At 36.8% G+C, this 60,948-nt stretch overlaps 2 protein-coding genes across 2 annotated transcripts in view; one reads left to right on the forward strand and one right to left on the reverse strand.

Annotated features, from left to right (window-relative positions):
- The window catches only part of LOC119796537 (interferon-induced protein 44-like), a 9,964-nt gene extending 5,424 nt beyond the window's left edge, over positions 1-4,540 (forward strand). The window contains exons 3-10 of the mRNA XM_038305135.1: positions 428-457; positions 830-850; positions 924-957; positions 1,552-1,753; positions 2,530-2,688; positions 2,820-2,988; positions 3,443-3,543; positions 3,625-4,540. Coding sequence (XP_038161063.1) covers positions 428-457; positions 830-850; positions 924-957; positions 1,552-1,753; positions 2,530-2,688; positions 2,820-2,988; positions 3,443-3,543; positions 3,625-3,786 — 878 coding nt within the window. The 3' untranslated portion in view covers positions 3,787-4,540. The remainder of the gene's footprint in view (positions 1-427; positions 458-829; positions 851-923; positions 958-1,551; positions 1,754-2,529; positions 2,689-2,819; positions 2,989-3,442; positions 3,544-3,624) is intronic.
- Positions 4,541-20,001: 15,461 nt separating this feature from the next.
- On the reverse strand, positions 20,002-53,735 carry LOC119796538 (short transient receptor potential channel 7-like). Its single transcript, XM_038305136.1, has 5 exons — positions 53,713-53,735; positions 52,578-53,070; positions 46,160-46,922; positions 27,655-27,837; positions 20,002-20,265 (listed from the first exon to the last, which is right to left on the reverse strand). Exons 2-5 carry the CDS (start codon positions 53,060-53,062, stop codon positions 20,002-20,004), a joined length of 1,695 nt encoding a protein of 564 aa, XP_038161064.1. The 5' UTR covers positions 53,063-53,070; positions 53,713-53,735.
- Between the last annotated feature and the right edge of the window lie 7,213 nt (positions 53,736-60,948).

Raw genomic sequence — 60,948 nt, forward strand, 5'->3', positions numbered from 1 at the left:
GGTCAGAGCATAAACATGAAAGGAGAAAACAGAAAGCACAGAAAGTGAAAGTTAAATGAAGAGATTTATCTGAAGTCACGTGATTTAGCTGAGCAGGGGATGTTACTTAACAGAGGAGACAATTGCTGCTCACTCATTTTGCAGCAGAGCAGCAACACCAGAATGGAGAATCAGAAATCGCTTTTCCATGCATTGTTCTACGGTGAGTGCATTTTATTTAAAATGAGGCTTTTAGATATTTACTGCAATTGATTCACAAAAGCAATTAAAATATTTAATAAGTATCTTATTTTATTCATATTTTATTGAAATGTCTCTGTTTCAGTCTCAAGTTTTTAAACCAGTAAATTCTGTTAAAAATATTTATCTATATTTATTAACAGCTTATTTAATCCACAATTACCGTCTTTGTCTTTTTCTGCTTAAGGTCTACCTATCAGAGACCCAGAAGATTCTGGTAAGATGGTGACTATAGATGTGTTATTAGCAGACATGTGAACCTCATTTAACCCTAATATTGTTGCATGATCAGCTGTCTGTTCTGGGTCAGTCTCAAATGGTGTAAGCTGGAGCAGTACAAGATAGTCTCTTGTGTGTTTGTGAATGCACAAATGCCATGAGAGTTCAGCTTGCAGACAAGGTTAGAAACTGATGTTAAGGCAAAGTAAAATTCAGAAACACTGAGTCAGTTTAGAGAAAATAGAAATCCTAAACTAAATTTATCATGGTATACCTTTACAATTATAGTTTTTAAACTCATGACTAACTTGAGTAAGGAAATCTTCAGGTACTAGTTCACTTACCATTCTCTGTTTTTCCTTTAATAAAGCTCAGGTGAAAGAGTCACCACGTAAGTGATTACATTTTGTTTCTGAAAATATTTTATTCATCTTTGGAAAATAGTAGTTTATGTTTCTGTTCAGTTCTAGATAAACCATGGAGGGAACTACATTGGAGGTGAGTTAACAGTAACACTATTAGGCTCATCATTAACTGCCAGTTCATTGCTGACAGTTTGTTTACAACCCTAGTGAAATGTAGAATTTGTGTGTCACAGCTTACTGGAGGAGAAAAACATAGAAAAAAGAAAAAACTCAAAGTAATTGAGGTTTTGTTGGGTTTAGTATGGGTACCTGGAAATTTGGTCCTAAAGGAATTTTGACACAACAGGAAATTAAGTACAGAAGCAGAGAGAGAAGGAAAAAATAGGGGCGAAATCATAAAATTGAATTAAATTAAAACGATTTTTTAAAACTCCAAATGCCTGATTAGTTTTTAACATAATCATAGTGGATCCTCATTAAGTGCAAAGAAATCGCAAAAAAAAAAAAAAATATTAAAAGGGGATTTAAACAATTTGCATATTTTTGTAATTTCTTAGACACTTTAAACTTTTTTTTGTGAAAGTATAGGAAAAAATTTTTTTATCTAACTTAGATTATGTTAGTTTTACTGATGGTCTTTGGCTCCAACATGGTTGGCTAGAATGCGTTTTCTTGTCTCTTTTGGGTTTTGACAGAACTAACAAATGAATGTGCTTGATGTTCTCAGTGAAAAACACCAGGATCTTCAATATATTCAAGAATACAAACCTGAAAAAGATGACATCAGGTACCTTCGAGTGCTTCTTTATGGACCCGTTGGCGCTGGGAAGTCCAGTTTCATCAACTCTGTCAGTAACGTCATTCGAGGTCGAATGACAATTCCTGCTTTGGCCAGTGCAACCACATCTGACAAAAGTTTCACCAAAAGGGTAAACAAAAAGCTAATAAATATGAATAAAAAGTTTGAGAAGTGTATGAAAGAACCAGAAATATACAGACGGGATCCTTTCAATAGTCTTTTGCCCACTGTTGTGCATTATCTTGGCGCTGATGACTGGCTTGATTGTTCATTCCACTCACCTGCCCAGTCGACCAGTTGGAATTTACCTCATCCTCTGGGCATGCACTGAACTTTAAGATTAGGTTAGTGACTCACATGTTCATGATCTTCCTATGCCAGATTGACAGGGTTACTAACCTGTGTTTACCTTTTTACAAAGGTTCCTGCCCTAGCTGCTCACTACAGATATGTTTTTTTTTTTTTATCAAAGTTTTTTAAAATAAAAGTTTTCTAAATATCATACTGTCTGTCCATCTGAATACTAATACTAGGTTCCCTGTTCTGAGCCTTGACAAAATAGTCTGACAGACAGTGGTGTTCAGACATAGAACAGTGTATAACTCACCTCGAATGAGGCATGCAGGAAATCCTGACACATTTGCGTAATCAGGCTACCCCTGCTCCCTGCTTCCGCCTACGACAGCTTATGCTTCTACGTGACCTGCTTTCAGATACGTCAGAGGTAGTCTATACTGTCTTGCTTCTAGCCAGCAAAACAAAGCTGTGGGGAACTTCTGAATGGCAGAACAACCCTTGCCTTTTCGCAAGAACTAATCTGAGTTTTCTGGCCTTTTCTTTTAATTAATTAGAGAAATGACTGTATCAGCAAAATGCATTTTCTCTTAACTTTTTCTCCTTTTTTAGTATGAAACTCATAAATTCAATAGAGGACGAGGAAGCTCGAAGACATTTTACCCTTTGGTCTTCAGCGACATCATGGGTCTGGAAGAAGGGGAAATACAAGGAGTTCATGCAAGTGACATTAAGCTGGCTTTGGAAGGACATGTAAAGGAAGGCCACAAGGTGCAGCAAATGCAACCACCAGTTCTGAAAAATATTCTGAAATTAATGAAAGAATGAAAGTAACCCACAATTTAAAGATAAGGATTGTATTTCTTTGAACTAATTCATGTTAAAGATGATGTCTTTTCTAGTTCAACCCAGTAGGTCCTCTATCTGAAGATGACCCAGGCTACAACCCGACACCCTCTGCTGATGACAGAGTTCATGTCTTGGTCTGCGTGATGTCTGCCAACGCTGCACAGATTAAAAAGTCAGTTCTAGAAAAAATGAAGAGTGTCAGAGAAACAGCCAGTGATCTGGGTGAGTTTAAGGATTTTTATTAACATGGCATACTAACAGAAGAAATCCAAATAAGTTGAACTGTCAGTGTCCATCCATATTTTCCGATTATTCCTTCAGGGTCACTGTGGGGCCGGTGCCTATTTCTGGCAATTTATGGGCGAAAGGCGGGGTACACCTGGACAGGTCACTAGTCCATCGCAGGCCAACACAGACAAAGACATATAACCATGCACACACATACACCTAAGGCCAATATGGAGAAGCCAATTAACCCAACAGTCATGTTTCTAGACTCCGGGAGTAAGCTGGAGTACCCAGAGAGAACCAACACAAGAACAGAGAGAACATGCTAACTAACTGTCAGTGTCTCTGGCACAAATCTATATCTGTATTTACTCTCACTCACTTTAACTTTTTCAAATGATAAAACCACAAGTGTTTGGCTAACAATTGTTTACTTTTTTACCTGCAGGAAATCCTCAAATGGCCATAATGACACGCATTGATGAAGCCTGCGAAGAAACTGAAAAAAACTTGAGAAATGTGTACAAAAGCAAGCACCTAAAGAAAAAGGTGAGATTCAGTCAATTTGTCCAGAGACATCATACCTATTCCAGATTGTAACTGTGACTTTTTATTTTTTTTATTTTTAAGATGAAAGATTTCAGTGCAGCAGTGGGAATCCCAATGAACTGTATCTTTCCTGTGAAGAACTACAGTGCCGAAATCAACATGAACGATGATATTGATACTTTGATTCTGAGTGCCCTGAGGAAAATGATCGACTTTGGAGATGACTTCATTGAAAAGAATTAAAATGGGCTTCAGAAGACACATTGTGTCTGCTTTACTCTTGCTACTATTTTTCAGAAGAAGCTGCAGCTAGCTAGCTTCCTTATGTTTCTGAGTACCGGTAGTCGTCATATTCTGCACTTCCAGTTAGCTGGGTGCCTATGTACAGAAAAATTTACTCCATTTTTATTCCATTTTATTTATTTATTTGGAGAGAAATTGCTGTTTCATAAAGTTTTCTTTCTGCTTAGCCAGGTAGCAGCAGGTATGGTTGGAGGTGCAGCAGCCAGAACACGACAAGAGGCTACTGTATATATATTATATACAGTAGCCTCTCTATTATATACAGTTAATTATATGTATAATTCTCTTCTTGTTAATATTAGCTAATCTTGCGAAATTCTGTGTTTTATTGAGGATTGCATTCTCTTTATTAACCTCTGTATATCCACATTTTAATGCATCATCATTCCCTTCCTCAAGTCATCCCATTGGAAATGGAAGATTACATACGGGCAGTGGAAATGCTCCACCTGTCCGATCACCTAGATCGAGAATAGAAGGAAGAGCTGAGGGAACCATTGTTGTTCCTTTTTACCTTAGATAAGGATTATGAGGGATTTTGCCAAGAAATTATGGATGTTAAGCAAATACAGATCTATTCTGTCTTTGAACTTGAACCCCTACAAATATTCTGTCATGGTCTGTCTTTTGTTCCCTCTGTGTATGGGAGAATTATCCTGCCATAATGCAAGAGCACATAATTTTAATTTGAAAAAAAGAATTTCATCTTCTTGCACTCAAAGCTTATAATGCTCACACTCAAAAGATGCGCTCTCTCTCAAATACTTTCTCTCCTCTTTCAAATTTAATGTTTCTTGCACAGATATTTTCTCCTCTCACTTGCCTCCTTCTCTTCGCGCACAAACCGCGCTCTGCTTGAGTCTCAGATACGCTTGCAAACCCGTAGGCTCTGCTTGTGGATTTTTTTTGCTCTCTCAGATTGGAGTTGGATCGTCGCCTAGCAACCTTTCCAGCCAATAGAACGACAGCCTCAGAAAGGGTGCGCTTGTCTAACTCTACTGAGTGTGCCTGTGATAAACCTTACCGACAATAAAATGGCTTTTTTGTTTATATATATATATATATATATATATATATATATATATTTATTGTGATGTCATCATTTAAGAACATGTATTAAAATGTATTCTTTATGTTTTTTTGGATTGTGATGTTATTGCTTAATAAACTGCATTAAAACTTTTATGTCACATTTAGTTGATGGAACGGAGTTGTTTATCTGCCAATAAGTGGCCTCGGCCGGCAGCGGGCACCAACGGCCACTCCGATGGCAGGCTCTGCCGGCAGCAGCGTTTGTGCGCGAAGAGGAGGAGGCAAGTGGGAGGAGAAAATATCTGTGCAAGAAGCATTAAATCTGAGATAAGTTTTGAGTGCAAGAAGATTAAATTCTTTTCTCAAATTGAAATTATGTGCTCTTGCATTATGGCAGGATAATTCTCCCATATCTGTGCTCCAGTTTTATTTTGTAGTCCAGTGTCTTGTATTTGTGTGTCGCATGTCTTTATTGTAGCCTTGTCTCTGTGGCTGGTGTTCCCGTGTTATGCCTGATATCTCTGGATTTAGTTTGCCAGTAAAAATAAAAACTATTGTTTAGTGTTTGCATTTGGGTACTTTTCTCTTCAATTCCTGACATATACATGGTTCATAAGATATACAAAATTTCTCTGGTACAACAACATACAGTATGTTTATACAGATAAATGTATGTAGGTGCGTAAGCATGTCACTAAATCACCTCCCTACATCATTTGCCGCAAATATCTTTTTAAAGACGTTTGCAAGCAAGGGCGTAGGTTTGATTTGAACTTTGGTAGGGACACTATTGGTCTGGTGTCATTGGTGCTATGCAATATGCATGCCCTTTTTTATGCTCGATGTGAGCATCCGTACTGATAAGAGGAATTCATTGTTAAAAGAGAAAAGCAACATTTTGCTCCATTAATAAAAATGTTATAAGGTCTACACTCATTAGATGCTGTTTATCAGTGTTTGAAGTATCACCGGCTCTGATCAATGTGGAATTAGGACTGTTTTCCACTTTGAAAACGGTTTCATTTGAACGACTAAGAGAGAAGGTAAATACAGTATTTTCTTTTGAAGATATAGAATTGTGCAGAGTTAAACCCCACTCTAATATTTGTACCTACTATTCTCTCTCTGTATCAAGCAAAATAATACATTCATTAAAATATTAACTTCACTATAAAAGTTGAACATCTGGGCTGTACTGTAGTTACTCTGTGTAGCCAATTTCATGTATTTCATCTGGGGCTGAAAAAATGAATCATATTGATTATTTCAATAATCGTCAACTAATTTAGTAAGTGATTTATCATTAACTGGAGAATAGAGACTTTAAAACATACAGTAATATAAATGTAAAATGCGCCTTTGCCCACAGAGCAACCCACTTAGATCAGTTATTATATCAAAATGGTAAAAATAAAAACAAAAAAATGAAAACAGTAATATCAACTAAATATCAGTAAAAAGGAAACCCTCACATTTTCTTTTTTAGTTGGCTGTGGCTAAGAATCAGAAATGTTGATGGCTTACAGCCTTTATTTGCCCATTTTTCCAGCAGTCTTCAGAACTCCTGGCTGACTCAGAATATTTTGTTTTATAAAAGAAAAAAAAAAGGTTTTTGTTTTTTAGTGTACATGATATTCATTTTTTTTTATTGGGACTAGTTTTGTAGCCTAATATCAATTGTAGTAACCGCGGCATTCTAGTGTGAATAAATTTTCAATTTTGTGCTCCAAGCACACACGGACTAGAAAACAGCCAATCAGAGAGAGAGAAGGCGGAACTTAAGGCATAACAACCAATGAGAGTTGAGTTAAACAGCGCAGCACAGTTCCATGCGCTGCTACATGAAAGGGACAGGAGAGACCAAGCAGAGGAGAGGAAAAGAAGCCACTGCTGCAACAACTACTGCTGTAAATTATAAACATGTTGCTCACATCCAATTATTGATCGGGACAATTAGGTCGGTTCAAAATTTTGGTAGGGACATGTCCCTATAGTCCCTATAAAAACCTACGCCCATGTTTGCAAGGATATTGGAGCTTTATTCTTAAGTTTCTTTTTTGTTTATTTTATAATCCCATTTTATATAACATTCAGCAGTCTAATGGCAGTGGGGTAGAAACTGTTCTGGAGTCTGCTGGAACTGCATCGGATGTTTCGAAGTCTCTTTCCAGAAGGCAGCAGGTAGAACAGTCCATGTTGGGGTGTGAGGGGTCATTTATAATGTTAAGGGCTGGGGGCAGGCAGCACTGGGATGAAATGTCTTTAATGGAGGGAAGCGGCCCGATGATCCTCTCTGCTGCTCTTGCCACTCTTCTCACCTTTTCCCAGCCTCACACTGGAAGAAGTTTTCATGTCTTAACCGAGGTCATTGGGCGAGTGTGGCAGTGCCCTAGTGCCCTCTTTTGGCCAGTTGCCACTACTTTTAGCCTAAAAGATTTTTACATAAAAGATGTAATCATACTCAAAGCAGTAACATGCAAGTCCTAACTTTTTTTTTTCTCCAGCTTTTATTGTCATTACGCTGTCATAAGCACAGGGCAACAAAATGAGCTCTCTGTATTTAACCCATCCCCCTTGGGGAGCAGTGTGCTGCCATTGTCCAGTGCCTGAGTGTCTTTTACTCAGGGTCCCTGAGTGGCAGTCACAACCACTTGTCCACCACTTCCTCAGGTAACCTAAGTATTAGCTTAATTTGAGATACTTAAATTAAGTTTTAGGCTGATATATACTACCAGGTGCACTGCATGAAAAGTGAGATTTTCGTCCCCGTAAACCCCCGTAAACTCCCGCAGATCTGCCTGATTTTCGTCAGTTTCCGACAATTTGCAACCCGTGCTTGTCCGCGTTTGTCGTGCCACAAATTGTCGAAAACGTACCGTGACGTATGTGGAGAGCGATCAGCTGTACTAATGGCCCTAATTAGCATATGAATGCAGCAAACCCGCGCGGCTGGCCAGGTCTGGCTTGAATAACCTTCTCAGTATTGGCTGAAACCACTATTCTCAAACAAATGAAATCGCTCGTGATTGGCAGCAAAACCACACGTGGCCACGCCAGGCTTTAATTTTCTTACTGAGTATTGGACGAAACCACTTCTTTTTAAACAAGTAAAGTCGCTCGTGATTGGTTGGCAAATATATATATATTCATATATTTATTCATTCATATATTTATTCATTCATATTTTTTATTCATTCATATATTTATTCATTCATATTTTTATTCATTCATATATTTATTCATTCATATGGTGTGTATTTATGTTATCCTACACTACTACACAATTATTAGGCTACCATCAAGGACATGAATGAATTTATACAGGAAATGAAGATTTGCCAGGAAGCTGTTTATGCAAAGAAAGAGCTTTATTAAAACACACACAACTATATACAACGCGTATCCAAACACATGCGTATCTAAAAATTACAACTCCATGAACGGTCCGTTTGCTTCCTCGGGGTTGGAGGTAACTGGCAGCATTCCCTCCGAGGCAGGTCCGATGTGCAGACGCCTACTGTGCGTGGCCCTGTACTTCGGCATCGCTTCTAACCGGGACTGCAGCTTAACACAGAGTTCAGTGAGATCCGGCCTACGAAATGGCGGCGACCGTACAATCCATCCAGAGACACCGCCGACGACGCCATCTTCTTCGTCGGACATGAGGTCGACGGTGGCGGACTTACAGAGTTCCACTTCCTCATCTGCTAGCACACTCTGCCTCGCCTTCAGCAGCTGAAAAAAAAAACAATGAATCAGCGCACTGCATATGGACACAACACATCTATCAATGCACCTGAAAAATAGTCACCAAATAAAGTCTTACCCTCTTTCTGCTGGCCCGACTCCGAGCAGATAGCCTGGCAGCCTCCGCAGGCAGCGTGCTGGCTAGCAGCGTGTATCTGAAGCTCCTGCATACCGTCTCATAATACCTCTTACAGGCAGCTGGAAAACAATTAAATGAGAGTGGTATGAATAAAAAAAAAATCAAACGCAAGTCACAGTAACAAGGAAGGAGAAAACATTAAAACAAGTCACTTACACACAATGTCGTCTTTATCAACATCGTGCAAATCCGAGCAAATAGGAGGTCACCGCCTCATTGTGAGGCGACTGTAGTCTGTGAAAAAAAAAAGTACAGCTATGGTCGGTATTTATCCGTATCCATGTCCTTTTACCGCAGAATGAAAGCATATTCTTTAAACCATACCCCTGCTCCGGTTCATAGCGCCTGCAATTAGTCTCTGAGTTGTAAAGACGGCATATTGCTTCCTGTGAATCACAAAAAATACACTTTAATAAAGCTTTAGGCTAGGCTGCTTTTAGCTTACCTAGCTAGGCTAGGTTGTATTTAGCTTGCCTAGCTAAGCTAGGCTGCTTTTAGCATAGCTACCAGTAATCGAACATATATTTACCGCTAGCGTGGCATTGTGCACCCGTCTTCTCTTCCTCGAGTTCGTATATCCCGCAAAGTTGCTCGACTGGGTGGCCAGATGTCCGGCTTTAGGGCGGACAGTCCGGATTTTCATTGCACTGTCCGGCGTCCGGCGCTGCACCCAGCCGGACGTGTATTTGTCCTCCTTTACCCCCAGATTCCACATACTCCGTCAGCGCTCCGCCCCGCTCGCGTACGGAGTACTTGGCTCTGTTCGAAAACCTAGGACGGGTCCTCCAAGGACGCGGTCTACCTAGACTTGCAATTGTTTGTCTCCATAAGATTGAATTTGAGCAGGTGGACATTAGAGATAATAAATGCAACAACAAGTTTTTGAATCAATATTCTATAAATAATATGTACCCAGGAAGAACAAAAAGCACAGCTCTCTTACAAAATTTTAAGAAATCTATGATAGTCAAAATTAGGACAAATTATTTGAAATTCCCAATTCCTCCTAAATATAAAGAATTACAATTTAAAATAATAAATAACATATATCCTTCAAATGAGTTTTTAAGAGAGAGATTTAAGTTTAATGTTGAGAATTGTGGCTTTTGTACAACTCAATTGGAAACAACTAAACATCTTTTTTATGAATGTAAAGAAGTATTAAACTTATGGGATCAACTTCGAACCTTTCTGTCTTCTAAAACAATAAATTTAGATTTTATTTCCTGGCAAAACATTCAATTCGGTTTATCCATTAAAGAAAAAAAAAATTGAATTTTTAATCAATATTCTAATAATTGTAACAAAGTATTATATCCATAAATGTCGCTATGCAAAATGCTCCCTCTCAATCTCTGCTCTCAAAAATGAACTTTCCCTTTTCAAAAGATGTCCGAGAAAGATGCAGAATTTAAATGCTACTAGAAAAAGCTGTTTCGCAGAAACAGCAAAGTGGGAATGCTTTTTTTGCTGAATGAAATAATAAAAATTAGCGAAAGAAATTGTGAGAAGGAAAAGAAGCACAAATTAGCTGAGGAACATATGAAAATGTAAAAGGAAGTAATCAGAAACTTCAAACTGCAGAAAACAATTGAAAAAAGCTTCACAGCCAAACCATACATGATATCAAAAAATCTCTAGAAGGGTCTAAATGTAATGTCTCCCAAATTTCTAGAAAAAGTTCTAAAGAAATTTTGAAGGTGGGGCCACCTACTTTCCAGAAACATGTCAGGCATGTTATGACTTAGCAGCAAACAGAAAGCTTAATTCCTGTCCAGAAACAGAGCAGAATGAAGCCAAAGTTCACAACATAGGCTGAAAAGTATTAAATTAGCTGAATTAGAAAAGAAATTAAAATAGAAAAACTTGAATCTTATCTGGTTGAAGAAAAAAGTAGTAGCTTAAGGATGGGAAGTAAAATGTTGAGGAAGATGGTATTGAAAAAGTATCAAAATTTTGAAATCATATGTGGAAATGTCAAGACTTGGCAAAAAAATTTGAAATTATTTAAAATGTGTTGGTTGATCAGCATAAAGAAAACAGTGTCATCATTTGAGGATTGAAAATCTACAAACTTATGTGCAAGACTGACCATGACAAGCAGAGGAAGGACAGAGAGAGAAGCTTATAGAAAGAGAGCTAATATTACTTAATGAGTTGAATTTATCAAAAAAACTAACCTGCATGTTACGAGCCGCTGTGTTGATGACAGCACCGTTGGCAGGTTTAGGCTGCATGTTACGAGGTTAGCAGATGCTTTATTACAGTGTAAATCTTAGAGCCTTATTAAGAAATATGCACTGAGGTGTGTGGTCAACAGGCCTTGGTAGTGTAATTTGAAGAAATTGGTTGGCTTTGGGTCATAGCTATGAGCCATACGGCACAATGAATGAGTGTGCGTAAGTAAGAGGCTTTTATTTTGTAGGGTCCCTTTAGTCTTATTTCAAAAGTCTATCATGAATGTGTGTCAAGGGAGGGGTCATGCCCAGCAGTGATATGAAATCCATTTCTAAATATGAAATCACTAGTTTTCCATGTTATTGGGTGAATAGATGCTGTATTAGAGCATAAATGGGAGACTTTTAATGTGAAATTTGCTCTGGGGTATGTTTTGAAAAGGTCCCTAGAGTCTAATTGAAACAAGCTGGTAGAGTTTGGGTCATAATGCTGAGCCATTTGCATCAATTAATACACAAGTATAATATAGAGGCTTTTATTTTGTAGGGTCACTGGAGTCTTATTTTGAAAGTCTAGCATGGTTGTGTGTTGAGGAAAAGGGTCAGACCCAGCAGTGATACTTGATGACTTTCCAATCATTAAATCACTCTTTCCCCTGTTATTAGGACAGTAGATGAAGTGGCAATGGGAGGCTTTTATTTTGAAATTTGCTGTGGGGTGTGTTTTGAAAAACCCCTAGAGTCTCATTTTTAAAAAAGTGGTTGAGTTTGGGTCATAATGTTGAGCCATATGCTGGGAAAAAAATATGAGTTTAATGTAGGAGCTTTTATTTTGAAGGGTCCCCGAAGTCTTATTTTGAAAGTCTATCAGGGTTGCGTGTGAAGGGAAGGGTCATGGCCAGTAGTCATATTGTATCCACTTCCTAATGTTAAATCAGTGTTGTCTCCCTCCATTAGATTAAAATGTGCTGTTTAAAGTGGTGGAGGTAAAATCCTTTGAAGCACGGTTACCTTGACGGCGTTAACGAGCCTGTCAGTGACAGAGAGACATGCGCTTCACTTTCGTCCCTTTCCTCTCAGGCTTTTTTGAATGGGAATATCAGCTCCGAACAAACAAGTGCTGAAGACAAACCGTAAATGGTATCTAAAAAATTCTTTCAGTATAAGCGAGAGCTATCCTTTGTTTCCAATTGGGGTAACTTTCATAGATGTAGCTCATTCACAACCTTAATGTAAAGGAGGAATAAAAAGGTTTGAGAAATCCTGCTGGTCTCATTGAATAACATGGAGTTCCATGGTAGAGCAGAACTCTCAAAAGCAAAACTTTCCCTCCGAACAAACGAGCGGTGAGCCAAAACCATATTAGGTATTCAAAAAAATCTTTCACCGTGAGCGTCAGCCATCTTTGGACTACAACTGGTGTAACTTTCATATTTCTACAATATTTGGTCTAGGTGTGGTGACGATGTAAAAAAGTGTATAATTGTCAAAATCTTGAATTTGGGGTTCGGACAGATTTGTTACCCCCGAACAAACCTTGTTCCTAGCTAAACGATAAAAGATATCGACCCACTTCCTTCAATGTGAGTGCTAGGAAGGTCTGAGGAACAACTTCACCAAGGCTCATGTTGCTACGTCGAACGGTTCCCGAATGGGAGCGATACGAAAAACTCTGTTTTTTTTTTATTTTCACTTCGGATTTTCAGAGAGCTCTCATTGACTTTCTATGGGGGAAGTGTGGACTTCTTCGTGGTCTGGGCCAAACTGTCGGAAAACCGTAAATGCCACACAAATGAGGGTTACATTTCCTGAATCCTGACAAAAATGCCCACGTTTTGATGTAAAATTCATTTCAATTGAGTGAAAAATGTGGGAGTGAGACGAATTTGTTCGGAAAAACCAGAACAGCTCAAAAGCTAGAGCACGCACTCTAGCAGTTGAAGAATTCCGTCCATAGACTTCCATTATAAATCTGAAAATCTTTAAATTTTCTTTAAAAGTTTGAAGCTTCACTGAAGCAAAACTGTAAAAGTTAGCAAAAAGCTGAGTTAAACAGTAATAGCAGAAAGATACGGAAACATTTTAAATGTTGAATGGTGTTTCTAGCTGAAAGTATGCTGAAGTAGTTAAAGGTCGAAGATGATAAAGTTTTAGCTGAATTTAGCTGAAATCTAAGAATTCTACATGCATTTCAATGGGACAAAAAAAAACGCAGAAAAAGCAGAATATTGCGAAAACTACAAAAAATATCTTTACCAAAAGACATAGCACAATTCTCCTGAACAAGCTGAACGTTTTGATACCAAAATTGTTTAAATCGGTTGAAAACTGCCGGACTAGTTAGAGTCAGAAAAATTTGAAGTGAACAACAATAAGTGGGAATGCATAAGCATTCCCACTTGATAATAATAATAACTAGAAAAAGCTGTTTCGGAGAAACATCAAAGTGGGAATGCTTTTGCTGAATGAAAAAAGTTGAAATTAACTGCAGAACATAAGAAAATGTGATAGGAAGTCATCAGAAAGTTCAAACTGCAGAAAACAATTGAATCATCTGAAGATTTTGTAGGGTAGAATCATTTGGCAGTAAAACGGCAGAAACAAACTCATCTTAAAAGCTGCACAGCCAAACCATACATGATATCAAAAAATGTCTTGAATGTGGGCACTAGAAGGGTCTTAATATAATGTCTCCCAAGTTTCTAGAAAAATGTATAAAGACATTTTGAAGGGGGGTTTACCTACTTTCCAGAAACATGTCAGGCTTGTTATGAATTAGCAGCAAACAGAAAAGCTTAATTCCTGTCCAGAAACAGAGCAGAATGAAGCCAAAGTTCTCAGCATAGGCTGAAAAATACTAAATTAGCTAAATCAGAAAAGAAATTACAAAGAAAAACTTGAATCTTATCTGGTTGAAGAAAAAAGTAGTAGCTTAAGGATGGGAAGTAAAATGTTGAGGAAGATGCTATTGAATAAGTATCAAAATTTTGAAATCATATGTGGAAATGTCAAGACTTGGCAAAAAAATTTGAAATGATTTAAAATGTGTTGGTTGATCAGCATAGAGAAAACAGTGTCATCCTTAGAGGATTGAAAATCTAAAAACCTATGTGCAAGACTGACCATGAGAAGCAGAGTGAGGATAGAGAGAGAAGCTTATAGAAAGAGAGCCAATACCACTTAAGGAGCTGAATTTATCAAAAAAAACTTAGGCTGCATGTAACGAGGTTAGCAGATGCTTTATTACAGTGTAAATCTTAGAACCTGATTAAGAAATATGCAGTGAGGTGTGTGGTCAACAGGCCTTGGTAGTGTATTTTGAAGAAATTGGTTGAGTTTGGGTCATAGCTACAAGCCATACGGTACAATGAATGAGTGTGTGTAAGGAAGAGGCTTTTATTTTTTAGAGTTCCTTTAGTCTTATTTCAAAAGTCCATCATGTATGTGTGTCAAGGGAAGGGTCATGCCTAGCAGTGATATAGCATCCATTTCTAAATATGAAATCACTGGTTTTCCATGTTATTGGGTGAATAGATGCTGTATTAGAGCGTAAATGGGAGACTTTTATTGTGAAATTTGCTCTGGGGTATGTTTTGAAAAGGTTCCTAGAGTCTAATAGAAACAAGCTGGTCGAGTTTGGGTCATAATGCTGAGCCATTTGCATCAATTAATACACGAGTACAATATGGAGGCTTTTATTTTGAAGAGTCACTGGACTCTTATTTTGAAAGTCTAGCAGGGTTGTGTGTTGAGAAAAGGGTCAGACCCAGCAGTGATACTTGATGACTTTCCAATCGTTAAATCACTCTTTTCCCTTGTTATTAGGGCAGTAGATAAAGTGGCAATGCGAGGCTTTTATTTTGAAATTTTCTGTGGGGTGTGTTTTGAAAACCCCCTAGAGTCTCATTTTTAAAAAAAGTGGTTGAGTTTGGGTCATAATGTTTAGCCATATGCTGGGAAAAAATATGAGTTTAATGTAGGAGCTTTTATTTTGAAGGGTCCCCGGAGTCTTATTTTGAAAGTCTATCAGGGTTGGGTGTGAAGGGAAGGGTCATGGCCAGTAGTCATATTGTATCCACTTCCTAATGTTAAATCAGTGTTGTCTCCCTCCATTAGATTAAAATGTTCTGTTTAAAGTGGTGGAGGTAAAATCCTTTGAAGCACGGTTACCTTGGCGACGTTAACTAGCCTGTCAGTGACAGAGAGACATGCGCTTCACTTTCGTTCCTTAGTTCTCAGGCTTTTTTGAATGGGATTATCAGCTCCGAACAAACAAGTGCTGAAGACAAACCGTAAATGGTATCTAAAAAATTCTTTCAGTCTAAGCGAGAGCTATCCTTTGTCTCCAATTGGGGTAACTTTCAAGGATGTAGCTCATTCACAACCTTAATGGGAAGGAGGAATAAAAAGGTTTGAGAAATCCTGCTGGTCTCATTGAATAACATGCAGCACAATGGTAGAGCAGAACTCTCAAAAGCAAAACTTTCCCTCCGAACAAACGAGCGGTGAGCCAAAACCGTATTAGGTATTCAAAAAATTCTTTCACCATGAGCGTCAACCATCTTTGGACTACAACTGGTGTAGCTTTCATATTTCTACAATATTTCGTCTAGGCGTGGTGACGATGTAAAAAAGTGTATAATTGTCAAAATCTTGATTTTGGGGTTCGGACAGATTTGTTACCCCCGAACAAACCTTTTTCCTAGCTAAACGATAAAAGATATCGACACACTTCCTTCAATGTGAGTGCTAGGAAGGTCTGAGGAACAACTTCCACAAGGCTCGTGTTGCTACGTCAAATGGTTCCCGAATGGGAGTGATACGAAAAAGTCTGTTTTTTTAATTTTCAGTTCGGATTTTCAGAGAGCTCTCATTGGATTTCTATTGGGGAAGTGTGGACTTCTTCGTGGTCTGGGCAAAACTGTCGGAAAACCGTAAATGCCACACAAATGAGGGTTACATTTCCTGAATCCTGACAAAAATGCCTACGTTTTGATGTAAAATTTATTTCATTTGAGTGAAAAATGTGGGAGTGAGAAGAATTTGTTCGGAAAAACCAGAACAGCTCAAAAGCTAGAGCACGCACTCTGACAGTTGAAGAATTCCGTCCATAGACTTCCATTATAAATCTGAAAATCGTTAAAATTTCTTTTAAAGTTTGAAGCTTCACTGAAGCAAAACTATAAAAGTTAGCAAAAAGCTGAGTTAAACAGTTATAGCAGAAAGATACAGAAACATTTTAAAAGTTGAATGGTGTTTCTAGCTGAAAGTATGCTGAAGTAGTTCAAGCTCAAAGTAGTTGAAGTTTTAGCTGAATTTTGCTGAAATCTGAGAATTCTACATGCATTTCAGTGGGGCCAAAAATCGCACAAAAAGCTGAATATCGCGAAAACTACAAGAAATATCTTTACCAAAAGATATAGCACCCCTCTCCTGAACAAGCTGAACGTTTTGATACCAAATTTGTTGAAATCGGCTGAAAACTGTTGAAGTAGTTTAACGACCAAAAACATACGGAAAAATAATAATAAATAAAAACAGAAAAACAATAAGTGGGAATGCTTAAGCATTCCCACTTGATTATTTGGTCATGCTAATTATGAAAAACCTTTGATGCAAAATGACATGTGTCAAAGCTTTGGCTTTAAAAAAAAAACAATATAAATATTGCTGCATCTTAGTACCTACAGTAATTCTGGTTGGCTGTTGATCACTTTAAAATCACATGCGATGTCACAGTATTTCTGTAGTTGAACTGCCTTGTTTTGAGAAACAGTTTCATTTATGTTATTTTGTTTTAAAAGGAAGTTTGATGGGATTTTTTTATGGCTTTTTTTCCCCAATTTTTTTTCTCTCGTTTAGTGGCCAAGGAGCTTAAAAGTGCTACTTCTGTTTTGTGAGATAAGAATTTTTTTTTATATTTTATAGTGAAAATGGGTTGTTTTGTGTTTTTTTCGCTTTGGCATTGGAGACCCTGAAAATTTAATTCTTCCCTTCAGTTTGTTTAGTCATGTGTGAAACACAAAAGTTGTAAAAACTAAATCATCTTTATGCCAAGTTGTTTAGTAGTTTTGAGTTGTTGGCTTTGCCTTCCAGACTTTCATTTTAACAGCTACAGTACAACAATATTTTGATGTTTGACAAAATTATAAAACACATATGTTTGATGAACTATACACCTATGTAGAGACCATTAAAAAAACCTTTAAAATCAGATAAGAAACAAATAATATTTTTACTAATAAGAAGGAAAAAACTAAAACTAGCCAAAAATTATGCCCCTATGCAAAGGATGACTCCCTTTTTTGTTAAATGACAAATGGAAAGTGATTTACCATAATTTTAATGCTAAGTTCCGGTTCAGTAGTGGCAGGCCTGATTCATTTCAGTTAAGTTACTCAGATAGAGCCTGTCTGGTACATGAAGAAATTTAAAACCATAATACATCATACCTCTACTTAAAGAAATTTAATAACAGAAGAAACAAATGAGCTGATCTTTAGAAGGTTTGAACGTCCTTAAACAAGTGCAATCATGCTGGTATTTGCAGACCAGATCTTTACAAAGTGGTTTGCAATTCAACTGTGTGTGCAAACATATTTTTGTGTGTGCTTTCATCAATACCATTATCATATTCTAATGACCAAACTGCCCAAATATTTGGCTGGAACAAGCTTCAGTTGCAATTTAAATATACATTTCTTTGTCTGATTTTAAATCGCTCTTAGAAACTCATCTCTTTGACCTGGCTTTCTAAACTGTGTGAGATGTTGATTTTAGTCTGTGATACATAATTTTAAATTACTTTTATTTTTATGTTATCATAGATTTTATAGTTCTGATTTGAGTCTGTGTAATGGTTTTATGTTGTTTCACTGTACAGCTCTTTGGTCCTTTGAGAAATTTTAAAGTGCTTTATAAATAAAGTTGGATTCGATTGGATTGAAATCTATAGAGAGAAACGCTGTGTTGGAAACCTGTTTGATAGCCGACTGATATATGTTAGGCTGTTAGTGAACAAAACACATTAAGCTGTAAAAGACTATTTTCTCGGTGATGATTTACAAAACAAACACAGAACTGTATATGGAAAAAAGCCAACAATAATGCACTGTTTTTGTCTATTTTTATATTTATTCATGAGTGTTTTTTTTTAACCATGGGGTGTAAATTTAAGCTAAAATGATAACCTTGACATGATGATGTATCATCATTTATCTAAATAATCCTCAAGTCCTTGGAGAAAATATTCTTTTGAAATAGGGACACATGTTTGGTGGTGGTGGTCTGCTGAAAAATCCTGAAGGAAAAGCTCTTGACATCAGTTTGTGACCTTAAGCTCAACTTCCCTTAGGATAAGCAGCAGGGCAATGATTCGAAGCAGGCCAGTGAGTCTTCTTTATGCTCTCTTAAAAACAAAAGGAAAGTTTTTGAAGTAATTCCTTCTTACTGAGATTATGTTGGCATGACCCCAAACAGGAAGATAATGATAAAAAACCCTTTTAGTCTGGCTGCTCTGAGCAGTTTTGCAAAGAAAAATGTAATAATCTGTAATGCTAAATATTTTTTTCCGGTTATAAGGAATACATGATAGCATTTATTTCAAGGGTGGTACAACAAGTTATTTAGCCTAAGTGGAAAATGTTTGTTTTGCGTTGGACCGGATTTGTCTTCATAGTTTCTTTTTCCTCATTTGATTATATGTGAAAAAAAATTTTTTATTAAAAAAGTAAAATGGGGTAGATTATCTGAAACATGTCAGTGTGACAAACAAAAACAGAAGAAATCCAATAACAGGATATAGAGTGATCTTCTTTACAGCAATTTATAACTTGGATGATGTTTTGTTTTAGCATAGAGATGGAGGACCCAGGAGCCATATGGAAAGTTAAATGTGTGCTTAAGAAAAGCTCTGAAAAAAACCTGATCATTGAAGAAACCATCAGTCCATCACATCTTTCAGTTTAGCTTTAACCACCCAGATCAGCAGTGTGCCAGCTGTTAAATTGGATTTCTTTTTAAAATAAAGCTGCTCCAAGAGCAAAAAACAAACAAAAACAAAACAAGGACCACACCAAATAGAATAACCTCCAGTAATATGATTGCTACTTTCTACAAAAATAGTCTTTAATTTTAATTTTGGTGAAATCTGTTGTGACACCTACCATTATTGGTAAAATTAAGAATGTCCTATAATGTAATAGCTGAAAGAAAACTTGCAGCGACAAGAAGTGGTTCTCTATATGGCTTTCACGGCTTCTAATGCTGTTCAAACTAAATTGGGATCTGATTTCTCCTAAATAACAATACCTCAGTTTGTTTACACACATTGCATTTGTTTCTGTGAAACCTGGTATCTTAAGGTCGCAGCAAAGTACTTCATTAATCTGACATTGCGTGCCCCCTTGATTTGTATCTCTACCATCCATTCTTATTGAATCCAATGTGTTTAGTTAAATGACCCAATTAAAAGGTCAGATTGATGACCTGACGTTTGACGTGAATAGTTTGTATAAAAGATGTTCTTGGTTTAATCTGTTACTGCAAGGTGTCGAGATCCTAAGGTTACTAGATAAGCACCAAGTCATTACCTTTCAACCACCATGCTTAACAACAACAACATCATATAGAGTATTTGAGGCAGAAAAGCTGTGTTTTACCTTTTCTACTAAGAATAATAGTTTTCTTTATGGTTGTAAAATCTACTTCACTCATTTACACCCAACCGCCATTGTTCCAGAAGTGTTCAGCAAATTTAAGTTTGGCTGGGATTGGGATCAGAATAAATATGCCAATAGTAACCCTGCCAATAAGCTAGATTTGTTTCACCTTTTTTCTATCTTCTGTTATAAACTTGAACATTTCAAATGCTGATCATACAAGTTGGAGAAGAACTAGATAAAATATCTCATTATGAAATAGTTGATGCTGATACAGTAAGTAAAACAATATTTAATTATGCTTGGAAATATGAAAGAAGTGTAAAACTACCAAATAAAAGATGGCTGGAAAAGAACTAAACTTAAAAATGACTGGCTAAGCCTGCATTCTATACTACTACTAGTTTCTATTGTTTTTAATGTTCTTATTCCTGTAGAAACAACTATTCATAGCTTGTCCTGTATACATCCTTCTGATTATTTTGTAGTAACATCCTACCTTGCTACATGGCATTATCCAGTAGGCGATAGCCAGGAAGGGCAGACCCACGGTTACCCCCAGGACTGTCCAGCACTTCACACCGATGGACTGCTGCCTCAGGCCAGGAAGATTTTCATACCAAATGGTCAGCAGCTGCTGTTGGCAGTTGGGATGGGCAACAAACTGAAGGCAGATAATAAAATAGAAATCAACTCTAGGAAATTTTTATATAAAAGTAGAAAGAGGTGGAGAAGCAGGGTGAGAGAAGTGCAAATATTAAAACATTAAGAAATAGAAATCTGCCTTGGGTCGAATTATGTTTGTGAACGGAACACATTTTTAACCATTATCACTTATGGGTGATATTCATTTTTAAAATATTTGATGAACTAAGCATAAACTTCAATGAACAGATCAACACTCAGGACTTTCTGAGTCATAATAGTTAAACTAAGTGAAGATATGCCCGAGTAAAACCCAGGTAAGTTTCCTGTTTGTAAGATAAGCCCTTAATAGGGCGCTAAGTCAAATACTTTGAAACCTAAAATCTTAAGGTAAGCGTGTTATTGTAGGTTGGTGAAAGACCTTACTACTTTTGTAACATTTAGAAAAATATGAATATTTTGAAGGCAATAATCAAGGTCAATGTGATAACAAGAAACGGTCACTTGCCCAAATATGTAAAAAAAAAAAAAAAGAATTTGATAAGAAATTCATGAAAACACAGAGTGAAAGAAACACATTATTATCACAACATAACCTTAAATTATTAATGCTGATACGGCACTTAGATTTTTACTTTTAATCTAAGCATATTAACTTCATTTAACTTTTCAAATAGTTTTTTTTTAACTTTTTCATTTAGCTTTTTACCTTTTTAACTCAACTTATTAATTATTAACTTATTTCACATTTTCTTCAACTGGATTTACAGTAGTTAAAATATAATTTAAGGGCTCATCTAATTTGTCAAATGCCAAAATTACGTGTACTGCCATGTAGTAGTATCTTTGCAGAAAGTCTGGATATAAATATGGGGCTTCTAGACCTCACTGTAATTGTCCTATAAAAGGTTAAAGCTTTTATCTGGAAATCATATCAAAAGACTTAATACTCAATTAATTCAATGAATAATGAGGTTGCATGAAAGCAAAAATATTAAATCCTACATTAATTAAATGAAAAAGTTTAAATGTTAAACTTTGTAAAATTCAATCTTTTAAAGGTGCTTCAACTAAAGTTGCTCACAGGACTGTCATCTGGGCAGAACTCTTTAGAAATGTTCTATGCCAGTATCTCAGATATCATTTAAATTTATGTCGGGTGTGATTTGGTGTGGATAGTAAATATTTATAGTCTTACAATATTATCAATTTAAAAAAATAAGTCTACTGTAGGTGCAGGTTGCAAAATCCTAGGATTAGCAAAGGAAAACATGAGAGCGGGCAGCAAGTAGTAAAGATTCAGTGCAAAAATTAATTAATGGAATTACTCAGAGATAAATGAATGGTAAGGTCTTATAGGGACAGAGAAGATGGATGCATTTCTTTGAGCAGGAGGAAGGATATGGACTGCACAGCGATCAATGCTCAGTGGTAGCTAACCGTAATAATAAACCTCCATGTGGAGTAATATTCTTTATTTTTAAGGTTTTGAGAAGCAGGTTTTCTGTTTTCTTTTATAACTAGCTTTCTTTATAGTTCGTTTTGTATAAATATATTCCTCTCTGTTGTTTTTCACCTGTTTCCCCCTCTACCTCTTTCCTTCCCAATCAGATTGAATTTATCTGATCCAATCCAACAATAGAAACACAGATGGGTAAGCTGGATTCGTACAGCACATCCGTCAACAAAACTAGAGATAACATTGTTTTCAGTTTCTATTTTGCAGTCCTTTAAGCCACTGAGCCATGCCTTCTATGCTGCTTGTGCCCAAAAACGCACACTCAACATAGTCATCCTTTGCCTTGTTCCCATGGCATCGTCTCCCATCCCTGCAACTTTACTGTAGTAATTAGCAGCTCCCTGCTAAACATGGTTTTGTTTAAAGGTTTAAAAGAAAGGTGGCCCAAACAGCACATATATTACACAGATGCAAGAAAGCAACCATGAATAAAATAAAAAAATGGGTTGTATAGAAACACATACAGCTTTGGTTCCAAACAGCAGTATGTGCCAGCAGGAGTTTTGTGAAGTCAAATGGGGAAAAGGGATTTGATTTGACATTTTAAAGCCACCTCTGCTCAGTGCGGATTAGTTTTCCCATAGGGGCCTGTCAGTTGCTTACTTTAAGCCTTCTAAGGCAACAGACACAACAACATTGAACTTAAAACAGTTTTGTAAAAATACTTAAAGCTCATCCACAGGGTTATTAAATGATCAAAAGCTTATGTCATAGTCATTTGATTTAACCAGAGACCCAATTACCATAACGGGTTAGGAGCTTTTAATAGATTCAGTACACCAAATCACACACTTTAAAAATAGTTGCTCGTCATTCTATCCAAAATTTTTACTAAGCTATATTTAAATCAAAGCATTTTCAAAATTGGTACGAGAGACTATTAGGGACAGGCTAGAGATTTTTTTTATATATGAGAATAAAGTCATAATATTATGAAAATAAAGTTGTAATATTATAAAAATGAAGCTGTATTTTATGGCAACTCTTACAAGAAGCACTGTCTTCTCTAAAATGAGGAATGTCGAGCAGCTAATGAAGCTATAGGCCTACTTTGGCATTGGTTTGACAAATAAGGAAATATGGTCTTTTAGCACACCAACATCCAATTATTATCAGTATCAAAACTTTGAGACGATTTTGCGAACAACTATGTCGATATCGAAGAAAGCATGCTCGAAGCTTTGTTCCTGAAATGGGTTGTGGTATGATCACTTTATTCTAGTAATTTAAGACTTTATTCTTGTAATATTATCAGGGGCGGATCTAGAAAAATATTTATGGGGTGGCAAGAGGGGGGCAGGAATTTTTTAGGGGTGGCAACATATGGCATTTGTTTACACTGAATTTATTCACAGTTATCACAGTTTGGTGAGAATAGTATGTACAGTACTAGTGTTTCATGTGAAACAGTTCATATTAGAAATACATCGTACAATGTGATCTCACTTAATAGGAGATAGAAGAATGATAACACTACTTCTAGAGGGGCATTATCACAGGAAAGGTATTAAGGTAAGACACAGGTGCTGAGTCGCAGATGTGTGAGATTGACTGTAAGAGAAGCAGCTTTGCAGCATTTGCACAAGAAGAAACTATAGAAAGAAAAAGTTACTGATCAGAGATCTATGGACTGAGCTGTACTAAAGTGAGCAGAACTACACAGTAGAAATAAATGGGTCAAGGCACCTGACAAGGTACTGGACATCTATGTATTGTTTACTCTGAACACACATTTACCCCATTTGTTCCTCAGTAACTTGACATACAGCAGTTACGGCAACATGAAAGGGACATTTCATGCATGTAAATATGCTGTAGATAGAGCTGTATATGGAGGACCAACTCTGCCATATTTAAAAATAAATACAGAAATAAATAAATGCTCAATAAATAAATAAACATACAATTAATTGCCACCAAAAGTACAACCAACAAATAAATGTAATTAGAAATTATATTATAATGGCAGGCAGAAATTTTAAAAGGGCAGGCAGAAAGAAATAGCGGCGAAGAAATAACTAGGGTAAAAAAATACAAAGGAAGAATAAAACAGACAAAAATATGATAACATGCACATAAATAAATACTTAAAAATATAAGTAATGAAAAAATGAAGTTGAAGATAATAAATGACAAAAAAAATAAATAAGGTAAATTTTAAAAAGGCAAAGAAATAAAGAAGCCAATTAAAAGAGTTATATACCTTTATGACTAGCTGTATAATTTAATTTCTACTTACATTTATTTGTTGTTTGTATTTTTGGTGGCAATTAATTGTATGCTTATTTATTTATTAAGCATTTATTTATTTATGTATTTATTTTTAAATATGGCAGAGTTGGTCCTCCATACTGCTGTATCTACAAATCAACAAAAAGGCGGGTTCTGTATGTTACATCAAAATCTCAACAAATCTGAAAAGAAGCAACATAAAAATACATTTTGCTTGTGAGTAGGTTCATACAGGTCATTTCTGGATAGTTTCATATTATATATACAAAAAAAGAAACAACAACTCTGCTTCATATTAAGCAGGATTCACACCAGTATCACATTTTTAACTTTTAACACTTTTGGTTTTATTAAAGGAAATATCAGATTTTCTCAGGTGCCAAAACAAAATGTAACAGCTCTGTAAAGGCTCACCAGAGAGCATAACATAAAGTTAACATGACTATAACAGCTGAATGCAGTGATTTCCATGTTGCTCAGCAAAACGCTTCACAACTTTATTTAGATCCAATGCCTTTGTGCGTTTTGATTTGAGTGCAACCAAACTATATAGTCTCTTTTCTGTCATAGTTGACCGCAAATATGTCTTTATGAGCCTGAGACGTCAGGCCTAACTAACATCATAGTTAGAGAAATAACGTTCTGCAACCTGATTTTTATCATCTCAAAATCAGCCTTGCAGCTATGCTAGCAACATTGTACTTTCATTATGATTTCATTTCTCGATAGATAGTTAATCAGTTTTTACCTATTTCATCCCGTGTCTCCTCTCCACATCACCCCTGGCTCCCTCGCTTTGCCCCATTCGGTTTTCAAAACAATCAGTCTCAGTCGCTCTCGCGTCATCTCGTGCTGCATTCTCTGCAGTCCGACATTGGAAATTAGCGGTCGCAATTCTCAAATGATCCATAATTTATAAGCCTCGCCACCCCTACCGCCAACTGGGGTGGCAGCTGGGGTGGCAAGGCTGTCATTTAGGGTGGCAGTTGCCACCCTATGCCACCCCAGTAGATCCGCCTATGAATATTATTACTTCGTTCTCGTAATATTATGACTTTGTTGTAATTATATTACAACATTATTTTTATGACATTCTGACTTTATTCTTGATAGAAAAATTATCATGTCAAGCCTGGCTTAACTTCAAGCCTCAAGCCTTTGAAACTAAATGTATAAAAACATAGCTTTAAAACATCTGTTTTTTTTGCAAAATATATCTAATCTCCGTATTTGGCCTGTCTTCAACAAACCAATGTCACTTCAGCCACGTTATATTAACTAAACACCAGTGCTCCCCCGCCTCAAGCGTCACACACTGTTTCTAAGGCAAGGCCAAGTATGGGAGGAGGCACAAAAAATATGAAGAAAATTAGTATTATACTAACCATAATAATTAGTCAAAATGGAAGTGTGTAATGGATAGTATTAAATACAAGCAACGTAAAAATATTTGATAAAGAAAAAGATTTACCTCTCTCTAATGTCATCCATAACGAATGAGCCCAGTATGTAATCATGCAGAGAGAACAGCTATGCAACAGGTAATACTTTAACAGAGTCTGGAGTTGATGCAACAGAAACTTTGCAATTAGGGCTGTCAGAGTTAACGTGTTAATGCATATGGAACTTAATGGAAGTTCTTTTTCACTCCATTATTTTGGTAATGCGTGATTAACACTCAACCTTTCATACCTTTTGGACCTCATCTGTATTGTAGCTTTAAAATAATTTTGTTTTCTGCGACATTTTTTATATTGCTTCTTAAAAGCTTGTAGGCAGCCCCACTCTGTCCCACTTCCTCTCCACCTCTCCTCAGAGAGAGGGAGAGATCAATGTCCCCTGTTGGTCCTCGTCTAGAACCGCCCATGCCCTTATATGTTGTTAGCTGCCTCTTCCTTTCTCTATAATTTGAGATAGGTAGCAAGCTTTATATATCTCTTCATGACACATTCCTTTTTAAGCTCTTTATATAACATTATTGTTGTACTGTAATATGTCCTCAACAAACCCTCAAATGACTGGATTATGTCAGGTGGATTTACTGAGCTTAGAAAGTCCACAAACCCTGGATTTATACTTCTTGAAATCACATGTAATGAAATCGGTATACTATTTTGCAATGAGGGCAATTTAGGTTTTTTGAATCATGTAAAATAGGAATTAGGAAGACTGTTAGTGTTAAGGAAGGAGAAGGGGTTTTATTAGATAAGTCTCCCTTTCCCTTTTGATGATTATATACATCTTTGATTATAAAAAGTGCTTCCATGTGTTAAATTTATAATTGTACAGTATTTAATTGTCTGAAATAAATTCATTAAATCATGAATCCATTCAAGAGTTTGAGGATGTAGTTGATTCTAATAAACTACTGAGCTTGAGGATATCATAGTCAGGGGTTTAACATACAACTATGAGTCATTTCAAAACCTGATGTTGGTTACATTACTGAGGAAAGCTGTAATTGAAATTTTGGTCATTTGTGTTATGAAATTAGAGATAAAAAGGAAAGATATACTGATACTGAGACTAATTTTATACAGGTGTCATGATCTTGGCGCTGATAACTGGCCTGATTACTCTTTTCATTCACTGTCTAGCTGCACTCAGTTCTCATTACCGTTCATCGGATCCACCTGTTCCTGCCTCTATTCACCAGCTTTCTACTAGTCATTAATTCAAATTATTCAAGCCTGTGGTGAGAGCCTCTAGCGCACCTGTGTTTTGTGATTTCCTGATCCTGACCCGTTTTGCCTCTGGACTTCTGAGCCTACCTGTGCCATTTCTGATCTGTTTGCCTGACCTGTCCCCGGACTCCTGAGCACATAATCAACAACAGCTTTGGCTTCACCCTCTGGGTTATCCTGCCTTCCTTTGTCTGCTCGGTTCTGATCTCCTGCCTGCCCTCCAACCTCCGGGGCTACAGCATCTGGCACGTCTTGTTGGCAGCTGACCGGCTGGAACCAACCTCGTCCTCTGGGCATGGACTGAACTTTGAGACCTCCTGCAGAGGTCTTAAAGTGCAGTCCAATTAGATGGCCTCGCTGTTCACTGCAGATCCGTTTCTTATCAAATATTTTTTTTTAATCTCTGTCTGCCTCGAAAACTGGGTCCTTTTGTCCTGAACCTTGACAAGAGAGTCCTAAATAGATGTGCTCAGTTTCGATTTTAATCAATGAAAGTTATTTCATTCTCTTGACTGCTCAACAATAAAAAAGCACACAGCTATTCATAATCGGTCCCTGCTGTTTAAAACTGTATGATGAGTTAATGTAACATCTATTGAGTCCTTTTTGAAACATTCAAAATAAATACTGTATTTTTGTCAGAAAAATTCTTTGTCAGAAGAAAAAGTGTAAAAAAAATATATTTTCTATAAAAGGCTAAAAATATACAAATAACAGAGTAACATCTCAGGGTTTGTAGCTCTTGTTAAAAGTGTCTATTATATGCAAGATATCAGTTTAATTCCATTATTTGTATTTATACATTACCAGATAATATATATATAAACATGCGTATGCTGTACTTGGTGTGTTTAAATTTTTCATTGATTATTTTCCTATTTACTTATGTAATATTTCCCTCCTTTTGTACGTTAAATCCATACATTTTCACTTTATGTTTTATTTTGCTAAACTATGCTGTAAATAATCTTACCTTTTTAACTTCATATTTGATGGCCAACTTGACGCGGCTGAGGCAGGGTCGGTTGTAGGGGCTTGGTGGGCACTGATCCACATCACCGTTCAGAATAGCTTCAACTTCTTCTGTGTCTCGACAAAGATCCAGCACACCCACCACAAAGTCTTTACACTGCATGGACAACTTACGGTAGTCATTCTGCAGAGGAGAGGAGGTCAGCAGCACCATCTCATTAATACCTTGCCAAAAACAGTTATATATATATATATATATTTACCAACTTGTTTTTCTTAACCCATAAAAACAAAAGGGACCCACTGAAAGCTAAGAAAAAAAAATATATTACAAATGAATAGACAAACTTTCAGAGTGCTGTATTCGTAACTTATTCTTAAACTGTGTGCTTGAAATTAATAAGATTCATTAAATGCATCATTATAAATCAAAGAACAAGCCCAATCTTTAGTTGTTTTAAAAAAAAAACCTCTAGTAATTTTATGCTTTCCTATGTCAAATTAGATCAGTAAATTTTTTTTTTAAATATTCTAAATTTTGCATTATCATAATATCCCCTTGAAAAACTTCGTATTTTTTTAAATGTCAATGGGGATAAACATGATTATTTCAGTCTAAATTTGGATATGACATGGATGTAAAACTTGTATCCTAACCTGTGATATACTTATACATGTACATCAATTTAAATCAGATTAATTAGCCTCAGTTTACAGAAAGAAATAATGCAACAATTTTTGGCCTTTACTTAATCCGATTTAGTTTAACATTTATTTCAATGTAAGCAGGGTTGTGTTAAAGTACCTAATTCACATTAATTACATTCCAAGATAGTTGCTTTTTTCCAGTATTGCTGACCCTGTAATTTTCCATTTTGCAAATGATCCAATTACAACTGTTAAAGAAAAATGATTATTTTTTAGACTTTAATACAGTTAATCTTATGGCATGTGTAAACACTCTCACTTGAACATATTTCTTAATTTTGAACAAGGCTGTGTTAATGATTTAAAACTACTAATGGATAAGTATTTAGACCACCAGCCCATAGAATGAGTATCTCCTGGGGGGTGAATAACAGTTAAGCCTGCAGGAGAGATTTCTGCTTGGTTTACAGAAGGTCAAAAGTGAGGCCCCCCCCGCATTCCACAAGCTGTCTGTGAGAGCTTATCTTGTGTTTTATGACTTTAGGAATGCTAGATGCCAGGACAAGCTTTCCGCCTTTTCTTGTTAAAACAAAGAAGCAAATGACCCCAGATGTTTGCAGTAAATTAGGTGAAGCTCAGTGTCAGAGATGGCTCTGGTTGGAGGACCGAGGGCCAGCCCTTTTTGAATGGATTAGATACAAGAGGATAAAGCTTTCTAAATAGAAGTTACAGATCAGATTTTGCTCTTGCAAACTCTCCAAAGATGTCTTGTACGTCTTTGCTTTCTTTCCTCCTATGTCAGGTAATGGAATGTATGTCTCTGTTGTTCTGCAGTTTCTGGTGTAGGCTTGTGCATTGTCTTATTTCTAAGTTTATGCATTGTCTTATATTGGATTAAACTCTGTAATTCTGTGATGTCAACACGCAATGTTGGTTTTATTACCAAACGCAGCTCGCCGAGTGGACCTGGGGAAGGGAAGAATCAGAAGCCAACCTTTTTCCAAAGTTAACTATGTTAGAATATTTTCTTCCTTTACAATTGGGGGCTCGTGCCGGTTCTGGAGTCTCGGCGGACGGCTGTTTGGTCCTGATTGATCCGTTTCGGCCCGACGCTTCGGTGTGGTAAGACAGTATCTGATTATTTTTCAGTTGTCTGAAGCGCCGTGTGGTCGGACCGGGGCTGATTTGCTGTGTGCGGCCTCACAGAATTCAGATGCTGCAGAGGTAGATAAAATCCCTTCTAAAAGAGTCGGTTGTTTAAGGATTTGAATGAATACACATTACAGGGAACTGTGGCTAGTTCAAACAGAGCCTTTACGTTAACTCTGACTTAAGCTGGGTTTTTTAAAAGAAGGTTTTATTGATTGATTAATTAATTAATTGATTAATTAATAAAGATTAATTTATTATTTTTACCCTGAGGAGCAATGCCTGGGCCTCTAAAAAAAGTATTTTGGAAATTTGTGTATTGGTTAGTTTTGGCTTGTATCAGCCGGAGATTTCGACTCATCTCCAGTGGACTTATAATTATTTGGGTTAATTGGATCGAGTTGTATCACTCATGGAAAAGGACTAATAGCGGGTTAATTGGACCGAGTTGTATCACTCGTGGAAAATAAAGGACTAAAATAAATTATTTGATTTAATACGGGTTCAATCGCTCTCCCCAGCTGAAAAAGAAAAAAACCTTTCGTCACTGGGCGGATTGAGTGATCGAATAAACTAAATTGAGGCTTATTTTCGCCTCGAGCTTGACCCAGCTCTGAAGTGTAGGACTGAGAAGTTGAAATGAGAATAAAAGGGATTTGTAAAATTGAAATTGGACAATTAAAAGATGCGTCATACATTCTTTTAGCCGGCTCCTGACGTTTTCTTTTCTTTTTTTCTGTCTTTTCTTGACTGAACTACAACGTTGTCTGTGTTTCTGTGTTTTGTATGTTTCTTTGTGTTTGTGGCTGTGTGTCTGTCTTCCCCCGTTATACTGTAGCCTATGTCCCACCACGCGCTGCTGTCTATTCGTCTGTCTGTGTCTGAATTGTGCTGAGATTGTGCGGAAGTGATTTGTGTTTCAAGATTGTGTTCTGAAATATTGTTAAATATTTTTGCTGGATGTTGTATTACTAACTTTCTGTTAAAATGTGCTTCTGTGGGACAGAGGTGTCTCCGTTTTGGATGCAAGTTTTGTTTCACAGCAGGGGGACTGATTGACCCCCCTTATTTGCATTTTGGGAGTGCTTCAGTTCTGTGCTATTTCCAGCTTACGCTTTCAGGGTTCTTGGATTTTGATGTGAATTGCTTTAGGACTGTGTTTTGTGTTGAAATGAAAAGTACAAAATAACAGATTTACAGATGTTTTTACTTTCTCAGCGGGTGAAATGTGTTGCATCAGTTCCAGGCTTGAGCACTGGAATGATCCAATTGTTTATCATAATACTGTAACATTGACAATCACTTAAATTTCTAGGTTTCCTGACACAGGAGGGAACACCCTCACTGATTGGAACAGGAGAACATATGGATGTTTTTCTGCTTAACAGTGTTTTCTACACTGTTAATGTGGGACATGTTGAAACACTAATGAATGACTTTGTTTCTTGTAGGACGATCTTCGTGTGCAGCCCATTTCGCATATTACATGACCACATGAACGGTTTTTGGGTTTTCCTACAGGGGGTCTAGGTAGCCATCTAATAACAGTGGGCTATCATGAAATACGGTTGTGTGTATAATTTGGAGTTTTTAAAAAGGTTCACTCAAAACTGAACAATATTAGAACTATTGGATAATAATGTCTTTTTATTATTTTTTTTCAACCATGGTGTTATAATATTTGTGTTTAAGACTTTTACAGGATGAATTTTGGTTTGAAATCTGGGGTAACATCCTGCATCTTTCTTACAATGTGTTGATGAGTCTGCTTGAGTGTGAATGAGAGTGAATGTGGAGGCAGATGGCCTTTGATGGGCTTTAGGATGCTCTATGTAAATATGACCTCAGTTTAGTGTGTAGCTGTGTGATATTTTTCTTATTTTAAACTATTTAGGTACACTGAAGGTTTTGTTTCATAAATATGTTTTTATTACTGCTTTAAGGGACAATTTTAAGGTAATGACGATTTCATATTTTGGTGTCACAATCTGGTTGAAGCTGAATCATCTGCTTGTGCAGTGAAATTAATATGAAACGAGAATTCAGCCTTGGCTTAAAGCAGATAGATGTAGTTATTAGGAAATTGTGTTATCCACTTTGACTAACAACACTAACAAACTAACCTAAATTCTAACTAAATAAACTTGGTTTATATTTCATATGGGTGACTGATTGGACATGTTGAAATTTTAGCATAATGGGGGTAAGTTCTTCCATTTTTGTTTTTCCACCTCTAAATTGTTTTTCTTTTGGAAATAAGAAAACACAGGGGGATGTTATAAAGATAAGACATTACAGATGGAACTTTGAAATTTACATAATCTCAGTCTAGTTTGAATACTAGATGGAAGATTTGGAGAAATGGTGGAACATCTTATGATATTTTGGTTTTTCAGCAAATTATTATATAAAAGTGACATAGATTCCAAATTGTTTTCAAAATGAGAATTTTATTATATCAACAGGGGGAGAAGCAGAAGTAGACCCTAATTCCTGGTAAATTTTTGGATATGGTTAATGGTAAATTAGTTAATCAATAATTTTGATTTTTTCGATTCAACAATAGTGAATTATGGATTTCTTTAATGTAGAGTCATATGGCCTTCCTGCTTTACTACAATATGGTGTATGTGATATAGAAGCTTCTACTAAATTAGATTTGATCATCTCAAATTGAACGGTTTCAAATAACATCTATGCCATGTCTATTTACATTTAAATTGTTGATAGATTTCTGCATCACTGCTGACTTTGATTATATACAGTTGGGTGTAAATTGTTAATTTTGAGGAAAATTTTGGTTAAAACTGCTATGAAATTCAGATAAAATGTAAAGGATTTCTGAAATTTTGAAATAGGACTTTGTCTTGAAGCGTGGGACAATGATAAGGATGTTTGGTATTTAGTAGAACAATATGCAATTCATAATTATTTGACCAAGGGCAATTCCATCACAACTTTTATAAGTATCAGTACTTGGACATTCTAGAGTTTGTTCTAATTCTTTAATGAGTTTGTGAGGTTGTGATTTTAGAATTTGTAGTTGATATTTGGCACAAGCAGAGTGAATGTCATCGAGGTATTGACGTTTATTGATTTTGAACAGTAAGTGTCATTATTTTCTTAATTCTGGCACATCCGATCGTGGACTATTTTAACAAATTTCTGTTTATTCTTTTTGCAGTTCAGGATTTGGGGCAGTTGGCCGTTTGTGCTATAACAACAACAAATCTAGAGCCACACGGGAGGAGGCATCACAAGATAAATTTTATTTATAATAGTGAAAGTAACAAAATGTGGCAAATATAAGTTTTGCTTTTTAATTACTTTGTATTATTTTTTCTCTGGCAGTTCTCCTTCCTTCTGACTTGATGGCAATCTTGGGGGAAGGGTCTTTTGAGCTCAGAGATCATGGGAAGATGTATTTGAAGGGATCTTCTTGATTACCGCATCAGACCACTGTTGTTGCTGAACAAAGACATGATGATGCTGAATTAGGCCCATCTTCTGCTGGACTGTTGTATGAAAGCCGAACGCTGTTGAGCGATTACGAAGGTCAGTGAAAGCGAACTGTTCTCCTGCTGTACATGATGATGCTGCACGTGCTTGCAAAGTGCTGCTCATAGGACCTGGCAACAGATGTCTCCTTTGACTGTTGCTTTTCATGCCTGGCTGAAAACAAAAGGGACTCAGGCGTTATCTGTGGGAGTCTTCTATGGCTGGAAATCAGCAGTGAGTCGGGACCACAAAGATCATAGCCTTTTGTCCAAACCTGGACGGGGGTTTCAGTAGATGACTGGTCTGCTGGTTTCTATGTCCTGCTCTGTCGACCACGAATGGCTGACCAAAGTTCATCAAAGCGGGACTGTATCCAGATGTTTCTGCACTGCTGGAATGACTGCTTCTCTAGACACGTTCTGATTCAGCAGATACAGAATTGGGGCATGGCAAGTCGCTCAGCGGTGGTCCTGTTGTGTGTTCTCATGTTTGATCCTGGATTCTCACCTCTGATCATGTGACCTGGGCGCCAAAGCCCACTCCTGGGGTTCCCTTCAGTCTGCAGGTTGGAGACGAAATGGGTGCCAACACAACTTGGTAGTGGTGAATAAGTTCTTTTCTTTAAATTTTTGTAGTGTGTGATGCCATTGTTCTCTTCTTATTTTAGATATAGCACTGAGGCGCCCTGTTTTCTTCACGTCCTGCAGCCCTGCAGTGTAATTCTAGGTGTTGAGGACAACCCCATCTCCTGGGGTCAGAGGTTTTACGATGCAGTTAGGGGTTGGTGTGCACCAACTGTTACGACACTGCATTCCTCCATGATTCACTCTGTTGGTCTCACAAAATGCTAATGTGTTTTTTTTCCCTTCCTGCCTGAAAAGAATGGGCAGGGACTAATGATTGCAATTACATTTTTTTAACTATAGCTGAATTGCATTGTGTGTTACGCTTCATCTACTAGGGAAGATGATCTAAATTTTTATTTTTTGCATAGTACAGTGGCTACCATTCAGTAAAACTAAATTTAAATTTAAATGGAATTTGAAATTAAGGTGTTAAAGTGGATTGGGTGTCTATAGACTGACTTACTGAGCAAATGACACCAAGTTCTGTGTTGATTTCATAAATTTAATCAAACATTAAATTCTTTGATTGAGGTGTGCAGATTGTAACAGTAACTGGGACACCATGTTTGAATTGCATCCAACTGTGTTACATGAGGCTAAAGTTAGTGGTGATACCGGATTTCATCTCAATGAGTTGTATAGGATTTTTATTGTATTCTATGACAGAACATTTGTTCTGTTATAGAAACAGGGGGACATGAATGGAATTGATCTGATAGGCAAATTTTTAGTTTGGATCTCTGCATTTACTTTTCGGAAAAAGAGGTTATTGAAGTTAAATCAAAATACATTAAATGTTTTACGGTGTATTACCAGCATTAAAGATGAGCTAACTATTTGGATATGAAATAAGTAAAATGTATAAATTGAATATACTAAACAAAATATTGACTATCAAATAATTTACATAAAATAGTGTTCTTAAACTAAGGAAGGTGATCATTGGATTGTTGTATCTCTATTCATATGTTTTAAAATAAGTTGTTTAACTAAGACATCCAGGAAGGTCTAAACTAAAGATTTACATCATTTAATAAATTTAGCTGTATTGAATCTCTCTCCAAAACTGAAAAGGCATTGATAATTGATAAACAATATAAAAAGGGTAATACATTATTCAATTAAATATTTTATAAATAGGTTTTCAAATGAATAAATGGATCAAAGGTAAAAATGGTTGAAATTTTTGGGATTTAAAATATGATTGGAATAAAGTAGGTCATTTTTTATATTTAGTGACTCATGTAAAGCAGGCTGATCATTCTTTAAGGTTTTAAAAAATAGAAAATATGATGATTGAAATTAAATTGGTCTAAATTGGAGATTTACAAATTAACAGTTATGGAACTGCTTCTAAAATACAGTTAAGTTTTGGGTTTAACATGATAGGAAACTTTCATTTCTCATGTAGGCCTTATATAAAAAGAGGGTCAAAGGATTGATAAAATACAACTCCAAAGTAGCAGATTTATAATACAAAAGGAAGACAGTGAAGCTGTCATAAAGTGTAGGATCAATCATTAACCAATCAACAGGGTTCTCTCCATATGAGCTCCAGACAGGACGGATGTTTCCAGGACCTGCTACCCGCATTCCAGGATGGAAAGGTAAGCTTGCACATTTATCTCATAAAGATTTCTTCAATGAGTTACAGGTCCTGGCAGCAGAATTTACAAAATACCAGACGTCACAGGAACGTCCAGGCTCGGGATCAGTTCGGGGAATCGACTGGGTGCGCCTGATGGTCATCAAAAGAAAGTGGTCTGAACCTCGCTTCGCCAGACCATACCGAGTCGTGGAGAGTACATCTCATGCTGTCCGTCTACAAGAGAGAAGGAGACACGTGGTTCCATTGGAGTCAGTGCACATCAGCTGAGGAGCCACGGCGCACGCTGCAGGGCATACAGGAGAATCTACAGTCTCAACCTGCGGTCGAGGAGTGTCTGAGGCACATCACAGCGCGGAGGAGGATCTGCATTTCCGGGCAGAAGTCTGCCAAAACCACTTCATTTTCCTGAATTACAAGGCTTAAAAGGCCCAGACAGGCACAATAATCCTGTTCCGGTGTCCTTCCATTGAGAAAAGGAGATTGCACCCTCTCCTTAAACTCACTGTTAAATTGGCATAATACTCCAATTTTCAGTGAGCAACGGACACTCAGGTGAAAACCTGAGGTTTACAACCGAGGAGGAACACGTGAAGGATCCAGCTACAAGATAATCATTAACTTATCTTCTTTTTATTGCGTGTTTTCGTTTTTTGCGAACTCTTCAAGAACATTCGTTTCTTTTTGCGCGTATTTTTGGATCGTTTCCTGACGAAGAATTCATATTCATTTTTGAAAGACTATCGAAGGAGCATAGAGACGAACTCTAACTTCTTATTGTTGAATTGTGAAAAAAAAGAAAAAAAGGTCTTTTGTAATTTTTATGTGTTTATGATGTATTTTTTATGTTGTTATTGTTTTGTATTGACAAATTGTAATTTTTGTGGCGAGTATTGTCTTTTGAGTCTGCTGAGCATTTTTTGGTAATTTCGAGATATCTTGCTTTGGTTTTCTAATTTTATACTTGGGCTAATATTTTTATTGTGTGTTTTCTTCTATTGACATAACTGAGTTTTATGATTTTTCATGTTTGATAAGTGAAATGTATTTTTTAGTTTAGTTTTTACTGGTTAAAATTTTGTGGTTCATCAGGTGAGTATTAAATTGTTGGACAGCGCAAGATACATTTGATAAGTTTAGATTATGGAGTTTAGCTTTAGACACATGGCCTGGCAGGGGACCTAGGAGGTGCTGTTTAAAAAGGGGACTGTTATAAAAATTGGGCTAATGTTTTAGTTTTTTAGTATACTAAATAGTTTTTTGGTTCCTCTATTAGAAGGCTTAATCATTTTATTTGTGAGGTCTGTATGTCTCAGACCTCAAAACGGGGACTGTTAAAGAAAAATGATTATTTTTTAGACTTTAATACAGTTAATCTTATGGCATGTGTAAACACTCTCACTTGAACATATTTCTTAATTTTGAACAAGGCTGTGTTAATGATTTAAAACTACTAATGGATAAGTATTTAGACCACCAGCCCATAGAATGAGTATCTCCTGGGGGGTGAATAACAGTTAAGCCTGCAGGAGAGATTTCTGCTTGGTTTACAGAAGGTCAAAAGTGAGGCCCCCCCCGCATTCCACAAGCTGTCTGTGAGAGCTTATCTTGTGTTTTATGACTTTAGGAATGCTAGATGCCAGGACAAGCTTTCCGCCTTTTCTTGTTAAAACAAAGAAGCAAATGACCCCAGATGTTTGCAGTAAATTAGGTGAAGCTCAGTGTCAGAGATGGCTCTGGTTGGAGGACCGAGGGCCAGCCCTTTTTGAATGGATTAGATACAAGAGGATAAAGCTTTCTAAATAGAAGTTACAGATCAGATTTTGCTCTTGCAAACTCTCCAAAGATGTCTTGTACGTCTTTGCTTTATTTCCTTCTCTCCATTCATGTCAGGTAATGGAATGTATGTCTCTGTTGTTCTGCAGTTTCTGGTGTAGGCTTGTGCATTGTCTTATTTCTAAGTTTATGCATTGTCTTATATTGGATTAAACTCTGTAATTCTGTGATGTCAACACGCAATGTTGGTTTTATTACCAAACGCAGCTCGCCGAGTGGACCTGGGGAAGGGAAGAATCAGAAGCCAACCTTTTTCCAAAGTTAACTATGTTAGAATATTTTCTTCCTTTACACAACACAAATTTAAAAATGACTGCAGTGTCAGTCTGAATGGTTTTAGCTTAGGGCTACTTTTGGATTACTGTGACAGTAGTATAAAAGAGCACTTTTGCAGAGCACCAACGTTGTGTGTAACTGTTGGTTCTTACAGTGGGCTCCATATGTTCTTTGATCATGTGGGTGTGTGTGCTCATGTCACATATGACAAATGCTGGTTTATTCTAACACCTGACATTCACACCTCACTTTTTTGAAGGCCCTGAACCCATTGCCACTAATGCTGGAAAAAAATCATCTCCCCACTTTTGACATGATAAATGACGCTCTGCTATTTGCAATTATAATACGACTCAGGTGTTAAGAAAATGAAAGGGTTCCTCTGGCATATCTTGACCTTTTTTTATCATCTTAAGAATACCTTCTTTCAAAAAAGAAGAAAATTTGCATAAAGCACAGTGCTTCCATCAGCATAAATGAGAGTTAGAAAACAAAACTCTAAAATAGCTTGCAGGAAGACAAACCCCTCAACGATTGTGTTTCTAATTTTAGGTGCCTTTTATGTCTAGACTATGCAGTTGGGTTTATGCACCTTTTAAAAGGGACTACTGGAAATAGGTTTAATACCTTTTACTCAAACTATTAACTATGGCTGTAATATGTGCCAGTCTATTGCAGTAAATTTGAAAATGAAATCTGATCAGGCACGTTGGTAGGATTAAAATACATTTTGTAAACAACAAAACCAAAAAAAATTAAATATAATTTTCATTGAAGAGTTGTGATCCCAAAGTAAACCTTTTAGTAAATTAACTGTATAATTAGGGGCTCAAGGATGCTTTATTTATGTCACTGTGCAAATCTTGATTTATCCATGTGACATAGTTTGATTTTGCAATATTTGGGAGAAATATGGTCTTAGTGCCTCCTTTGGGTTGAAACGTTGCTACAGCAGTTGAATTTTCCTATTAAAACCTTCCAATTAGTAATTTTCCTACTGGTACACGTAAACATAACAGCTCCCTTTTCAGGTAGAAAACCAACTTAGTGAAACACACGACCATGGTGGATAGTCAGGAGTTGAAATTGCAATCAGTGATCAATAACCTTTTACCTTTTAGCCAAAATGGTGCATTATTTAAGGTACTTAGATAACTTGATCAAATTATCAAATTCTTCCAGTTTTCTTGTTTTGCCAGACCCATCCAGTTCATCTCCACTCTTGTTTGTATCACAGTGATGCCCACTTTGGTGAAGTGCTTTTACATTGGGTTTAACTTTGTGTAAAAAAAAAAATGTTTTGATTACAGTTTATCTTAAATGCAGATGTCTTTAATAAATTAGTATAAAAAATGTAGTTGCTGTACTTAATTAACATTTTTGATATCTGTACTGTACTTGAGAGTTTCTTTTGCTAAGCTCTTTTTACTTTTACTCACTACATTTGAACAAAGAAATCTGTTATTTTCTCCAAAGTGATTTATTACTTCTATATATTTTGATAACATTACACAAAAGCCTTAACAACCAGAGGGGAAAATAAAAGGCCAAAAAGAATCTGTCCAGCTGGAGCTCAACCACCCCCCCTTTATTAGATTTTAAATCTACATTTTGATATTCAGGTTCCATTTTAATTGTAATGCTTTTTGCAACTGAAAGTTGTATGAATATCAGAGCTCTAAAAGGTAAAATTAATTCATGCTGTCTAAAATTGTGATTTAGAACAAAGCTAGATTGATTCAGCATTTGTTTTATGTTTTTATAAAAGATGAAAATTAACCTCTATTCTGTGTATAGAACTGTTTTTTTTTTTTTTTGTATTTTAAGACAAAAACTATTCATCATTATTAAACAGACTATCACCACATTAACAGAAATAACACCCTGTATGGCTATAATGTGTATCACCATGTAGACAATGTTAAAAAAATAAATACATTTTACTGTTATATTCAAAATTCTGCACACAAATAACAGTGACAAAAAATAAGTACACAAAAAACTCATAAAATAGTTCACAGAAGTTCAACCCCAACATGTTTGGTAAATATTTGATATATATTACGAAAAAATACTCAGGATATGACACTTTACTGTCATGTATATGAGACAATACTGATTTACTTTCCCCTAAAATAACTCCTCTCACAGCCATTATTTATCAACCTGCTGGAAACAAACATGAGTGCAACCCTAGGGGGAAATCTCTTAATAATGTCCAATCAGCCATCTACTTTTTAAGGTGGCATGTGATTCATTGGTGATATGAAGTCTCAGGTGTGCACAGCAGGTGTGTACAGTATGGATTGTTTTGAGATTCTGATTCTTACTTCCTAAAAAAAAAAAAAAAGGTTAGTTTTTGAAAGAGAAAATCTAAACATCAGATTGAACTCTTACATTGTTGAATCTCCAAGATTTTTAATAAGAGAAGCTTAAATTTCATGAGCAAACAAAAATCTCAGAAAACTTTTTTTATTTACAAAACAGCTAAGTTAAAAAAAAAAAAAAAATCTGAAACATGGTCACATACTGACCATAAGTTTCATTTGCATTACATCAGTATTCAAACCTTGTGGTGACTTTGTTCTTCAAAGCGTGACATGTTTCATGTGTCCTGAATATAAAACAGTAGTGTTTGCACCTTTGGCAGTGTGTAATTTCCTTGGATTTATTAATACATTTGAAAAGCAGCTTGTTTAATGATGCTGGTTAGATGAGTCATCAAAAAAAAATAAATAAATAAATAATAATAATAATAATGTAAGGTACCTGGTAGAAAAATCTGTGTGATCTAGGTTTCTTTTAGACTGTTGTTGAAAAAAATTCATTTCAATATCAAGACAATACTTCAGGGTGTTACATATAAAAAAGATTTATTAATAACAATATTGTCGCTACACAGTGGGAAGATCTAGTCTGCATATAAAAGTCCAATACCTATGGCAGATATATGTTTTTATTTTACAGGATATGAGATTAAAACAGATTTATGAGTTTTAAAATTGTATGATATGTGGAAAATCATAGGAAGTGTTGATTAAACCCAAAAGTCATATACCTGACAAAACTGGATGTTGAATGAAGATCAGGGAACAACAAAAGTCTCACTTGAGTTTGTGCCACACACTTTCTATCAACCGTCGTCCTTGTGTTTTAATCATGTTTCTTTAAATATTAAAATAAGCTACAATAATCACAAAAAAAAAAAAAAAAAACTGCCCATATAAAATGCAGACAAATACACACCATTTTCTTATGTCTGGATGCTGCTAATGTGCTAAAGTTATAGCCTGAAAAGTGAGGTTTTTTTATGATAAATGATGAGTCACTTTGGCAGGTTTTTTTCTGCCGGAAGCTGTTACTTTCTTTCATGTAATGTACAACATAAAAACCATCATTTCAGCATTTTTCAATGTTTGGTATTTTGTTGTGGGGTGGGGGGAAGGATGGAAAGGGTGAATAGAGAAGGTGATCTCTACCACAGTTGTGTATTTCTGAGAAACACAGACTTCTATTTTTTGCACGGCTTAATCTATTGTTATCCCTGCGTTTAAGATATAAACGTGCTTACAATACCCAGAAGATTGTTTTTCAGAGGATCAAGTCTATAAAACTATTAGAGTTTTTCTTTTTACCTTTTGTTTGTGACAGACTGAAGAGGACACAGTAAATAAGTTTGGTTTGTACTCTATAAGACTTGTGATGAATTTTAACTACGCAAAGGCTGAACCACCTATGTAATGGGTCAGGCATCACAGCACACCCATACAATACCAGAATTTTTATTCTGCTCTCATAAATAAGTAAAAGACAGCCTTTTACTGCATGTTGAAAATCAAACATCTGACAACAACTACTACAAATCAACATGTGTGGTCGTAAACAGGCCAGTGCATGTCTTCTGTATCAACGAATTGAGGAAAAGCTCTAACTAACTAAACTTAAGCAAAGTCTCAAGCACAAAGAAATAAACAATATATAGCGAAATAATATTGTTTGGTTCATTCATAAAGGCTGCCATTGACAATCTGTCCTTCAATTCTTGGATGTGACAGCTGTGCTAGTTATTAGTATGCTGTGATTTTGATTAAGCATCTGTGTGTCTGAGATTTAACAGGAGCTGATGGCATAGCTTGATTGCAGAATCCAAACAGATTTGGAGCACCTGGTACCAGATCCCTTTTATGTACAGGCTTTCTAGCTGCAAACATTAAGTATATATATTTTTGTACCTTCTTCAAAGTATGGCCTCATTTAATTATTTATTTCATTACTAAGTTATTTTGTGTCAATTATAAACAATAGCATTATGAAGGGTAACAGGAAAATTCTAAATTAGCTTTCAAGTTGTTTTTTTAAGTATAGGTACTGTTTTCCTCGCTGCAAGTCAGAAGAAAGACGCTTTTATAAAATAAAAGGTTTACATTTAAATTAAAAACTTCCAGTGGAATGAATATAGGTTCAACATACTTTTTATGATGTTTTAGAAAATGTCCACCTCCAACTTTTTATGCAAACAATTAAAAAATAGTCTGATTCTAAGTTCAGGGTGAAACCGATGGCTTGGGTGCAGAAAAATGACCAAATTTAAAGAGAAATTCTGCAAGCAATCCTTCAGTAAAAATTGGATTGTAAGGGGGTCACATGATGACAGAATGGCCAATAAGGAAGTAGAGAGCTCTCTTAGCACATAGATGATTGTCAGTTAATATTTATCTTGTGGCTGGATTGTTGTGGCAGCCCTCAAATTTGCAGTGTGTAATTTTGAGCACATTTAATAGATATTTATATAAGCAGTATATTTCTTGTCTGTTTAGGGTATGTGCAATTATATTCGACCGATCTCTACAGTCAGTAGTTTGTCAGCTGTGCGCTGCTGTAATGGACAGATGTCGCCCTCCAAAAATGCAAGTCCTGTACAATTATAAATGACAATTTGTAAGTCAAAACAAAGCTAAAGAGTTTTATTCCAAAAAAGTTAAAAACCAATCCATTGGACTTTTTTTTTTCCAAGTTTGAAGAAGCTTCGCTTCGCATCCAGGAAGCTTTACTTTAATTCAAAATGTCAGACTTAGCACTGAGTTTGAAGCTTTAAAGAGTGCCCCCCCCCAAAAAAGCCTTGTTTTGGCTTAGAAAACATGCAAATTGAACCGGAGGAACGGGTCCACCCCTTAGGAATGGGGGTTCTTTGTTTGCCTGCAATACTCAAGAGTTTTTGTTTGATCACAATAAATGATATACTTATGTATAATGTATTATACTTCTCCCAATAAATAATAATTATACACACAGGAGCTTTAAAGTCATGGGGTTTGCTGGTGTAAAGGGGGCCTATATTCAGTGTAAGAATTTGTCTTATTCTCTGTGTCATTAGCCCCATTAAGAATTGCATAATCTGGTTTAATCTGTTGCTCATTGGACTGTATATAACATTTATTTGTCACATGTAATTAGTCTATGTAGAATTGATAGAGTAATGCCATTAGCAGACTGAGAAGACATTATATGATGCTTTAAAGCAATGAGGAAATAATATAGACAAGGACATAAATAAAGAGAGAAACATGAGCATGTAATGAGATGCTAATGAGACAGATAAGTCCTAACACAACCTTGGTCCCCCAGGTGAGTCTCTCTCATTAATTTGTGGGGAGATGGGAAACAGAATGACAGGCGTAAAGACTGCATATTCAAAACAAAGGTGGTCAGAAATTGTGAGAACTGACAGATAAGCAAAGACCTAACTGAACACTTAAGGAAAGGCAAATAAAGAAAAGGGTCTAAAGTCCATAATGGCAGAGATTGAAAACGAATGAAGGTAATCCTGAAGGGTTGTTCAGCTCTTAAAATCAAATCTGATTACATAAGCATTGCCAATATTTGTAGACTGATTTTAGCTAAGATCTAGATAATATAAAGATTCCCTTTAATGAGTCTTAATATTGAACAAACAAGACAAATCATGTATTAGTAAAGATGAATAAAATTATCAATAATAATATAAAGGAAAGATGGAGTACAACTTTTAAACAATAAAGTTTAGAGAGTGCAGTCAGTTTTACAGTTTTCTGGGAATTTGTCCCAGATTAGTGGAGCATAAGAACTACAATCTGCTTCTCTTTGGTTCTAGTTGTGAGTATGCAGAGTAGATTTTAAGCCAGTGGACCTAATCACTCACACAACGACCCAAATTATGGAAACATCAGGAAAAAAGAACATGAGAAATTGGAAAAACACCAAGACCTCAGGGAAGAACCAGAGAGCTTGGAAGGTGAAGGCAACTGTAGTGCCCATGGTTATTGGAGCACTCAGGGTAGTAACCACTACACTGGAATATAGCCTCCAAAAGATAAGTGGACAAACATTAGAGATTATAGTCCAGAAATGCACAGATCCAGAGAAAACTAACATACTGCAAAGAACACTCTGGTAGAGGACCTGAGCTGATATGAACGAGCCCCCCAGGAGCATGACGGGTGGGTGAGAAAGCAGTTTTTTTTTTTATGTCTGTGCATACAGAGAGCGAGATATAGATTGGAAAATGAAACATTTATAAGAATTGCACAATTCATACCATTTGTACTGTTATAAAATCATGTTTAAGGCTCTCTCATAATAATGATCAAAACAATTGCAATCATCTTGATGGTTACACATATTCATGTAGAAGGCCTGTTTTAAGAGGGTATCAGTATCTAGCTTTTATCCATGAATGTATTTCATTTGCCAGGTGGCTTTTATGTCCATGCTTGGTTATCTGGGTCAGGTAAAAATATGTGTCAAAGTATCAGGCACAGGATGGAATCAGGCAGCTCTGTAACTCAAGCTCTGACTTAAAACAGCCCACCTGCAATATAGCGTTCATGTTCTGCCCCAAGCTCAGAACCCATGAGCTTGCTTCTGAAGAGATGAAAGCATAAAAGGGGTGTAGGGTTATTTAATTTTCTTTAATATTCTCTGCATCTTTTTGGAGACATGTAGAATATTTTTATGTTTTTAAACTATAAACAATTTTGCTCTAAGCATGGCCCTGCAAATATGCTCATACAAAGACACTCATTCATGAATCTTTGATGTAAAAGTGCAATTTAAAATATTGATTCCACCTAAGAAGAGACTGAATTGGAAATAAGTAGTTCTTAGGAGAAATAAAAAGAAATGAGCACAATCAGAAATCCATTAAAGATGAGAGTCTGATGATTAAATTCTGTCATTGGCAGGAGTTGGCTGAATAACAGACCAGTCCAGTGTCAAATATTTCTTTAAGTGCTATGTTATTCAACTAAAATTGTGATTTAAAAAAATGCAATCAAATATAGAAAGAACAAACCACACAGACTTTCAGCTATAAATGTATAAAATTATTGTTTTAGAGATCCATTGTCACTATAAGAACTGCAGCAGCAAAAATATTGAAGTAATGAAAGCTGGTTTATAGACATAACCTACAATGACCATGTTAATATGAAGGGTAGAAATCTGATAACTGGGAAAATAGGGTAATTGCTGTATCAGATCTAAAGTGTTTACATGTACCACGAATACATAATACTCAGGAAGCCTTTATTTTCATGTTGCAGCCTGCAGTCACATGTTTGATGATTGCTGGAGGCATGTTCAGAATCAAGACTGTGGAGAGAGAGTGGTGCTTAAAGAATTTACGGACGTTCGGTGGAGAGACAGCTTCCGGATGTCTTTGAGAGCATTAATCAGACTTTTCAAGCTGACCAAGAAGCGAGGCAGCATTTCATGGTAGATTTGGATTTCTTTCTCATTTCTGTGAGCGAATGAAGAGATTCTAAACCCAGTCTGAGACAGCATCTCAAGAGAGAACCTTGTGCATATATCTCCCATCAAAAAAACAAGGAGAGCCTTCACAAACTATTTAACCAGTATCTCATGACAACTTTACAGTACGCAAAGCTTTTACTGTCTTAGCTCCCCCGTCTGCTCACCGTTTCTCTTTCTTTGGATTTTGGTATTGCAATTTTGAGAAATCTGAGAACAGCAATTACCTGATTTAGCTGATGGGAATTCCCTGTCTCCATGATCACTTCAGAAATCCGATAACCCCAAAAATTAGAGTGCAGTCAAGTTTTGGTCTGCATGTAACTGAAAACATGGGAAATTTTAACAAGGTTTCCAAAAATACATATTTTAAGAAAACCTTTTAAGTCTAACACTAAATAGCGCTTGATCATAAAGATGAGGGAATGTGGTTTTGAAATTTTTTTTTCCACAAAATAAAATGCTGTGGAGTGATACTTATATTTCAATATCCTTACATTCTACAAAAAATATGACCCAACACAATGTCTCGCATGAGATACTCAGTTCAGTGAGGGAGGATGAACAGTGGAGCCACATATAGAGGAGAAGAACTCCATTCTGCACTTTGAAAGACTTTATGTAAAGAGGTTGAAGTAGACGTTCTGGTCAGACGAAAAAAAAAAAAAAATTATAGAGGTTTTCCAGCCGGACAAGGATCTTAATCATATAGCTTCACTGAAATGTCTCCATCAAAGCATATCCATGTGTTAGAATGGACCAGAACCAAAGATCAGAACTAAATAGAGGATAACGTGTGAAAATAGATGTCAGCAAATGCTCTGCCTCTGTGTGCAAATGTAAGGGATGGTGCAAAGATAACTCAGTAGGTTCGTAATGCAAGAAAACACACACAGAAAGACCTGCAACTATAAAAGACTGTCTCTTCTGAGTATTGACTGTTAGGGTTGATTTCATACGAGCTGCACTTTTGTAAAACTTTTTTAGTAAACTACAAAAGAAAAGAGAAAATAAATTTCTTTCCCTTCATAATTGTTTGCCCTAAAATAACTGTTGCAAAGGATATAAAGTAGTCTCACCTTAAACTCTGTTTCGATGTTGGCGAGTCTTGCCAGTTCATTGCTGAGCTCAAGGGCTGTTAGGACAGGGTCCTCACTGCTGAGTGACAGGTAGGCTGCACTGGCCAGGCCCTTGTATGCATTCATTCTGGAGCGTGAGTGACTGAAGGAGTCCTTCTTCTGTTTCTCCATACATTCCAAGCATTTGCAGAAGTAGTCATGGGGCCTTTCTATACGCGCCCCCTTCGTCAGAAGTATGTGAACAATTTCATACTCCTGGCAGTGAGCTGCCAAAATGATGGGTGTGATATCATGCGAGAAACGAGTTCCATCCTCGTCATATGCGTAAAAGTCATCATCGCGCATCTCTTGCTCCAGAGGACTCAAAGCCAGACGGAGACCTCCACCAAAAGCAGGATGGCCGAGAATGGCCTCCACTATTCTGACATAACCTTTGGAAATGGCCAAGAGCAGGCCGTCCCCGATCCGAGCCAACCCATCTTTTTTCAGCAGCAGTTCAGTAACTTCCAGGTGTTCATTGCCTACTGCCAGCTGTAAAGCATTCTGGCCCATGTAGTCCACACAATTGAAGTTCAGTGTTTTGGACTCTTCCAGCATTTTGCGCACCACAGGAATGTTTCCATATTCTGCAGCATCCAGAAACCGTTCCTCTTCTGCAGTGAGAGCAGAGCCGCGCTCATTGAACATGTAGGCAGGACCCCGCACTGCCTGGCGACGCCCCTTTTCCCTCAGAGTGGTGTGCCGGCGATGCATGGCTTCTACCCTGGAAGAGGAAAATAACGTAGAATCAGTTAAAAAACAACTTAATAAGACAGAATCAGTGACCAGATGAAAGAAAATCCTTACAAGTTATAATAAACTGTGAAAGAATTTCACAAAATCTAGTGGTTTATCACTATGTGTGAACTGAAACACAAATTTACATCTGGATTTTACAGAAAAGGCCATAAGAGCAACAAACAATCCTTATTAAAATAATATTAAAATCAAATTGCTACTAAATCTAAAAATGGTTATAGGTTTGGTTGGCATGTATAAAACCATATTGTTAATTCCGTTGGCAGTATTAAGACAAACACACTCATTGAGCTTACATCATCATGTGCATTAAAGAATGGCTTTAGTACTATGTCTTACATTGAATTTCTATGTGTCTATTTAGTCATTAAGAGGAAGAATTAAAGTATTTCATTCAGGTGCAGTAAATGAAAAAAATTGGTTTATGAAAATAGACTTTTAATCTATATTTCTACATAAAAGCAGCTGAAAAATTGTTAAATAATTATGTTAATATTGTTACTTTTACATAAATGCCTTAATGCTCAGTTTCAAAACAAAAGCTTCAGCTAAATTACAAGTTTGTAATTTCAGGCATTTCCTTTTTTCTCTGTACTTTATGGATGTGTGGATGGAAAGCATGACATTGAAAAAGAAGGCGAAAATGGAAACCTGTGCGTGCTAGATATATTCACCTGGGGGTTTCTATGGATATGGGGCTGAGAAAAAGAACTGAGCTCACAACGCCAAATCCCATGTGCATGTTTTAGAGACTGTGTATTTTCTGTGTGTGGTTAAACAATATGAAAGGTCAGCAATGTTTTAATTTTTCATTTACACAATCAGCAGCTCAGGCTGACAATCACTGTAAGAGGGAAACAAATCATTGCTTCTTTTCATTCCTCATACATTGAAGTTGCCAAACTAGCCATGCATAATGTTGACATGGCATACATTATCTGCAACATGCGTGGTTAATTAATAAAAAAAATGCCTTACGGCAAAGGGTAGTTTTGTTCAGCTTTTGAGTTACACGAACCACAAGCAAAACCTGCTGCATTTCAAAGCATTAAGAGGTTTCCTCATAAACAGAAGCACAGCCTGGCAGCCAGCCCATTCGGATAACCTTATAGTCGAGTAATAAATTGCTTTTTCCATCTCTTTTAATCTCTTTTTCCATCCATCTTTGATTGTTTGTGATGTGGTCTTGCAATATAATTTATTTGCATCATTTTAATGTTGAATTATGACAATTTGAAAAAGAGGAGGCACAGAATGGAGACAGATAGATAGAACAATACTGTTTGCGTGTTTTGAGGGGGAAAAAAACAGAATCCTCTCTAAAAGAGGGATTGCTTATCTTCCTCATATAAAACATTGTTCATAATGCACAAGGATATTCCTAAAATGGGATAATTTTCTAAATTCTTTAAAAACTAGGAATAATTATATAGCATAGAAAAAGTAAGAAGTTCCTAATGCTTCTAATAATAAACCAATATTTTAAAAGTTAGCTAATGTCTTGCTGTTGAACTGATCAATTATATTCACAAAACAATATCTGACTTTTCCAAACAATTAGTACAAAACAAATACTTTACATCTCTATGTTAGAGGAACAGACTGAACTCAATAACATAGAAAACCAGTTGGGTTTAGAAACTCTTGTGCTGTAGACTGTTGGTTTCTTTACCTATAAAAGCAAAGATTTGGAAAAAAAAATTAAATTATTTTTGCTCAAAGCGTAATGTAATATATATAATAACAAAATTGCCATTATATCAAATGAAAAAAGAAAGGGATTTTGAACTTTTGTTTAAATATACATATTAGAACATTTTTTATCATTTTGTATTTATGAGAATTGATTTTTTTTACCAGAAGTCTTAAATGTCTATTCAGCGGCAATGACTGGTCAAATCCAACACCATTATTTCTGAGGCGGTGCAGGCAAGAACAGCCCAGACCTGCTGTTTGATTCCAAGCACTTTTGGTCCATGATCAAGGCTTTGGTTCAGTCTGAAAGAACTTAGATAGGCCATAGTTTATGGCCTATCTAAGCATAAGGAAAATGCTACTGATATTCAAACAGTATAATGCTCATCAAGAAATATATGGCCATAACAATAAATACCTGAAACATGTCCAAAGTTCATCTGTAAATTGGAAGGGAATGCATGAGCAAATCTGACATTTCACATATTGAGGAAAAACCTTAAGGCCAAGGTCTTCAGATTGGGGGCCACAACATGCAAGGGTGTCCTTGCACAGGGTATCCATCAATCAAAAGTCTGGGACTGAAAAAGGTTGAAGCCCTAAGGGGCTGCACTGAAAACATCCTGAATGCAAAATTTTTTTCTATAGGGTAAAATTTATGTCAACTAATTTGAGCATAATAAAAACACAATTGATTTTCACAAAGGCTCTAATTTTAGAGTGAGAACTGATTATATATGAAACCATATGATTGTATAATATGGACTAAAATATAATGCATGGACCAAGCTATGCTCACCTTTAGTGCTACCCAAATAATAAAACAGATACTGTATATACTATTCTATAAACTTATGACACTGATTTAGACAAACATAACAGCAATTAAATGTATAAAATCAGATGCATTTAGCAGTTTGCAAATCTAAAAACAATGCTAAGGAAATTAGAGTTAATCTTATGAAGGCAAATGTAGCCTGTTACTTTGAAAACAGTTCAAGCCTCAGCAAAACGAGTGGAAGTTAAACTAATTCCAAATTAGTGTAAAAAAAAAAAAAAAAAACTTAATTGGGAATAGATGACAAAAAAATAAATTAAAAAATAGTTAATAAAAAGGCTTGAAACAACACACTAATAGAAAACAGATTAAATTGTGGCTCATCTGAGTTTTCACAAATACAGAAGTTTTAGAAGACACATGCTACAGTAAGTGTTTAATGTGAGTGCATCGGCAAGGTCTGTAATATATTGCATTCAATCATATTCCTTTAAATCACAATGATGTACTGCATCACTGGTAGAGATAAGGATTACATTGGCAATAATAAAGATAAACAATCTGAATTTGTAATAATACATCTAAACAAAACACCAAACTTGTCATATGAAAATAACTTTTTTTTTGTTTCACAGGCACAATACATCAATAAGGCAGTTGCTAAATCCATCACATAATCTGCGAAAGTTGAAGCTATCTAAGGAAAGCTGATGATCTTAAACACCGTAACAGACCAGCTTTAGAATTGGATAAACAATTAATGTAGTAATAAAACATCCATATCAGTTTATAGGTTGAGGTTAAACATCCATATAGTTTGAGGTTAAGACATCAACTCATAAGTCATATCTATGAAGTTTTATGGACCAGACCATACCGAATTTCTTCTAATACACAGCTTTACACCAGGTGACTATGAACCCATCAGAGCGTTGGCTAGAGCACTGAGCTAGAGGCTTAGAACAGATCAATATGTGGAAGCACCACAACTTTCTACAACTGAATAAAAATAAAACTGTAGTAATCTTCAGACCAAAGGAAAAGAGATCCAGTTAGCTCACACTGTAAAGGCAGTTACCAGGTCAGCTTTTTATCATCTGAAGAACATTTCCAGGATGAAAGGATTAAGGTCCAAGAAGGATCCAGAAAAACTCATTCATGCTTTTATCTTTAATAGAATAGACTATTGCAACAGTGTCTTCATAGGTTTGCCTAAAAAGTCCAGACAGCTGCAGCTGATCCAAACGCTGCTGCCCGTGTTCTCACTAGAACTAAAAAGTTGAGCACACACTTCTGAAGTCCTTACACTAAGCTCCCTTTAGCTCAGAGAATAGACTTTCAAATTCTTCTGCTAGTCTATAAATCACTGAATGGATCTACACCTCAATACATAAGAGATTAATTGTCAGTGTATCAACCTCCCAGCCCACACAGGTCTTCTTGTTCCAGCCTACTCTGTACAACCAGAACTAGAACCAAACATGGAGAAGCAGCATTTAGCTCCTATGTTCAACCTGTCTGGAACAAACTTTAAGAAGACTGTAAAAGTGCTGAAGCCCAAGTACTTTTAAGTCAAATTTAAAAACCTATTTTTTAGAGCTGCCTTTGAATGTTGAAGTTAAACTGTTAAGTGAGGTTTTATTAGTTTAAGATTGTGATCCAACTATTTGTTTGTTTTACTAACTGATATTATAATGCCTTTATCCTCATTTGTTTTTTTTTGCTTTGAGTTTTTTTTATTTTATTGTTTAATTCATGTAAAGCATGTTTAATTTGTCCTTGTACTGAACTGTGCTGAACAAATAAACCTGCATTGCCTTCAAAATTCTACAAGCATGAGCTCTTTCATGATTAGTTTGATCAGTCATCCTGTCTCCTGTTTCATTATATAAAGAAAGGAAAGTTTTTTTTTTCTGAGGTTTTATTTTTTCTTTATTAACAGGACAACAACAAAGAATCAGATTATCGTTTTATATTCTGCTAGAGTCGAAAGTTCTGTTGGTTTTTACTATTATTTTCCCTTCATTGTTCATGCTTATGCATCTCTTTCAGTCAACATTTCTGCCACCTTTATTTAATGACATCCATCACAAACAAAACTAGCACCAGGTCATTTATTATCAGAAGATGCAATAACTTATGCAAGGTAATTTACAGTAATGGGAGAGAAGACAAGGAAATGGATTTGAATTAAAGTCAAATCAATAGTTTTTAGATCAAAAGGTAGCATTTACATTTTAATGTCTTGGTAATGAAAAACAGACCAGACCACCTTGTCTTGCTTGCCTCTTGGACAACACCCATGCACAACCACACTGAGCTGACAGGCGTTAGTGAGAGCCAACATGCTTCTTTTACATGTTGGACCTTTCAAGTTGAACAGTGGTGTATCAAAGAGGCAGACCAGGGAAGATCAAAGAGCCAATACAGAGGCCTGTCATTCATGTCTTCTGATAGTAGCGGCTTTAAGCTGCTAATTCTTTGTTACCTGTCTTTGTGCATGTTCCTCTAGATCTATGTGGATCACTTCCACTTGCAAGCAGCAGACTGTTTAATATTTTGAGCTTGTATCTCACAGCTTAGCAAAAACAGAGACTCTATGCTCAACTAAAGGCCAGTCAACGCATACAAAATGGTCACAATGTCCTACATCTAAACCTGACAGTATGGTCTCAAATTTTTCCCAGGTAGTACAAAAGAGAAACACCTTTAGCACATCGTGAGTTCAATAAATCAAAGTGGGACTGACCAAGGACATTTACACAATATTAGCAGATCAGGTTTAAATAATATTCAGTGAACCTGGTTAAAGCCTCTTCAGGTAAAAAAGAAATCAAAGCTATTGTGAGATCCATTATGATGTAGAAGAGAGTACAGGGCTTTTCTGCTCACATGCTTAGTGTAACTGACTCAGTGGAAATCCTGATCTACACTCACCGAGCCTGACATGTACCTGCTTACATAGGGATTTGGCGTTGGTCACTAAATTCTATTTATTTAGATTTATGCATTTTCAAATGTATTTCCAGTATCCACAAAGTTAATAAATTCACAGACCAGTCCCGTTTACTCCTCGGAGGGCCTCGACATTTCTTTCTGGACAATGCATTAAACTGAGAGTGAGAGAAACAAACAGACAGGACTCACGATTGCCGGGTATCTGAGCTGAACTCGGTGTCTATGTGCTCAGCAGAGAAGTGGTTCCCGAGGTCCGGCAGCTCCGGAGCCCTGTGGAGTCGCTGTCCGCGGTGCTGAAGGCGCTCAGTGCTCTCCGCGCCTCGTCCTCTCCACATGGGAAGCTGGACATCGTGCTCTTCATATTCGACATCTGTCCGCAAATCCGGCCGTGACCGTGATATACACCCGGTGTCCAAGTCAGGTTGGCGGAACTTTGGCGGCGTGAAATGTGTGGAACCCCCGAGATCCCGGCCCCCTGGAGAGGTGTGCAGACACTCCGAGGAGGAGAGAAAAGGCGGGTCCGATTCCCCAAGCAGCGGAGAAGCTGAGGAGAAGAGGTCCAGGGGCCGCGAAGAAGGAGACTCTCGGGGAAGACCAACAGATAGAGGCGGCGAGGAAGACTCCGACAGATGTGCTCTCCTGCCGCCTTCGCTTTCCTCTCCCGCGTCAGACATGGGGGGACCTCAGCAGCACCATGCACTTTAAATCATTTTAGCAAAGTAGCACATATTTTCCCTGTGTTTTACGAAGTTTCAGTTGAGCAAGTTGCTTCAGAACAAGGCGGCAGCAGGGAGCAAAAAACCTCCACCTTCACTCAAAGGTCCGCGCGCACTAATTAGAAAGAGCGCGCGCAGGAAGCCAGACCCATTACAAAATGGAAGGAGAGGAACAAGTGAAACCTAAACAAATATCACATAACTATGTTAAACTGTCAACACAAACTATCATGAATGATCTACTGCATAAAATATTACTTAGCTTCCAGCAGCTATGAAGGAATAAACAGATAAAAGATATAGAAATAACATAAAAAAAACACACACAGTTAAAGTTGTTATTTAATCAATTTGCCTCCAAAATATATCAACAAATATCATCTCAGAGGCTGAATAGGGTCCTAGCCAGAATGAGCTTTGACACACTATAGAACCACTTGCTGATGGGGTTTTTATACTGTCACAACAGCACCAATATGTGCAGAATGATGATTTGCATATTCCGGATGCATCAGATAGGAAAACCCTCCCTTTTCTGAAAGAATGAGTTTTGACTAGTACCCAATGTCATGTGATATACTTAAAAAAATCCCTATCTCATTACTCACCTGTGTTGTTCGTTTAGCCTACTTTTGTAGGGGGAAAAAAACATCCTGAAACCTTTTAGGTCTCATTAGCACAGCACTGCTCTCACACTATTTTAACTGAAAACACTAAAGCCATCCATTTTTGATTAGTAAGCACCCAAAAATCTCTGTTTAATCTGAAAGTTGCTTTCAACACAGCAGATGTGTATTTGTGTATTTGTGTATTTGGTCTCAAATGTGCAGACAAACTGTACATCAAAAATTATTTTTATTAAAATTAAAAAAGATAATAATCCCTTTTTATGTGTGTGTTTGAGTGTCTATGCATATTAGTGTGTGTGTTTGGTCCTCTAATTAGAGGCACAGACCCATTAGTCACGATGGAGACTTCCTGCACCCACACACAGACAATAACCAGTTCTGCCCCAGCTCTTTGATCCGCTATTATGTGTATGCACCGGACGCATCAACTCGCAGCACCTGTTTTCATTTGTGATTACATGTGGGAAGAAAATCATTCACAAAACTCCCTGAAGTCTGGGGACTTTTCAGCAAAAGAAAGCTTCCTACCTGTAATAAAAAAATGCTGTATTGAAGGAGTAATTTGTCTTCTAAGCATCAAAACACAAACTAAATGCATGCTTTAAAGGCACAAGAAAAAACTTTTAAGGTATGAATTGTCTCTGATTATTATTGTCCTATAGTCCATCATTAACAAAGCTCCAATGGGGGTTTCAAACTGTTCAACCAACTGACAAATTTCTTTCAATAAAATGCTTTAAGAAATGGTTGCCATGCATACAAGTTTCGTCTCTACAAAAAAAAAATCCTATTGAATCTAACATCACATATGGTTTTCTGTTATTAAGTAAAACATTAGTACATGTGTATCAACATACTATAAAGACATTGATTTTTACATTAGACTACAATATTTTATGCGTTTGAATAAGACATTAGTTCATGGATAAACACCAATCAGTTAATTAATTAATTAATTAATACTCACTCACTCACTTCATCGGGTACTTTTTGTCTATATAAAAAAAAATGTTCAGAAGGTAAAACAATGGTGCTTCATTAAAAATTGCTCTTCTAAATATAACAGTTTCTACAGAAATCACAGGAAAACTCGTTGGCTTACAAAATAATCCATTTTGGTATTGATTTACATAACTCTGAATACTTTCAGCAGCAATTTTCTCAGAATGTTAGGTTAGGTTTCATTTTATTGTCAGTGTAAGTTATGTTTCTTTGTTTTAGGTTTAAAAAAAAAAACGTCTATTGCAGCACATTCCTAGGAGACCCGATAAGCAGCAGCTGGCTCCTTTGTAGGAGAACATTCATCATTGGACTGAAGTAAGCAAGTCAGTCCAAAACTATACTGGCTGAAAACAACGCATGGTTTTGAAAAGAAATAGTAAAAAAAATATTTATTTAGACCACTTGACTCTGACACCCCCTAATACAATAATCCAATATAATTCTTGGTTTTATAACTCTACTAATTACCAAATGGAAATCTGGAATGTTGAACATTGAGCTGCATTGAGAAGGCATTAAGGTTTTTGAGACAACTTAAATGAACATAAAGAAACATGAAAAGAACCATCATAATTCTAGGGGAACTGCTGAGAGCAACAGTTCATTTAGGAAAATCTGTTGATGTCAGTGGGGGAAGTAACTGATATGAGGACGATTTTGATTACCAAAGACCATGAAGCAAGCCAGAGTGAATGTGAGGATGCATGGAGCTTAGTACAGGAGAAGGACTTACCTCTCATTATAAAGTAATATTTTATACTGAGAGGCTTCTTAGGCTATACTGAAAGAAATCTGCTTCCTGGTATGTTGAAGAACCTACAGGTGCTGGTCATAAAATTAGAATATCATGAAAAAGTAGATTGATTTCAGTAATTCCATTTAAAAAGTGAAACTTGTATATTATATTCATACATTACATACAAACTCATATATTTCAGATGTTTATTTTGTTTAATTTTGATGATTACAAATGACAACAAATGAAAATCTCAAATTCATCATATCAGAAAATTAGAATATTACTGAAGACCAATAAAAACAAAGGATTTATAGAAATGTTGGCCAACTGAAAAGTATGAACATGAAAAGTATGAGCATGTACAGCACTCAGTATTTAGTTGGGCCTCCTTTGGCCTGTATTACTGCAGCAATGCGGCGTGGCATGGAGTCGATCAGTCTGTGGCACTGCTCAGGTGTTATGATAGCCCAGGTTGCTCTAATAGTGGCTTTTAGCTCTTCTGAATTGTTGGGTCTGGTGTATTGCATCTTCTTCTTCACAATACCCCATAGATTTTCTATGGGGTTAAGGTCAGGAGAGTTTGCTGGCCAATTAAGAACAGGGATACCATGGTCCTTCAACCAGGTACTGGTAGCTTTGGCACTGTGTGCAGGTGCCAAGTCCTGTTGGAAAATGAAATCTGCATCTCCAAAAAGTTGGTCAGCTGCAGGAAGCATGAAGTGCTCTAAAACTTCCTGGTATGTGGCTGCGTTGACCCTGGACCTCAGAAAACACAATGGACCAACACCAGCAGATGACATGGCACCCCCAAACCATCACTGACTGTGGAAACTTTACACTGGACTTCAAGCAACGTGGATGAAGTGCCTCTCTTCTTTTCCTACAGACTCTGGGACCTTGATTTCCAAAGGAAATGCAAAATTTACTTTCATCAGAGAACATGACTTTGGACCACTCACCAGCAGTCCAGTCCTGTTTCTCTTTAGCCCAGGCAAGACGCTTCTGACGCTGTCTGTGGTTCAAGAGTGGCTTGACACAAGGAATGCGACAGCAGAAACCCATGTCTTTCATACGTCTGTGTGTGGTGGTTCTTGAAGCACTCACTCCAGCTGCAGTCCACTCTTTGTGAATCTCCCCCACATTTTTGAATGGGTTTTGTTTCACAATCCTCTCCAGGGTGCGGTTATCTCTCTTGCTTGTACACTTTTTTCGACCACATCTTTTCCTTCCCTTCGCCTCTCTATTAATGTGCTTGGACACTGAGCTCTGTGAACAGCCAGCCTCTTTAGCGATGACCTTTTGTGTCTTGCCCTCCTTGTGCAAGGTGTCGATGGTCGTCTTTTGGACAACTGTCAAGTCAGCAGTCTTCCCCATGATTGTGTAGCCTATAGAACTAGACTGAAAGACCATTTAAAGGCTTTTGCAGGTGGTTTGAGTTAATTAGCTGATTAGAGTGTGGCACCAGGGGCCATCAATTTTGAACCTTTTCACAATATTCTAATTTTCTGATATGATGAATTTGAGATTTTCATTTGTTGTCATTTGTAATCATCAAAATTAAACAAAATAAACATCTGAAATATATGAGTTTGTATGTAATGTATGAATATAATATACAAGTTTCACTTTTTAAATGGAATTACTGAAATCAATCAACTTTTTCATGATATTCTAATTTTATGACCAGCACCTGTATAGTTTGCATCCAATAATTAAATTAATCGGTCTTAGTTTTGGGGAATATATCAGAATTATGCTCCAATTTGCAGTTACTGATCTGTCATCATATTTCAATTTAACAAACTGCATTTTCTCTATGATCTTTTCCTGTTTAATGCAATTTAAATTGCTGATCTTGACTTGAACGGCTTCCAACAGACAGACGTGGAGCAATTTCCCCATTTTCACAGTGAAGACGTATGTGGACAGTGATGTGCGGAGGAGGAGCGGTGGATGTGGAACAGTTCCCATTGAAAACATGACTGTGCAAGTGCTCAGAGGATGTGGAATCTGGGGATAGGGGCCAAGCTCCTGAACAGCAACCCCAAACTTTCACCCCCCCCCCACCAAGTTTTACACTTGGCACATTGCCATCAGGCAAGTATTGTTTTTTTGCCAACAGAAAAACCCAGAGAACTTTGAACCCAGAAATGCATCACTCCAAACAATGCAGGCTTGTAGAATGCAGCAGAAACTGATGACCTCTTCGCACTATGAACTTGAGCACCACTGACCTCCTTCAGTCTACATAGCCTACCACATTGTGGATGAGTTGCTGTCATTACCAAACATTTCAGTTTTCTCATAATGTAGCTGACAGTTGACTAAAATATTTAGGAGAGATTAAATTTCAAGACTGGATTAGTTGAACAGGTGGCATCCTATCACAGTTCCACTCTGGAATTCACTGAGCTCCTGAGAGCGATCCATTCCTTCACAAATGTTTGTAGCAACAGTCTGCATGCCTAGGTGTTTGATTTTATACATCGGTGGCCACTGAACTGATTGGAACACCTGATTCCAATAATATGGATGGGTGAGCAAAAACTTTGGCAATATATCATATTTTGCATAGAAGAAAGGCCCCTTTTACTTTTGGAGAGAAAAAAAAAATCCTTTCAGCTGTTGTTGCAGAAAAAGGTGAATAAAAAAATGTAAATATACACTTAGTGTATTCAAAATGATAAAGTCTAAGTCTAAATTAACATTTACCTCTGTTCAGTTTTGTGTTGTTCTGCCACATTATGCAGTGGCAGAAATACATAGATATATGGGGTTCTAATGTGAAAATGAATGCTGATAGTTTCAAGAGGGATGTTTTTTATAGGCATTGTAATGGCTAAAGCAACACTGTTCTGCTATTAATAATCTACTTATTCCTTTTGGTCTTTTGAAAACAATTATACCTCTTTTTATTACTCAGAGGGCTAGATCAGGTTTTGGATAATGTGAAGACTCTGTATGGGTCTAAAATTTGGCCTCAGCCCAATCACTTGGTCACAGTAGGGGAGTTTTATTGTCTGTCACAAGCAGAGCTCCAGCTGTGAAATCACTGATTGGGTGATAATAGAAAAGCAACAAGCTTGTGCAGAACATTTGTCTGCCCTGTCTGATTTGGTGTGAAATTGTCATTATAAAGACATTTTTAGATGAAGAGTCCTGCTTGCAAAGATTTATTACTCAGGAACATTGCAGTGAATCCTATTTAAGTTATAATTCCCCATTACTTTGGTCAAAAATAGGACAGGCACTAGATATAATTATTTGCAAAATTTGCTTCTCAGCAGGATAAAAAGCCCTTCTCAAATTTGATATCCACATGCAAAGTTTTTCTAAAATACACTATATTGCCAAAAGTATTTGCTCACCCATCCAAATTATTGGAATCAGGTGTTCCAATCACTTCCATGGCCACAGGTGTATAAATTCAAGCACCTAGGCATGCAGACTGTTTTTACAAACATTTGTGAAAGAATGGGTCGCTCTCAGGAGCTCAGTGAATTCCAGCGTGGAACTGTGATAGGATGCCACCTGTGCAACAAATCCAGTCGTGAAATTTCCTCGCTCCTAAATATTCCACAGTCAACTGTCAGCTGTATTATAAGAAAATGGAAGTGTTTGGGAACGACAGCAACTCAGCCACGAAGTGGTAGGCCACGTAAACTGACGGAGCGGGGTCAGCGGATGCTGAAGCGCATAGTGCGAAGAGGTCGCCAACTTTCTGCAGAGTCAATCACTACAGACCTCCAAACTTCATGTGGCCTTCAGATTAGCTCAAGAACAGTGCGCAGAGAGCTTCATGGAATGGGTTTCCATGGTCGAGCAGCTGCATCCAAGCCATACATCACCAAGTGCAATGCAAAGCGTCGGATGCGGTGGTGTAAAGCACGCCGCCACTGGACTCTAGAGCAGTGGAGACGCGTTCTCTGGAGTGACGAATCACGCTTCTCCATCTGGCAATCTGATGGACGGGTCTGGGTTTGGCGGTTGCCAGGAGAACGGTACTTGTCTGACTGCATTGTGCCAAGTGTAAAGTTTGGTGAAGGGGGGATTATGGTGTGGGGTTGTTTTTCAGGAGCTGGGCTTGGCCCCTTAGTTCCAAGGAAAGGAACTCTGAATGCTTCAGCATACCAAGACATTTTGGACAATTCCATGCTCCCAACTTTGTGGGAACAGTTTGGAGCTGGCCCCTTCCTCTTCCAACATGACTGTGCACCAGTGCACAAAGCAAGGTCCATAAAGACATGGATGACAGAGTCTGGTGTGGATGAACTTGACTGGCCTGCACAGAGTCCTGACCTCAACCCGATAGAACACCTTTGGGATGAATTAGAGCGGAGACTGAGAGCCAGGCCTTCTCGTCCAACATCAGTGTGCGACCTCACAAATGCGCTTCTGGAAGAATGGTCAAAAATTCCCATAAACACACTCCTAAACCTTGTGGACAGCCTTCCCAGAAGAGTTGAAGCTGTTCTAGCTGCAAAGGGTGGACCGACGTCATATTGAACCCTATGGATTAGGAACGGGATGTCACTTAAGCTCATATGTGAGTCAAGGCAGGTGAGCAAATACTTTTGGCAATATAGTGTATGTAATCATTTTTCTACGTTCAACTTTCCTAATTTAAGTGAGCAGAGTAAAAGTTAGCTAATACCCTCATAAATGCAACACACACACTGCTTTCAGTTGATACCATCCGTTATCAGCTAGCTGCCTGGAGCAACAGAAGGAAAACCAAGCAGACGCACCCCTTAGATGCTTAAGTCAGTTCAGTCTGTTGGATAGGCTATCAGGGGTTTTTCCTTTCTCTTGTGTCCCTGGATAGCAGATTGTCAGATGCAAGCAATCTCTAACAGTTGAACAAAGCTTCCAAGTCCTGGCTCTACATTTGACAGTTGTTTTGCCTCTACAATCCTTGGACTTCCTCACAGAAAGTCCAGCAGTAACAACTGCCAGATCATTAAGACTGGACCTGTGTGTGGTTGGCTTGAAGGAAGAGAGCTGCAATGTTGCAGTTCCAGCACACTCATTTTTTTTTAAATCTTTTTCTTGTTTTTTATTTTTTAACAAATTCATCAACCAGATATCCAACCATTTCATGTTCAAACATGTGTCTATGTTTGGCTTCAACTAAAACATGCTTGAAATTGTGTGAAAATGTCCTTTTTTTATCCTTGTAAGAAAAAAAGGGCTGTATTTAATTTTCAGATTCATTTTTTTTCTCATATTGGTCAAATATCATTTTAAGGACAATTTCAGAAGCATCTTATAACTGAGGTAACAGGTTATGAATCCTTTTGGTTTGTGAAAGGCTGACGTGTAGGCCATTACTCTATTAAAAGCGCTATCCTACCTGTTTTTCCATTTGTAAATAACTAAAATAGGATTTTTCCTGGTGAAAACTACATTACAACAATTCAGAAGTGCAAATATAGATATCCTAAATTGCATTACATAAACTAAATTGCAGGACT

Source organism: Cyprinodon tularosa, unplaced genomic scaffold, assembly GCF_016077235.1.
Source record: "Cyprinodon tularosa strain WSP-4 unplaced genomic scaffold, ASM1607723v1 ctg551, whole genome shotgun sequence".
NCBI classification, from domain to species: domain Eukaryota; kingdom Metazoa; phylum Chordata; class Actinopteri; order Cyprinodontiformes; family Cyprinodontidae; genus Cyprinodon; species Cyprinodon tularosa.

Bases quoted from the DNA above. Each gene is read 5' to 3' on its own strand.
- LOC119796538 (XM_038305136.1), bottom strand. From the start codon at position 53,062: ATGTCTGACGCGGGAGAGGAAAGCGAAGGCGGCAGGAGAGCACATCTG. The intron at 27,838-46,159 runs GTGAGACTACTT...TCTCCTCTGCAG, and splicing joins ACATCGAAACAGAGTTTAAG to AATGACTACCGTAAGTTGTC. The intron at 20,266-27,654 runs GTAAGATTATTT...ATCTGCCTTCAG, and splicing joins TCAAATATGAAGTTAAAAAG to TTTGTTGCCCATCCCAACTG.